The 67,768-nt window shown below is 32.0% G+C and overlaps 3 protein-coding genes and 1 pseudogene across 3 annotated transcripts in view; 2 read left to right on the plus strand and 2 right to left on the minus strand.

Annotated features, from left to right (window-relative positions):
* The first annotated feature begins 3,368 nt into the window (after positions 1–3,368).
* Positions 3,369–6,387, plus strand: LOC134718273 (uncharacterized). Its single transcript, XM_063580767.1, has 3 exons — positions 3,369–3,562; positions 4,238–4,457; positions 6,280–6,387. Exons 1-3 carry the CDS (start codon positions 3,390–3,392, stop codon positions 6,385–6,387), a joined length of 501 nt encoding a protein of 166 aa, XP_063436837.1. The 5' UTR covers positions 3,369–3,389.
* Positions 6,388–7,264: 877 nt separating this feature from the next.
* On the minus strand, positions 7,265–10,585 carry LOC134719144 (uncharacterized). The gene is made up of 2 exons (XM_063582121.1): positions 9,064–10,585; positions 7,265–7,400 (listed from the first exon to the last, which is right to left on the minus strand). The coding sequence occupies exon 1, from the start codon at positions 10,326–10,328 to the stop codon at positions 9,075–9,077; it is 1,254 nt and encodes a 417-aa protein (XP_063438191.1). The 5' UTR covers positions 10,329–10,585; the 3' UTR covers positions 7,265–7,400; positions 9,064–9,074.
* A 22,665-nt stretch (positions 10,586–33,250) lies between these two features.
* On the minus strand, positions 33,251–34,878 carry LOC134718274 (uncharacterized; annotated as a pseudogene).
* Positions 34,879–65,333: 30,455 nt separating this feature from the next.
* The window catches only part of LOC134717453 (uncharacterized), a 3,219-nt gene continuing 784 nt past the window's right edge, over positions 65,334–67,768 (plus strand). Inside the window, exons 1-3 of the mRNA XM_063579988.1 lie at positions 65,334–65,813; positions 66,355–67,285; positions 67,527–67,654. Coding sequence (XP_063436058.1) covers positions 65,469–65,813; positions 66,355–67,285; positions 67,527–67,654 — 1,404 coding nt within the window. The 5' untranslated portion in view covers positions 65,334–65,468. The remainder of the gene's footprint in view (positions 65,814–66,354; positions 67,286–67,526; positions 67,655–67,768) is intronic.

The following is a 67,768-nucleotide window of genomic DNA, read 5'->3' on the forward strand; positions in this document are numbered from 1 at the left end:
CCTTCTTATAAATTGGCTTAGATTGTGCACTTCAAAACTTCGAAACAATTTGGTGTTGATACTGTCTTGGTTTGTGCTCCAACTGGTACAGCTGCTAACAACATAAATCATGGTAAAACTTTACATAGTGCTTTAAATTTGCCTGTTCAACATGGATCACAACCTGAATTAACACAGCTTTCAGCAAAATGTTTGAAAAAAATAGATCAGAATTTTTCAATATACATACTTTGGTTATAGATGAAATTTCAATGGTTAGTGCTACAATGTTAGAATTTATACATAAAAGACTTTGTACTATCAAGGACAATACTAATTTATTTGGTGGTTTAATTATTATAACTGTTGGGGATTTTATTTCAACCTAAACCAGTAAGTGGTTCTTATGCATTTGAACATCCATTCCTGTGGAATTTTTCAAACCATTTTTCTTAGAAGAAAATGTCAAACAATCTTCTGATTCTACATATGCTGATTTACTTAATAGAGCACGAGATGGTCTTCTTTCAAATAAAGATATTGCAATTTTAAATAATAGAGTAAAAGCGGTTAAAAAGAACAACTGGCTGTCACAGTTCAATGATTTCCAACTTTAAAACAAGTAACAAAACATAATGAGGAAATGCAAAAACTAATAACTGAAAAAGAGGTCAAAATAATAGGAAGCCCAACATTACTTTTCACAATATGACATAAATCCAAAAGATCTTGTTGATGACGATTTAATACCTGAAGATGACAGAGATACAGGTGGACTTGCTTATACTTTAAAAATCTCTGACAGGACTAGAATTATGTTAATATAAGAATATTTTTACTTCACAGGGTCTTGTTAATGAAGCAATTGGGTATGTTACAAAGTTGGAAACCGTTTATGAAAAAGTTACACAGATATATGTCAAATTTGATGATTTAAATATTGGAAAAGGTTTGCAGCATGCTTCAATAAATAATTCAATTGCAATAGAACCAATATGTACTGAATTTTACAACAAAGGAAGGGCAATTATTCGACATCAGTTTCCTAAAATACCAGCATGGGCATCAACAATTCACAAAGTCCAAGGGGCTACTTTAGAAAGGGCAGCTATTTCAATTGGAACCAAAAAAAAATTGGAAACGGCATGTCATATGTTGCATTAAGTAGAGTTACAATCTTGATGGACTATGTCTTATAAATTTCTGTGCTAAAAAGGTATTGCCTTCCAAAAAGGTTTTGATTAAATATGCTAGATTGAGACAGTTAAAGCAGTAAAAATTATGAACTAAAATACAATTCAATTATATTTTTTTTAATTTTTATTACAGATATGAACTCTGACAAATAAATTATTATAAAGATGTCTGGAAACTAGTAAAGCTCAGATATATATGAATTAAAAATGTGTAAAAATACTATATTTTTAAACAATTTTAATTTGGAAGTAGCACTATCTTTTGATTGGCAGATAATATTTTGCAGTTTAATCAACTCATAGACACAATTTGTTGTTGGCGTTTTCAACATTTTTTCTTGATTTATGTCCATTGAAAATGGAATTGAGAATTAAAATGTTAGAAATGGCTTTAATTTAGGGAAAAAACAGTTGACTATTGAAATAATACATAGAGAATAATACATGGCAAAATCCGTATCATATGTCGTATCATCCCGAGACATCAATATCAGCCCCAAGGCCTTTAGGCCCGAGGGGATTATATTGGTCGAGGGTGATACGGATTTTGCCATGTATTATACGCTTTATCATATATTTCAACATAAGAGTATTATATCAAATGATATGTTTTCTGATCCATACACTGGGTAACCTTCATTTTTTTGCTTTTGTCTTGTTTCAAAGCCTTAAAATAACTGCTGAATTATCTATACGAAGCACCTGAGTTACCTTACAATCTGTTATTTTAAAAATATTTTGTTTATTATTTTATTTATTTGAGTGTTCTGTATTTTTTATAGTTGCATTTAGTGTGCCAAAAAATATGTTGTGAAAACTTGATGACGTCGTAACGTCACTTACAATATGAAAACTTGACGTTCGTGACGTTACATACCAATTAATGACGTCATTATAAAAAAATGACCTATTTTGAGGAAAATTTTTCTTAAGCAAAAAAAACCCAAAAAACTGACTTTATGTAAAAAAAAAAAAAAAAAAAAAAAGGTATGCGATACGGGTTTTACCATGCGATACGGGTTTAGCCATGCGATACGGGGTATGCGATACAGGGTAGGTGATACAGACCGGAAAAACGAACCTTTATTAGATATACAAAATAGCTGTATTTTGTACTAAATATATGATAACATTTAATAATTATACTATATGTGAGAAAATATATATATTTAATAAGCAAAGGACCATTTTATAGTATATTTATAAGTATGAATGATACATGTTTCAATATAGCACAAAAACACTTGATCAATACATGAATATTTGATAAAAATATGAAATTGAAAATTAAAAATTATATTTTAGATGTTGTTAACAGTTCATGATATAAAGACAATGAAAGAAATTCCTTCCTGCCCTAGTACAAGATTGACTGTGCTGAGTGTCAGCGAACTGGAAACAGCAAATGATAGGAAAAGATTTTATGCTGTTTTGGCAGATTCAACAGGTACCATTTCTGCAACAGTGTATAATGAGAAGGACCGTGGAAAATTCATAGAGGGCTTTGGTGTTACATTGATGAATGTGTTATGTAAAAAATCTTACATAGGTGTTACTATAAAGACAGAAGTAGCAATGTGCCAGGCTGTTGCAGTGACGGAAGAGGTGAAGAACAATGCACCAAACAACCAGGCAGCTTGGTAAACACTATTGAAGATGCCCTAGGGTCCCCAGACAAAACAGTATTGACTGTGAAAGAAAAAGTAACAAAGGTAAAACAATTGTTGAAATTGGCTACAAATAATGTATATATTAGTTACAGGTTCCAATATTAGTTGTAATGCATTATTCATTGATGTATAATACAATTTTTGTTTTTGTTTAAGTCATTTGAACAACCATTTCATGTATACTTTTTGATACAGATCAAATAGATGTGGTTATGATTTACAATATTCTAGGACTTTTACTGATATAAGAATCCGTTTTAAAGTTAAAATTAAAACAAAAAGAGAGTGTGGTATCTTGGAAAATAGCCATTAAAACTTTTGATTGCCAAGTGACTCAATAATAATAGCATAACTAGATCACTATACTTGCTTCAACTTTTTAATTCTAATTTGAACGATAAACAGCTATATATTTGTGAAGGTGGAAATAAAATGTGTATGTGTATGTTGTGCAGTACAAGATGAACAAATCTGTATATTTTTATTTACTTTTTAAATCAATTTCAGGTTTCCTCACCTGAAAAAACTGGTAAACAAAAAGGATATGGACTTTCATGACATAGTCATCAAAGACAAAACTGGGAGTATTGAAATCGCATTGTGGGACAGGCTTGTTGGCACTATCGAAAAGGGACAGACTATAGAGGTCAAGAAGTGTAGAGTAAAACTCTTCAGAGAAGAAAAAAACTCAACACAACCTTTAACACAACAACAGAGGTATGTTGAAAATTCATATAGTAATTTATATTATTTCAGAAGAAAAATATATCGTTTAACATTAACAGAGATGTACTTGATGCTCAGTTAATCTTCTAAAGAAGTAAATATTTAATCACTGAGTTTATAAAGTATTCATTGTTTCATAAAAAAAAAGGACTGCATCACTTTTTTTATGTTATACTATGTGTTTTAAAAGCATAATATATGAACTTTAAAAAAATCAGTTTTTTTATGTATTTTGAAATTAAGTGTAGCATTCTTTTTTCTTAAACTAGTGAACACAATTCAAATTCCATTCCCAATTTTAATTTCTGTACATTAAATGCATTTCGCAAATATCAGCCAATTATAAAGCAACAGTTGCTTTTCATAACAAGAAACACAATGTAGAATATTTTTATTTAAAGGCTAATGTTTCTTGGGAAATCCACTGTTCATATTTGATTGATTTATTACAAATACGAGTTTAAACAGCTTTTAAGCTCACTTTAGTAATTTCAAGAAGACCAGTTTAATTACGCAAGTATTGAGTGTAATACTTTTGAAGCAATACAAATCTTTATTGTAAAATGTGAAGAAAAAAAAACAACTTACATAAAGTATTCTTTTTATTAATGACAGAAATTTAAACTTTTCTATATGATTGTTTATTTATAGGTTTTCGTAACAGAGGATGAACTATTTGAAGTTTCTTCAGATGAAGAAGGTCAATGATGAAGCAGCACATATTTCCTTGGCAGTAGGAACAGTAGAGGCTGTGTCGGAAGTAGACCCATATTTAGCATGTCCAATTGCGTCTTGTAACAATGTAAAAATGGTCACTGTGAAAGGTGAAGATGACATATACAAGATGAATTGCAAAAAGTGCCATGGGACATTCAGAGCAAGTTTTGTAATAAATACATTAGAGCTGTTATGCTTTTGAAGACAGAGTCTGAGTTGTAAAAAGTGGTGATGTTTTCACCTCAGATCCAGAAGATGTTCGTTTCTAGAGGTCTTGATTGCACAATCCTATTTGAAAAGATTGACATGATAAAAAAAAATTAACAATTTTGCCAGATGAAATCAAATACAGATTGGTGAACAACATAGTCCGAGAACTAGTTTGCAAGAGAGTGTATTAGTAGATTGTGCAAGACAGAAAGTGTTGATTGACATCAAAATTTTAATCTTTTAAGTTGCTGTCAAAAGTTATTTTAAAATAAGAATTATTTTAAACTTTAATTGCTAATTTATGCTATGTTTAAATTTTTCAAGATTAAGTTAAAGTACATGTAACAAATTTGTCTAAAATATCATAATTTGTTTAACTTTGTTATATCTTCAACCTGATGCAAATTGTTAGTCATGGTCGTGGTTCAAATAGACTTAACAAAATCGTAAATGTTTTTTTTTAATGTTTCAAAATTTACTCAGTTGAGCATTAGTTATATGTTTTTAATATGAACATTTATGTTGCAGCATTCAGCAATGGTTTAAAATGTAAACATTTATAATATTGTACTCTAAATATCTTTATTGAATAATCAACAAGTAACAGTTGAAGGGAAATGCTGCATTCTAAATTTGTGTTTTTCTAAAATCTGTTTCTTGCAATTAGATGTGTGTACTAAAAACAATACTATTTTATTAAACAATTTAAATATTTTTAAATGTGTTTTTCTTTAAAGAATAAATACCACTCTTCGATTGTTTTTTTTTTCTTATTTAAAAATAAGATTACATATTAAATAAAAACTATTGAAGTTTTAAAAGTACATTTGTGGTTTTAAAAAGAATGTTTGGATAGAATTTAAGTTAGTTTTTTATTTAAAAGATAATTGTAGGGTTTTAAAATATTTGCTAGGGAAGTACATGTTTGTTTAACTTCTTAAAAATATGTGTTCTTTGAAATATGTTTCTGAAGAATGTATTTGGTTGTCCTTAATCATAACAAATATTTTCAGATTTTTTTTTATAAACTTGCTTTTTTCATTAATAAATGCATAGTTTTTAAGTTTTTGAGTAAACTTTGATTGGAACTTCTTTAAAAGAATTATGCTCTTTTGTAAATATTTTAAGAGCTGTAAATTTTATAACTGGATTACAAGAATACAAGTTTATTGCTTAGTTATGATTAATTTGTTAGAGAAAAGGATTTCTTCACTGTCAAAAAAATTAATATTTGCCAATTATTTACTTAAACACCTTTCCAATTAAAAATTTCAAATTTCAAAATCAAAGTTTGTTCAAGTCATATCTTTGCATATAAATTACTAAATTAAACGAAACTTACCTTGGTTAAAGTTGAAGTTTAATTTGAATTCTATGTAGTCATAGAATCACTGAAGTGATCAGATGAGAAGCACTGCGCAACCGCAACCTCAGTCTTTAAAGATACAATTTTTTTGATGATAAAAGCCTAGTGGTACTCTACCAATAGCATATATATATAAGCCCTATCAACTACACAGCTGTAGGGAGGGTGGTGGCATCTGATCACTTCAGTGATTCTATGACTACATAGAATTCAAATTAAACTTCAACTTTAACCAAGGTAAGTATCGTTTAATTTAGTAATTCTATTACGTCATATCACTTCCGCCATCAGATGAGATTTTAAAGCACACTCAAAAAATTTTCAATAGTAACTTTTATATATATAAATGTAAACAAATCAGTTATTCAACACATTTACATCAAAACTATTAGAATTTATAATTCTCTTGTTATAGAAAGTTGCAAAAGTATTCACATTTGTCCAACCCGCTTTACTCATTATATCAGCTAAAGAAACATTGTACAGTTTAGCTTTAGACGTAGCTGCAGATCTCACTGAATGAGCACTAAATTGTCGAGTGTCTATACCCGATTTTTGCAAAACTACTTTAATCCAACGGGAAATAGTGCTGCAAGTAACTGCTTTATGCGGTTTAATGTAACTGATAAGCAACTGCTTAGTGTGAACACGCAAAATTTTAGTACATTTAATATATTCTTTCAAAACAGTATATACACACAACCTCCTATCTGGAGGAAAAGCTCTCAGTTTGACATCTGGATTCTTATATCCTGGTCTAGACTGTTTTAATAAAACATCTAAATGAAAAACAAATTCATCCCTCAATTTTTCCATACAGTCAACACTTAAAAACTTCAGTGTTTGTACACGAGTAGCATTTGTTAATGCTATCAACATAATGAGCTTCAACGTTACTTCTTGTAAAGTTAACATATTTACAGGTGAAAGCTTTCTCAAGTAGTTCAAAACTAATGATACATCCCATACACAAATGTTCTTAGATTTTGTAGGTCTAAGATTATAAACTCCTTTCATGAATCTGACTACTAAAGGATGTGCTCCTACAAGGACATTATCTATCACTAAACCTAGTGCAGAAAGAGCAGATCTTGCTGTATTTATGGAACTGTAGCCAAGACCATTTTCATATAAAATAGTCAAATAATCAAGCACGATATTTATAGAAATTTGAACTTCACTAATTTTCCTTTCACGACAGTAAGAAAACCACTTTTTGACAAATACTTTGTACTGTTTTTTAGTGCTTTTTCTCCAAGAGCATAACATGATGCTGGCAGTTTTTGTCGAAAAGCCTCTGTCAATAAACTGTTTCCTGATACATGACATATCATTAGATTCAATGTTTTGTTCAATGGATGGACAGTGTCTTTGTAAGGAAGAGTCAGTAGATCTTTCCTTGCTATAACCAGTATGGGTGTATCGATTAACATCTGCATCACCAGAGTAAACCATGCTTGAGTCGGCCATAACGGCGCTACTAAAATAACTGTTGTCTTGTCTTTCAAGATCTTCTGTACACATCTGCCTAGTAAACTGAAAGGAGGAAATAAATAGCATTTAAAGTCACTCCAGTCTATAGAAAAAGCATCTATAAAACTAGCATCAGGGTCAGGTTTCCATGAACAAAACCTTTTCAATTGTGAGTTTAGGCGAGATGCAAATAAATCAATTTGGGGTTCACCCCACAGTTCACATATATCACAAAAAATGTCTTTGTTTAACTGCCATTCAACTTGATCATTGAACTTTCTAGATTCGGCATCAGCAATAGTATTTTCAGTTCCAGCAATGTGGCTAGCAGTGAGCCACACATTGTGTTTCTTTGCCCAAAACCAAATAGATTTTGCAATAGTGTTACAACATATTGACTTAATTCCACCCATTTTATTGACATAGCTTACTGCTGTAGTATTCTCAGTTAATATTTTCACATGTGTAAAACATTTTAATTGAGATTCAAATGATTTCAAACCATACAAAATTGCTAGTAATTCTAAATAATTTATATGATATTTTTGTTCATCAGGGGTCCATCTACCTCCTGTTTTGTTGTCAATAAGTACTGCTCCCCAGCCAGAGAGTGAAGCATCAGTTTGTAAAATAATTTGTGGATTAACTCTGTCCAAAACTCTGGACTGTGTATAAATATTACATGACCACCAAATAATTTCTTTCTTCATTTTATCAGTTATTTCCATATTGACATCAAAATTGCCTTTAGCCATCTTTAATGCATGTATTTTTTCTGTTTCAATATCTCTATAATACAGTTGACCATAATCAACAGCAGAAAAACTTGAGATTATCAAGCCTATATAACTAACAACTTCTCTTATTTTAAAGTTTTGTTTTGAAAGTAATTTTTGACTTTCTTCATGTATCATTTCTTTTTGTCTAGTGTTAAAGTGACAATCATTTTTTCAGAGTCTATCAAAAACCCTAAAAATTGAATTTTCTTTGTAGGTATAAGAACAGATTTTTTCTCATGTACTATGAATCCCAAATCAGATACCAATTTCACAGTATCTTGGATATTTAGACTACACTCTGCAATTGTATCGCCTATCAATAAAGAATCATCAATATAACCTATATTGATATGACCTGATCTGCGGAGTGTAGCATATACCACTTTCATAAGTTTTGTGAATAAACGTGGTGCACTTGCCAACCCATTTGGTAAGCAAGTATATTGATAAATAGAACCTTTCCAAATAAATCTCAAATATTTTTGATATTGCTCATCAATGGGCACTGAATAGTAAGCATGGCGCAGATCGACACTAGCCATGTAACAGTTTTGTTTTATCAAATGCAATGCCATTTCAAAAGTGTCCATTTCAAAATGGTGATACTCTACATGTTCATTTAACTTTTTTAAATTTAGTATCATCCGATATTCACCATTCTTTTTTGGTGTCACAAATATTGGTGAAATATATTCTCCTTCAATAGATTTTACCTTTTTAATTACTTTAATATTCAGTAAATTTTGAATTTCTGCATCTATTATTCTAGTGTTATTATCATTTGCTACTATATTTCTAATAGTTGCTTGATTTTGAATAGGATGTATGCCATCAATAAACTCAATGGGACATTTATGAGCAATATCTAAAATATTACTGTCTGAAGTTATTTCTTCCCATTTATTTATAAAATTTTTCAATCTACCTGCTACAAAATTTATACTCACAACATCAGGTTTTAATATCTGTATTTGTTGTGAGTCCACCTGGAGTTTTTTGATTCTCCAGTCTTATCTGAGCCTGCACGAGATGCTCTTCCACGGCCGATACCTCTACCACGGCCTGTGCCTCTACCAGAGATCCTAAAATACCAAGGTCTACGACCGCCTCTATTAAAGCCACTGTTGAAACCACCCCTTCCTCGGATTTTATTTGATATTCTACTACACTTGCCAATATCATCAACAGTTTTGACCACATCACCACCAAATAGGTTTTTATCATAAGGGACTGTAGCATTCAGCAAATGTCCATATTCACCAATAATATCATACTTCATGAGAGTTCTTCTCATCAAACATACTAATCTGTTAGCATGCCCCATCAGAGCGAGTGAATCCATACAGTCGTCTAACATATTACTATGATCAGTACACTCCTCTTTCTCTAACATTAAATCTAGTTTATTAATAACTTTAGCCATGACAGTAGCTGTCTTCACAACTACAGACTGAATAGTTTTCATTTTGTTATCGACTGTTTTAGTCTCGGGACTTAAAATATCCCAAATAACCTGGTCAGTTTGAACAGTAACGAGACCGTCACAATTTTGTGGTCTCTGAAGTTTCTCATCTTTCATGAGATCTGAAAATCTCTCAGAAGAAATCCCATTTCTAAAAATATCAGTTATATTATTAGCCAACTGTTCATTAATAGATGGTGCATACTTTTCACCAGACCTAAATTTTTTGCTCATGCTAGCAAATCTTGTCTCTTCACAAGAGTCAGATTTTTGTTTCTTGCTAGGGGGTTCATCCCTTTTTTCATTATCTGCTTGGACCTCGTCACAAGCGTCATCATAACAATCAGACTCGTTTTGATTTTCATCATCATATTGATATTCATCATCATAAAGAGCGTCTATTCTCTTGTGCATGTTATCAACCCTACTGTTGGTTTTCACTTGTTCAGATCTTATCTGCTTCAATATATCTAGCATTTCATTGTTATTATTAGCGTCACCACCGACACTACTAGTACTAGACTTTGCTTTAGAAGTGGACGGCGTACTCGAGGAAGGGGGCTTCCCCTGAGAAGCAGACTTGGACGAAGCCTTAGAAGTTTTCGACCTTGTTTTAGCCTCCTTTGGTTTATCAAAGAGTAAAGCATATTCATCCTCTAATCTTAAATAGTCATCGTCTACACTTGATGCCTTCTTATCAGGCGTTTTCTCTGATTTATTATCACGAGACTGTATCATGGCGTCCGCCATATTTGTTTACAGAATAGTAATCTCAAACCCACACGAGAATGAAATTAAATTCTATAAAAAATTATAAACCAGATTTAATCACATTAAATCTTCAATAAATTTATTAATTGACTTCCTCGAAGTCATATAATTAAATAACAAATCAATTTTCAAGGTTGCAATACGAGGTTACTAACACACGTCAGTCCTCAACGAAAGTTGACAGTACACTGAGGTTGCGGTTGCGCAGTGCTTCTCATCTGATGGCGGAAGTGATATGACGTAATAGAATTAATACATTGTATGTGTCTGAAAGTTTCAAAGGATTCTTAATTTTGAAAGGTTATAAGAATCTTTATTATTTTGTTATTTGTATTATCATAAATAAACTTGCCATGTTTGTTTAAAATAAAATGTTATTGGTATTAAATTGCTTTGTTTTTTGCATTTACTTTTTCTTTCACTTAAAAGATATAGGAAGAGGTGGTGTTAGTGCCAATGAGACAACTTTCCATTCAAATGACAATTAAAAAAAAACATTATTGGTCAATATACGTCCTTCAACACGACAAACATAGAAGCACCAAGAAACTTGACATTGAATGACATATATAATTGGACATTGCTTTCTCTAGATTGAACTGGTTTGTGTTAAAAAAAATCAATATTGGAAATCAATTTTAACTTTTCATTCAAAACAGAATCCCTTTAAAATTCAGAAGATGTGGTATGCATGTCATAGACACAACTCTCTTTCAAGATACAATGTGGTACAATGAGGCCAATTGTAAATTTACAGGTTACATTTTTTAGTTTAGTTTAAACAATTTTTCTTTCAACACAAACCATCTCAGTAATCAGTAGATTATACAGTGCACCCAAATGACTAGACTAGTATAAGAGAAGAAGGATAGGTCAATATAAGAAACCTACAAGGCTACTTCAATTTAATTTAAATATTTAGATTAATCTAATGAAATAATCAAATGTCAGAGAGAATATGTGTTTTTAAAGTGGTAGGGATACCAGAAAGAACTCTAGTTACTTGAAGTAAGGAATTGCAGTTTAAATTGTAGCCTTCAGTATTTTGCTCACTAACTGCGTTCTACTAAGAGTACCATAACACTGTTATAACAGATTCAAACAACATGCTCCTGACTAAAACATGTGCTTTAGAACAAACCTGTTTTAAAAATTATTACATACATACCATAAAACATTAATGTAACTATACAATGTTAAAGACACTTTTTTTTAATTTAAAGAAATAACATGTTCAATTATAAAAAAATAACATGTTCAATTATAAAAAAATAACATGTTCAATTATAAAAAGGAACACGTACTTACAATTTATATGTGAATTTAAAACAAACTCATGTTTAACAAAGGGTATTCAGTGATAAATTCAGTTCGTATATGTTATTTTTTTAATTAATTTTCAATTTAGTTTGTTTATTTGCAAGAACTTAAACTTTTCATAGCACAAATTACACAACTTTAAATTGAAAATGCTTACAACCCTAAGCATCACTAAAACCTTGCAGAGCTGGTGTAAGGATCTTAATAATACAATAACAAGTTCTTATTCAAATAACTATGAACATACACTACAGCTCAGGTGGATTCTGCTTTGTCTTCCACCCACCAAAAGAGTGGGCACCTGGTGGGCAAAAATTCTACTGTATCTATTCTGGCCACCTTAAGGAGTGGGAGTGTATTTTCCTTTGTTTACACTTAAAAAACATGCAAGTACAATCACTTGAAAAAAAGAGATTACAGCTACTGTGGGCACGGATGGGCAGGTGGAAAAAGCAAAATCAAACACAGGCTGTTGTGTATCTCAAATTCCAATAAAAACAGCTATTAAGTTTCACATATTGCACTTTTTTTTATAAGCACAAAAAACTTTTTTTAAGCCTAGAAACTAACTCTTTTCTTTAAATACTAAACATGCATTTTGGGTTTACGATTGCATTTCTTTTTTTTAAAGAAAACAACTTTTTTAAACTGTTAATCCCTTACAGAATGGTATGAAATCTAAATCCATTAAATGCCGAAATAATTAAAAAAAAAATGATAGAATTGTTACTGTACTGATCACGTCAAACATATTTTACGATCTTGCAGCAGCAGAATAATTTATCAATGTGTAAACTGTGTATCTATGAGTTCCTGATTGCATTAAAATAGAACAAAAAACAATTTAAGCGGCATTCAGTAGTAAATTGTTATATGTGTAGAGAAGAATAAGTTGGAAATGACATCAATATGAAAGAGTTAAATGAAATATATATCGCCTGATATTGACGTTGATATTTATGTATCAATTCAGCTTCCCTCAGCAATTAACCCCTTTTAAATCAACACTGTATTAATAATTCGTACATGTAGTTTTCTGATAATTGTGTTTTTAATGAACTTTCGATCCCTTAAAGAAAGGTATGTAATATACACTCAGTGACAAATTTATTACAAAATAATGCGATTGTTTAATACTGGTCACGTCAAACATATTTTACGGTATGACGTTCTATGTTTGAAGCAGCAGAATAATGAAATCAATGCAGTGTATCTTTCGATGTATATCAGTATATGTTCCTGATTGCATATAAAAAGAACAATGTAAATGTCATGCCATAGTCAATTGTTATATATCTGGAGAAGAATAAGTTGGAAACGACGTTAGTATGAAATTATTCAGTAATGTAGTTATGTTCGTTATTACGTAGAGCCTTCTTAGGACTTTCTGAATGTAGGGTTAAGTTAGCCTTTTTATATCAAATGAAAAAAGTAAAAACACAAAAATACCGAACTTCGAGGAAAATTATTAAGGAAAATCCAAAATCAAAAGTCCAAACACATCAAACGAATGGATAACAACTGTCATATTCCTGACTTGGTACAGGCATTTTCTAATGTAGAAAATGGTGGATTGAACCTGGTTTTATAGCTAGTTAAACCTCTCACTTGTATGACAGTCTCATCAAATTCCATTACATTGTCAACGATGTATGAACAAAACAAACATACTCAAAGAGTAAAAATGTCAAAAATAGGGGTACAGCAGTAATTATTGTGTTATCATCTTAATATCACTATAAAAACAACAAATGTAACGAAGAATCACAAAAAGGCATACATCAAATTTAACATACTCATTTTGCTTTTCTTGTATCACTTAATTTATTTAAATAAAGTCGACCCGTCAAGGAAAGAAGGTTTTCATTGCTGGTGTAAAAATGCGCGTTTGAAATTCGTACAGGTAGACATAAAAATAATTTTGTCGTTAAAAGTATGAACAAAACAAACATACTTGCATCACTATAAAAACAACAAATGTAACGAAGAATCACACAAAGGCATACATCAAATTTAACATACTCATTTTGCTTTTCTTGTACCACTTAATTTATGTATATAAAGTCTACCCGTAAAGGAAAGAAGGTTTTCATTGCTGGTGTAAAAATGCGCGTTTGAAATTCGTACAGGTAGACAAAAATAATTTTGTCGTTAAAAGTATGAACAAAACAAACATACTTGCATCACTATAAAAACAACAAATATAACGAAGAAGCTCAAAAAGGCATACATCAAATTTAATATACTCATTTTGCTTTTCTTATACCACTTAATTTATCTATATAAAGTCTACCGGAAAGAATAGAAGGTTTTCATTGCTGGTGTAAAATTGCGCGTTTGAAATTCGCACAGGTAGACATAAAAATAATTTTGTCGTTCAAAGTATGAAGGTATACATACATGCATAGTCAAGTTGATATAACAAACAACAGACTCAACAGTAAATGTAATAAAAATAAATAAATAAGGTGTGGTTCAAAGTATGATGTAATACATACGTACAATATCACGTCAAATGTATAAAATAAAAAACAGACTTAACAGAAATTTAAAGTATTATAATGAATGAAATAATTTTATCATTCATAGTATGTAAAAATCCATAAGTAAGAGTAATTTAAGTAATGTAAAAATCCATAAGTAAGAGTAATTTAAGTAAATGAAATAATTTTGTCGTTCAAAGCATGATGTTTTTATATAAACCACAGAGTCAATTCAAAAGAATATCTCAAAAAAGTACAAGCAATATTAATAAAGACTAATAAAATAACACTATAACGCGTTATTAGGATGATAACCAACGTCAGTACGCAAAATCTATACTTCAAGACCATCTTGTATTATTTGTGAAGTTGATACGGAATATTTATCAACAAGTTCTGGGTATCTTCCGATGAACTTTTTTTAGAAAAAGGACGAGACGTTCTTTGACATACCCCTGGTTCATCAACTTTCTGCTCAGACACTGGTGACGTTGTACAAAGTCTGAATAGGAGCTGCAAGCTCTTGAATACCTAATAAGTTGGTAAATGTATATTCCATATGCAGGTGAAGTTGGTATATTACTACTAAGGTGGGGGAAATTGATAATTTCAAAATTGAAATCGTCTCGTTTGTCATAGATTCTGGTACTGAGATGACTGTGTATGTCAAATTCGAGGTATAAGTCTAAAAATGAGGCGGAGGAAGCAGTGTCTGTGGTCTCTTTAATTTCTAGTTCTGGTGGGTATATTAATGGAACCCAATCAGAAAAGTTCGGATTGTTAATGGAAAGAACATCATCAATATATCTGAAAGTGAAATTAAATAACCTGGCTTCTTTGATCTTCTTGTTTTTAACAAGTGTCTGAAGGAACTCCGATTCATATGAAAATAAGAAGAGATCGGCAAGGAGAGGCGCACAATTCGTTCCCATAGGAATGCCGACAATTTGTTGAAAAAGTCTACCTCCAAATTCAACAAATATATTGTCAATAAGAAACTCTAGCATACTGATCACTTGTTCCTCTGTGTAGTATGTTTTACCCTTTTGTTCCTTATTAACAAAATATGCCTTATGGTATCCCAACGTGATAAATTTATAGCGTATGCTACCATTTTTATGATGAAAAGCATTGTGGATTATTTCTTTTAGACGATTTTTCAATTTCACATGGGGAATGGTTGTATACAAGGTTGAAAAATCAAAAGTTTTAATAGAACTAATTTTAGAAAAAGATCGAGATTTAAAATTATCCAGAAGTTCTTTAGAGGTTTTAAGAATCCACATATGATTAATACCACTGCGTGAGTAAACAGTTTCACAGTATATCTGAAGTCCCTCTTTAACTGCTGACATAATTTTAGTCAATCTTATGGACAATTCTTTAGTAGAACAAGCAGATGAGCCAGCAATGTACCGTTGTTTGTACGGAATTTTGTGAAGTTTAGGTATCCAATACAAACAAGGTAAGTCCTCCGATTTGTTGTTCAATGTAATGTTCATAGAAGCCACGAAGGACTTATGATTCTCTAAAATCTCATCCTTGTCAAATGATATGTTTTTGTATGTGGGATTACCTGAGTGCTCATTTATTCCTAATTCTTTTATAAGACATTCGTAGTAATACGATTTACATACAAAGACAATATTATTTGAAGCTTTGTCCGCAGGAACAACAACATACTTATCCTGAAGAGATGATAGACATTTTACAGCCTCTTTGTCACTAAAAATGGACTTGGGTCGATCATTCACACAGTTCTTCAACTTATGAATGCGACGTTTTATCAGAGACCTGATTGTTTTGACCCATTCTGACAATGTGTCCAGTTGAACTTCTTCTCGTTTAGCCCATGCTCTGGCATATTTCTCAATGGAATCCATAATTATTTTAAAGTTATGGTTCCAATTGATGTGTTGGGGTTCTCTAAACTTGGGACCACGAGAAATCACCTTTCGCAGATTTTCATGTTGAATTATGTTTAGATCCCCAGTAATAACATGGCCAGAGGGACTATAATTGTAAGGCGAGTGGGAACAGTCACATGTCAGAGGGTTTTTTAGGTATTGTTCTAAATCAAGGTTCTGTAATGCTTGTTTATAGTTAAATATGTTGGGTGCAATGGTTTTGGTGTAACTGTAGGATACAATAGGAACAGACTGATTTTGAAATAAATAGGAATTTTTGATGTTACCTCCTTGTGATGTAGAACGTTGCTGATGTTGATTGCATCAATTCCTCTATTGGTAAAGTAAACAGGGAGGAATTTCCTCTTTTCCTCATGTAAAGGTTCCGATCTTACTGGTTTAAAGAGACGGAAAAGAGCTACATCACAAATTATACTGACAAGTCTGTATATTGGAGAACATGTATTGGTGCCTCCTTTGTCAAGTGCATAATCTCTCAAACATTTTAGAAAATTAACCGGCAGTGAAAAAAGAATAGTTCTAATGTAATGTAACCCTAACGGATGATGTAGATGAGAAAGAAGGTCATCAAAGCTTCCAGAGGCCGATCTCGATTTTGGAAGACTTTTTTACATTAGGCCGGTGGTAACGTTTTTGTCCATGACTACGTTGGTTTCGTAAAGTAGAATTAAATAAACTCATTACATTAACATCACTGCAGGCTGGACTTGACAAATTTCCTACTCCTTTAACATTGTCATTGCAACCATATGGCATTGCAGTACCTAGTTCCCTTATCCAGAAATTTTCTCTATCTTTTCGGAAAGGAGTACTAAGTACTGGACCATTTGTGTGGTGATAAATTTTCTCGATGATGCGTACTTTCATAGATAACGAAGGATCATGGTCCGGTTGATTAAAATGGTTATAAAGAACCCTGAATTGGGGATCTTTATTATCAGACCGGTGTTGATTCATCCTTTTACGTAAAGTTTGTCGAGTTTCACCAACATAGAGTAGTCCACACAAAGTGCATTCGATTCCGTACACTACATTGTCCGTGGAACAGTCCAGAGGGTCGAAAGATTTAGTATAATAAGTTTTTCCTGTTAAGTTGCTGGTGAAATCAGGAGTCGTGATTAACATATCACATGTCTTACATGTGCTCCTTTTTCCTTTTTTGTGTCTACAAGAACTTTAATCAACATTTTATTCATATCTCGTAGTGCTCTGGAAACTTATTTATTTTGAATTTGGCCGTTCCCGTAGAGGAAAGAATGTAATATACATTGAATTACATAAATATGAAAAGCTGAATAAATTGTAACTGTACAGATCACGGCAAATTTTTTTACAAACTTTACTGAATCTTATAACTAGTTAGACGTACTGTAATGTTTGAGAAATCGATGGCTCTTAAAAGGGACTTTTTAGCTCACCTGTCCCAAGTGAGCTTATGCCATCACTTGGCGTCCGTCGTCTGTCGTCGTAAACTATTTCAAGAATCTTCTCCTCTGAAACTACTGGGCCAAATACTTTCAAACTTTAACTGAATGTTCCTTAGGGTATCTAATTTATAAATTGTATCCGAAGTTTTGATCTATCAACAAACATGGTCGCCATTGCTAAAAATAGAACATAGGGGTCAAATGCAGTTTTTGGCTTATAACTCAAAAACCAAAGCATTTAGAGCAAATCTGACATGGGGTAACATTGTTTATCAGGTCAAGATCTATCTGCCCTGAAATTTTCAGATGAATCGGACAACCGTTGTTGGGTTGCTGCCCCTGAATTGGTAATTTTAAGGAAATTTTGCTGTTTTGGTTATTATCTTGAATATTATTATAGATAGAGATAAACTGTAAACAGGAATAATGTTCAGCAAAGTAAGATTTACAAAAAAGTCAAATGACGGAAATGGTCAGTTGACCCCTTTAGGAGTTGTTGCCCTTTATAGTCAATCTTTAACCATTTTTCGTAAATCTTAAAAATCTTTTACAAAATTCTTCTCCTCTGAAACTACTGGGCCAAATACTTCCAAACTTTAACTGAATGTTCCTTAGGGTATCTAGTTTGTAAATTGTATCCGAAGTTATTATCTATCAACAAACATGGTCACCATTGCTAAAAATAGAACATAGGGGTCAAATGCAGTTTTTGGCTTATAACTCAAAAACCAAAGCATTTAGAGCAAATCTGACCTGGGGTTATATTATTTATCAGGTCAAGATCTACAATGTATCTGCCCTGAAATTTTCAGATGAATCAGACAACCTGTTGTTGGGTTGCTGCCCCTGAATTGATAATTTTAAGGAAATTTTGCTGTTTTTGTTTATTATCTTGAATATAATTATAGATAGAAATAAACTGTAAACAGCAATGATGTTCAGCAAAGTAAGATCTTCAATTAAGTCAATTTGACCAAAATTGTCAATTGACCCCTTAAGGAGTTATTGCCCTTTAAGGACTTTTTTCGCAATTTGTTCATCATGTTGACTTACTTTAAAAAAATCTTCTCCTTTGAAACTGCTGTATCAATTTCAGCCAAACTTAGGCTAAATGAGTTTCAGAGTATTTAGTATAAATTTTATATTTTATATCCTTGTATGTCAAGAAACATAGCTACTATGGCTAAAATAGAACATAGGAGAAAATGATTATTTTTTTTGGCTTTTGAAGAAAATAGGACGATCCAAAAAACATTTAAATAAATTGAAAAGCCAAAATAATCATTGATGAGAGATTTAACCAAAAGAATTAAGGTGAGCGATTCAGGCTCTTGAGAGCCTCTTGTTTATATTCCTATCTATGATGGGAACATCGTCACCAGTCTAATCTGGTGACCCACCACCTCCACAATACTAGTTACTTTGTTGATGGTAGAAACCCAGCTTCCTTTCTTGAGCGTAACTCCGACTGATTCTGGACAGGTATGATGTAGTGTCCAAACTACATCTATGTCTGGCCCGATTCCAATTCCTTTGCTTCTGCTGTTAAAAATACTCTAAAAGAGGTAACCATTTCTTCCTCGCACCAGAAAGTTGATTTGTTTTGGAAAGTATCTCCCCAAATCTTCTCAAATATAAATATATTTATACTTTTTTTTTATTTCAGTTTTTTTTTCCATTTTACTTTGAGACTCGACGGTGCAAGCATCGAATCAATAAATTTATCATCATTTTGGGGCACATTTTCAAAAGTTTCAGGCGGATTTAGGGATATTCTTTCGGACTCAAAACCACTTCAAATTTTAACACAAACAAACTTTATTGGAATTGCTTTGGCTACTATAAGAAACTATAATTTCAGCCATTGGAGATATTCTAGGTTCAGTTTTTACGATTAAATATAGATTTCGGAAATTTGGCTAGCGAAGATTGCGTCGGACTAACAAGATTACCTCTATATTCCAAAAATAAAGTTTATATTTATGTGGACATAGAAAAACATCGGAATTATTTTCAATTTTTCACTACTATTGTTCACGAATTTTTCCACGTTTTGGAGAGTTTTGATTGCGAGGAATTACATGGTAATACTTTTTTTACAATAGGATTTTCTCTTCGGGCTATTCCTATAGTTTTTCCTCTTTCTGTTCGGATTTTGTGATTATTCCACATTTTTTAACGTGTCCAGAGATCTGTAGATCCTTTGCATAAATACTTCACTTTCCATTTCAAGGATGCCTTCCCTTTCAATAAAAGTGAACAAATCATAATATATATTGGTGAATCCACGATACATATATAGTCAAAGTCTTTCAATTCTTTTGTGATGTGAACACTTTTGCCCCGTAAGATACTTCCTCTGTAAGGCATGAAAGTGGCCACATCTACATTCCTTGTTCCATGGTCAGTTCTTACTCTTGATGGTAAACCATATTTTTGAACAGCTGTTAAGAACGATTGTAGAACTGATGCTGATTTATTGTTTGTTTAAATGGTAAAGAAAACTATAAGCCTACTGAATCCATCAATTCCCCCGTGTACAACAAAACGCATTCTGAAAAAAAATGCCTTTTAGTTTATTTCTATTAAATGTTGAGATGCATACTAAGTAAGCTGTAACTAGAAACTCTTTTTTCAGCCTATTTTGCTCATCTTGGGTCGATGTGCACATTAAACCAAGGAAAGATGGATTCATGACAAAATTGTGTTTTTGTGATGTTTGTAGATCTTATTTTAGTGAACATTCTTGCTACTTACAATTATCGCCATGATTATTGAACTTGTCAGAGTATTTACAGTGGAAAATATTTTGTAAAAATTTACTACTGTAACAGTTGTTAAAAAATTACCTTAGAGGGCAATTACTCCTTAAAGGGTCAATTGATCATTTTAGTCATGTTGATTTATTAGTTTCAGAAGATTTTTGTAAAAGTGAACGACGGACCTTTTGGGCCAGGTGAGCCAAAAAGACTAGTTGTCTTCACGAGACAATGGGACGGTAGGACAACAATACGATCCCACTTCTAGAATGGGTATCAGTGGCGGATCCTGATGATCATGAGTTGATGCCCGTTGATTTCCTGCCGGCTCCAGTCATGTTCAAGTGATTCCCTGTTTGAGTAACCGAGTTTTTCACAGAAACCCGCATCTGGGTATAACCAGATGCTCCGCAAGGCGCAGCTTTATATGATCAGGGGATGAACCCTGAACAGTTTGGGCAAGTATGGACACAACATTCAAGCTGGATTCAGCCCTAAATTTGGATTGTGGCTCCAATTTAGTCTCTTTAACAAATATCATAGCTAAAGACGGTATTTATACATTTCTATAGTAACAATGTAACATACTTGCTATGTCAACACTCCAAGTAAGTCTCTTTAACAAACATCATGGCTAAAGACGGTATTTATACATTTCTATAGTAACAATATAAGATACATGCTGTGTGAACACTCCATGTTAGTCTGTATCACACAACATCGTGACTAAAGATGGTATTTATAAATTTATATAGAGACTATATAACTTACTTTGTGAAAACTCAAAGTAAGTCTGTAAAGCAAACCGCATGACTAAAGACGGTATATTCTCTCGGACACAGATGAGAACAAAAGTTATCCTGTCAATGATAAAAAATACGAGTATAAAATTCAATGTAACTTTTCATGTTATACCGACAGTATTTAACATGAATTGCTAACTTCTATTTTGAAAAGTGTACGTAGTATGTTTTTTTTTCACGAATCCTTTTGAATATAATAGAATTTAATGCGACTGTCATAAAAGCGATAAGTTTGGCGCTATGGAATTAGGTAGAGTCGACATTTTTTTACATTTGTAAATGCCTGTACCAAGTCAGTAATATGACAGTTGTTGTTGTCATTTTATTAGACACTTTTTTAAATTATCCAATGAGGTCAATATTTTCGTGATTTTACTTTTGACTAATTTATTAGGACACTAACCGGTCCCTTTTTTATTTGCAATTATTCATTCTTTTGGTTGACAAAGACGATATAAACAACACTCTTGTAGACTGAGTAAAGTGTCCTTGCTTATTCGACGATTCACTGATTCGTGATTGTATTCAAGACAACGAGACCAGTCTATAAAATAAAACACTTGAATGACATTAATATCAACAACCTGCTGATGGAGAAAGCACTATATATGAATTGCTATTTGTGGTAACTCGTGTTAATGAATTATTTGTGTAACAATTATAATAAATCTAATTATCTTCATCTTGCATAAAATATAGATTGATAGACAGCACGAAATTCATTACATAATTGAACTTTTATCTTTTCCATCTAGTTATGTTACAGGTATCAATGATGTTTGAAACACTAACGAGAAAATTATGACAAAATATAAGTAATCAAAATGAATTATGGAGAAGTTATTAACATAAATGCCTGCAATGCAGAAATAGTGAAGGCGAGATCGAGACTGCGCAGCATCATTTTTTTTGGAAATGCGTTTAATCATTACTAGTATTCTTTTGAAATGATAGACAGTGCTATTTGTATTTGACTTTGCTGATATTCGTAAGAAGCATTTCAATGTCAATAATATGTATGATTTATTTAATAAAGTTCCATTTACAGATATTGTTGCTTTTTTAAAAGAAGTTGGAATTTATTATAAAATATAAAAATGTTATTATATTTAAATCGATTTTAATTTTTATCACGTTATTTTACTGTTGATTTTTATTTGTATATAATCAATTTGCTTTAGTCAAGAATTTTAGTGTATTGAAGGACTTTTTGTCTTATTTTAAAAATATGCTTTAAATTGTAAAAATGTTCGAATTAGCTCTCGCCGCGATATAGCCTTTTTGTGCTAATGCGGCGTAAAGCCACCAACAATCAATTTTTCATAAGTAGGGCGAGTTGGCATTACTAAATTCTTCCTGGTTAATAATATATTTATCTAGATATTATCGTTTTCTAAGTGGGGCGATTTGGTAATCCAGGTTGGGGCAGTTTATTTTTAAAGTGGGGCGAGTTAGTGAAAAAGTGGGGCTATTTGCTAATGGGGCGATTTGTCATGGATTCCCTTATATATGATATATTTTAATGTGGTTTTTGGCTTCTTCATGCATTAACAAGCTCATAGCCATTGTTGAATTAATTGTTTTCTTTAAAATAGACGACAAAATTGCTCTTACAAAATTTCCATTTGGGAGCCTAGAGCTCGATGGGGGAAATACTCTGCAAATACTGACAGTTGGCAGGTATGGTCATCAAAAAAGTTGACATGATACTATGTACATTTACCATTATGTTACTTGATGTTCTTGCTATACACACAGTACAGAGACTAGTCAATCTTTGTGAACTATTTTTTATGGGAGTCATAGAATATGCGTATACAATCAATAATTAAAAATATTTATATTGAAAAGGAAAAGTTCTTATATGTCTAAAGAAGAGGGAGGAAATATACCAAATGGACAGTCAAACTCATAAATTTAAAGCAAACTGACAAGGCCATGGCTAAAAATGCATTTCATGGCGAGAAAAAATACTGTAAACAGTAGACTATAGATATAGGTGAACTAGGTACAAAAGAACTCTAAATCTTAAATTCTACAAACCACATCTGTTCTATGGAAGATAATGATATAACTGGACTAGAAATACACACAACCTGTAATTAACTGCATTTACAGCGCTTTCGCGCTTTGATTCTTTATAAGTGCACCCAAGGGTGACTTGAGTATAGCAATATGGTCACTTGGTCTTCTCCTGACCGGCAGTAAACGCTTGCCGAAGTGGGGCTTCCGTTTGTCTGTGCGGATGTATCAAGTTCGCTTTCACGTCCGGTCAGAGGGCAAACGTTAAATCCGATGCCTCGTATATTGTCACGCTCTTTGCACGTTAGAAACCCTTGTAACAACTCTTAGAGGGGTACTAAGGCGACCTATTGTAATGTAAAATGTTTTCCCTATGATATACCTTCAGTTTTTAGAGGCAGTCCAAATTTCCCAATACCATCATCCCAGATGGCCTCTATTGTACCAACCTACCTCAGTACTTGTTCTCGTCCTTAATATGCATGAAATATTTGCCACTGGACGTTAAACAAACCAACAATAGATCAATCTTCGCAAACACAATTCAACAACTTAGCCCTTAAATACATGTATACTTTCAATCTTAAAGCAATTCACTGAAGTCATTTCCTGTCTATTAAGGGAGGTTACCACATTTTTATGATGGCAATTTGGAGAAAAGGAGTTTTTAAATATTTTGGTGTACTCAAATGTAATGATTTGGACCACAGTAGTGAGTAATTAGCTAAGACTATTTAAATTTCCTTTGTATTCTTCTACATTTAGTTTAGGAAATAACTATTATTACACAGTAGTACCGACCGTATATATTTATTACACATTTTTCATCGGTACTATACGATGATATTTCATTATCTTCATAAGCAAAATTCAAACATTAAAGCACTACATATGTTCTTTACAACATAAAACTGTTTAAAATTTAGAGCACTACGAATAATAATTTTAACAAAGACCATACATTTTCAAATAAGTGTGAGCACTATGAAATATTACAATTACAGTCACAAACATTACACAAGAAAACTGTCAATGGCACATTGCTTCTTTTGGCACTTCTTTTTCACTATAAGGGCTTCTAAATCTGTGATCATTGCCTGTGTTGTTGATAGGATTGAAGTTACTGATGTACTGGCATGAATTCTTCTGATTTCAGCTAAGGTTTCTTCAAATGTCATTTTCTGTTCTGGTTCTTGTTCACTTTGACCTGATACGTCATCGTCGTCGCTCTCGTGTGTTGACTCTTGTTGGTAGCTGCTGATGAGTTCTCTTTCCCAGTCGTCTGAATCATCTTCTGTTGGTAGGGAATCGTAGAAGCATGGATCTATGTTGGGTGACAAATTAAGTTGTCTAGCAAGTTCACTCAGTGGTACGTCTGGGTCAGACGATGGAAAGCCTGCTACTCGAAAGCACTTCTGAATTGTAGATTCTTTTGTGTTGTTCAATGCTCTTGTTACCCACTAGATGGCGTCCAGAACATTGATCTCTCTGCAATACTCAGTGATTAATAATACAAAAACAGACAAGATAAATATAATCATTTTAAATTACCTGGCTGTCATTTTTTTCCACTCGTCTGAACAAACTTGTTTTTCTCTGTCGAATTTCATTCTGTGGATCAGTGTCAGTAACGAAAGTCTGGTATCATTCAATTTCCTGTCTTCTGCAATAGTGTCTTGAACAATTTCCAAGTCACTTCTGGCCGTCTAGCCATATATATCATCATTCGTCAGGTCTAAACTAAGTATAAAATTGCATGCTTTCGGTGATTTGAACTGACGGAACACAAAAGGATACGCTGATTCAGACATAAGATAAGTACATATGTTTAGATAGTTATTGGAGTTGAATTTTCCGAATGATTTTTTTTTATCTTATTTGTAAAGAATAATTTTATTTCATTTGAAAGTTAATCTTGCAATAGTTTGATTCTTAATTCAATGTATCGCGTATTTGGATAGCATTTGTACTGAGCAGACTATTATTTAATAGTTACATTTGTTCACACACATATATTAATCATTGAACAGCATCAACATTAAAATGCTTTAATACAGGCAGTCAGGTGATACATTTGTTTTGATTGTAATGTATGAGCGATATTCTTTAACAGGTGATTACATGTTTGTAGTGTAAGGTGTGTTAATATTTACATGCCCGCTAATGTTTAATTTGATACACGTACATCTTTTATAAGTCTTTAATTTCGTGTTCGTGTTAATTCAATGACTTACTCAATCAATTCTGCTGCTTTCTTACAAAGAGCTCATGATCATACAATGTGTTCGGTGGTATCTGTTCAGTAGCAATTCAACTAATTTTGTTATTTTAGGTATATCACAATTCCTTTTATCGTGTAACAACACGTGGTTTCATTAAAATATATCTTGCAAATACATTTGAGAAGCGCCTATCTCTACAAGACCACTCCCCCATAATAAATTCAGACGCAGAGGAGGCAATGAAAGGCATGACCAACCAGGAGAAGGAGCAGATCTAAAATACAACTATGCTGTATAAATCAAGAAAGAATATTGTTTACAGTCTACTAGAAAGTCACTATTGATGGACAGGGTGTTACATGGACTTAAATGTAGATGATGTTTTGATATGTTCTGAAACTTTTGATCAGCATATTTTAGAAACTTCTAAATATTATGAATTTTATGCTTATTTTCAGTCTTAAACCCATGGTACAATATAGGGCTTAAATCTAGCTCTCCTCTTATCACTTTCCAGTTACATAAATTGTTTGTTTTAACTGCCCAGTTGACAGCATCTATTAATCTCCTGCTGATAACCATATTATAATTGGGTGAGGCTGTATGTAATTCTATACAGTCAATGGTACATCTGTGTTGCTAAGCTTGTTTATATTTTTCACATGTTGATTTCTGTACATTAATGTGTAAAACAAAGAAAATGAAAACAAATGGAATTTGTATATGAAGTCTGATATGAAGTTCCAGTTATGAAGAAAAAAAGAAAGAAAGAAAGAAATACAGGACTTTTGTAAGTTATTAATAATTATTGACGTTATATGTAAATCAATTAATATAAATAAAACATTTAAGATGAATTCTTATACTAAAGAAATCGATCCCCCCCCCCTTTTCGATAATAGTATTCTCCAAAAATATTTTCACTTTGTAAAGGGTATTTGTTCTTGACTTTGTAAAACATCAATAGTGGTAGTTTATGCATGCTGCTCTTCTATTTCTATTTTCCACTATTTTTCATTTTGAAGGCAGCAAAAACTTGTAATATAGATATAAAACATGAAAATATTCCTAATTTTTCATTGATTGAAAGTAACCTTCGATTTTTGTCGAAAAAAGAGACAGAGTTCTTTCATTGTGTCAGCATTGTCGTCGTCGTCAGGGTCGGCCACATATATTCCCTTTATGGTTAAAGTTTTTAAAATTGTAATAACTTTCTTAAACTATCATGGATTTGTATCAAACTTGGACTGTATCTTGTTTATGGATGAAAGATAGTATCCTGAAGTAAGTTGTGGGGGAAAAAAATCCTGTTTTCCCGTATTTTACTTGTAAATAGACTTAGTTTCTCTGCCAGGAAACATTACATTTACTCTGTAGTAAAGATTTTATTAAAATTTTGATAGCTTTCTTAAACTATCCTGGATTTGTACCAAACTTTAAGACAGAAGATTTTTTACGACCAAAAGCTAGTATCTAGAGGTAAATTTTGTTTCTTTCAGAGATAGATGGCTTTACCAAAGTTGTTACGTTTACCATTCAGAACAGACATTGGGGATGGACAATGGATTGAACTAGATGAATTTATATCTTTTCTTCGACAATATCACAGTCCATCTGATAAAATTAAAAAAAGTTAAAAGAAGCAACATTATTTCAGAGTTTAAAAGACATCAAGTTAGTTTAAAGGAAAAAGATGGTATCCTTTACATCACTATCACATCTGTACTTAGATATATTTTCCACCACTATGATCAACAAGCCATTTGCCGTGAATGTGTTCATGAAATTCAACAAAAAATTTCAAGTGAAAAAACTCAAGCACCCTGCACTGTAGAAGAAATCTATAAACGTATTACCAATTTGGCATTCAGAAGTTCTGTAATTGAAAATCATATTTTCCAGAATATAGACATAAATGAAACTGATATTCCTAGTCTTTACATCCAATATAAAACTGATTTTTCTAATGTGGAGTGGACAAAAATTTGCTACTTTGAATTTCATTTTTGCAAACGCCTAGAAGATTTACCCGTAAACTTTGAGTATGAATAGTTGATCAAGAAACGTTTGGAATTTATCAACGAAATAGAAACAACGAAATAGAAACAACCAATACAGTGGCACAGATAGCTGCTAAAGAGTCGCGCCAGCTTATTACTGAAAGAACTAAAAGAAAGAATATAGCTATAGGGAATGAGGATATTACCATACACGTCGGGAAAAAGCATCTACCAAAAGTCATTGAGACACAAATTTTGGAAGAATTCTGTGACTGTGGGATAAATTCTGTCCTCTGTCATGAATGTCTTAAATCCTGTCAACATAAGTCTGTACATGTATATGTAGAATTACAGCAGAATATTTTAGAAGATGTTAATACCATTTCAGAAGCCCTAACTAATTTCCTTGCCAATCGTCATGAACTTACTTGTGCAGACATTTTGTTTCTCAAACAAGACACATTTTTGCCATACAACGACTCTTTAGGAAGACCATACCGTTACAGATTCAGAGAAGATTTGCTGACCATGAAACGAAATGATGACATTTTACATCACTGGACAAACTCAAACATTTCTGATTTCGAAATCCCACTTGATGGAAATAACGTAGGAAATTGTTCTTCATGTTATACTTTAAGTATCCATAAGCCTTTGTCTTGGCAATCATTTCATGTTCTTCAAGAATGGACACTTGATGTACCTCTCATTGAACAAATCATATTGGAAAAGTTCATCAATATCAATAGTGTTAAGAAAACAGGAAATCTTGAAGTTCTTCTAAAAAATAAGTTTACAAGACTGTATACTGCTTATGATATTCTCTTGAATCTTTCCAACAGACTCTATACTGGTGTTTTACAAGACTTGAATTCTCAAGAGCTTGCGCTTAATTTCCAATCTGTCTCAACCGTTTTCTCAGTTACTCAAAGCTCAGGTGCTACATTAAGCTTGAATGAGTCGGAGAGGAGACTTAAAGAAATGGCTAACGAAGATCAGTGTTATTATAACACATATTTGCGAAAGTATGATCTTGATTGATTGATTGATTGTTGGTTGCTTAACGTCCAGTGGCAAATATTTCATGCATATTCAGGACGATAATAAGTTCACAATAAATACAATAGGTAGGTTGATACAATAGAGGCCATTTGGGATGATGGTCGGAGAAATTTGGACTGCCACCGGAAAAGGAGGGTATATTGGATAAGGACAGAAATTTTGCCTTGCAACAGGCCACCTACGGACCCCTCAAAGAGTTGTTGCAAGGGTTCTTAACGCACAGCCAAACGGACACCCCACTTCGGCTAGCGTTTTACTGCCGGTCGGGAAAAGACCAAGTGACCATATTTCTATACCCAGTCACCCTTGGGGAGTATGATCTTGAATATAACACTGAGGCTGGATTGTGCAAGAAGAACATTAATCTTAAAGACTGCCATCTAATATTGTTTATGGACAATTTAGTAAGACTTAAGTTTAGAGCTGATCCATGTCCAGGTGAAAGTCGTGCTTTACAACTGTGTACCCTACCAATTACCCTGAAGGGAATACCTAAAGATTCTTTGACAGTTGCTTCTTGGCATGGAGCAGATTGTGAAGGACAAGATGAGTGCAATTGTATGTTTTCAATTCATAAAGCATGATTTTAAATCCTTGCAACTCACAACTTTACAAGAATCACAAAAAAAATTAATTACAACCATAATGTTGATTATTTTATACCGTTTTAGTATATAAAATAGAAGTCTTTGCTTATATTTTGTATATTAATATATTCACTTAGTAGATTGTTAGAATTTAAAAGTAGATTCTATCGATAAATAAACTGTCCATCCGTAATTACTTGACGTTCATGTTTATTGATATTATATATATATTAAAAAGAATTTGAAAAAAATAAATACTAACAGGAACGTTAGTTTTCAGTTATAAAATTTAAATTCAACTTTTGTGTGTTTGTTTTAATAGTTTAATCGTATAGCATCTACATAATATATTTGTTCTATATGGTAAGGTTTTGAAACTTGTATTCATTGTGTTGACCAACTATCCTACACCTCTGTCATTTACATTATAGATCACATTTCAAAAGCGCACTATCGGTTTGCGTTCTAAAACAATCCGGATAAAATGTGAAGGAGTCGGGAGTCACAACCTTTAATTAGGCTGTTTGACATTCGAATTCAACAATTAGATTAAGATATGTGATGATGTAAATGCGTATTCTTTTCCTGAGTATCAGTGAGATGCTTTCTATTTACTTTTTCGTGCGCTAAGATACTACTTGCATGCAATCCTTTTAAATTCACTCGTGAATGCTTAATTTTGTTTTTGTTACCTAAATTTAGGACACGGCAGAAAGAGCTTCACATGTGACTTGAAAACTGTCATCATTTCTAACGGTATTCTGACCTCGAGTTGTTTCTCTTTTGTTTCTTTTTTGAGTCACTGTCCTATTATTAATTTTGACATTTTAGAAAAGCTAAGGATTGTCTACCCAAGGAATAACATTGTAATGTATTTAGCCTTTTAACATTTTTTATTCGAGCGTCACTGATGCTTTTTTTCGTAGCTACCGAACTCGTGTCTGGCGTACATCATTTCAATTCTGGTATCTTTTTATATCTACATACCTTTTTATATAAATTGGTTATTTTGAAAGTGTGTACAGGTATTTATAAACTTATGAATTAAGAAATTCGTCGGCAAAACTAAGTTTCCCTATAGAATGTTTGAATTGATTTAAGTAAGATCAGGAAATTCGTTTTATTTGAGATGTTTTATGAGACCAAATTAAGTCTCTTCATATGAGGCCCCAATCAATTGCATGGCACATGTTTCACCGCATATAAATACAGCTTCAAATACGAGTTGAGAATATAAAGTCATTCATGTAGGAAACAAAATATAAAGATATGATAGATAAAATAAATGCATCCACAATTCCAGATTATAAAGCAAACTGAGTGCATAAATTTATATTTATATAAGTCATTCGGTTAGTAGAAATTAGGATTTGCCACGTGTTTATCATCGGAAAAATTAAAATAACTATTCAAATAGAAGCTGTAAATACATACTTTCAACTTGCTTCTTATATTCACAGTCAATTATTTTAATTCAAAAGCAAACACAAATTTAGCAACAATCTTTTGGTGACCCGGCAGTCAGCGGTCTTAGGTTCATGTATTGCTTTTCTTTTGTTAAAGAAAGCAACTTGTTTTAAAGTTGTATGATATTTTTCAGAATGTTTCCTTTATATTAATAGTACTGATATTTGGTGGGTTTGTTTTTCCTCTGATATTGCTCACATTTTGCACATTAAGGCGATGCTTATTTTATTTTTCATTTACATGCAAATTCGTCAGACTATTTTTAAAATCTCCGTTTTAATTGTTTGTGTGAGGGTTAGTTTGTAGCAGGTTTCATTGATATTAAGTAATTATTTGTTTATTGTTGCACATTATTTTCATTATTGTACATTTAACGTTTTATTGATCATTGTTTGTTCTTATCAATGTATGGATCACTGCTTTGATTAATAAGATTGAGACCAGCTGATAATGATACAGTAATGTATATTGAACTAAATGATCAAGGGATATTACAGGTGAAGCGTGTGGTCAAGGAAACTGACATAGGAAAGTATACCAACCAGTCAAAGAGAAACAGCAAACTATCATCAGGACTTTTGGTTTAAATATGTACCATCTCATAAAGTAAAAACTTAAAGTGTAATAAATAAAATTAAATGTGAGCAATTTAAGCTCTTGAGAGCCTCTTGCTTTCTTTTTATTGTAAGGTTGGTATCGGCTGAGATTTTATATATTTTTTGTAAAACACTTGTTACCACTGAGTCCTATTACCACCTTTATCTTGTTTATCCGGTGTCAGAAACAAGGTGTAACTATATTCAGAGATATATTATGCTTGGACAATTATTAGAGTCCGTACATTTTCTATTTGTTCATTTATACCTCTAATGCTTAATCATAAAGGAACCTTTCTTAACACCTTTTCAATTCTATGGTAACAGGAAAAGGGGTGTTAGCATTGAAACGTAATGCTGACAGACATATCAAATACGGCAATGTCACCTCAGCAAAGGCCTTTGTGGATCTGATGGAGAATAGTTCAACACAGTGCTTTTTAAAAGAAGAATCATCAATTAATGACATGCAGTGCTTTATTCAGAAACAACATTCATAAACATTTGTTGGTACTATGAAACTACATCAGCTGATTGTACAAAGTAAAAACGAAATATTGCACAGAGATGTAAGATGTGCATGTGTCTTGTCAGATTGTGTACAAAGAAGGGAAAAAAAGAGTTCGAGGTATAGACTAATCTTTCAACAGACACAATGAGGTAAAGTGGTGTATAGGCCTACGGATTTTAGATTTCATTACAATAATGTCTAGCCTTAATATCCAATACTTAAGTCGGACGGTAATGCTAAGAAAGGTCAACAAGATGATGAATCCAAACACCCGCTGTGTTTTGGGGTTTGTCTGAAACATGTCTGCCCCTGCATCCGGAGTGGTATACACTGATGATAACAATGAGACACAAGAAAGAGCAGAAAGAAAGGGCCACATGTTTCGATGTTTTCTCTGGGGGTATAACCCAAGTAAGCGTCTCGGGACATACCCCTACCTTCTTCTACTGTTCTCTTGTGAGTACTCTGAAGATGAATAAGTAGATACTCCCTTCGGAAAAATATGCGGTCACAATTTGGCTCATTGCAACCAACATACCTCACATTGCTGTTATGTACAGCAATAATATGTCTCTTCAAATTTCTCCTGCTGGCATATTTTAAGTCACAATAAGAATAAATCACTTCTGGCATTTTGTATAAAGAATAAATATCCAAAAATATCTAAGGTTTGTGAATGGTTCAGGTTCTCGTATTTGTTGATACGGAAGTGGTCATGTGATTTCTCATTCGCGTGCTTGGTCGGGCTGGTCTAGTACCTGATTCCGGGATTCCCAAATTAGTCGGGCATGTATCAGAATGATTTTCACTTTCATTTGCCGAAACTGGTATTATTTCAGGGGGGCATAATTCTTTTTCTCCAATAATTCCTGGTAGATTTTCACTCGCAAAACTATTTTCATCGTCGAATTCACCTGTAAACTTGGCTAAATCCGGGAATTCAACAGGGTGTTGCTTGGGCACATCGGGCATATCAGGACGGGCATTTGATTAGACGATAATGAACCAATTCATGAGTAAGTTCAATTTGATATTGATGATTTAACATAAATTTAACTTCACAACTATCATTTTTTTATTTACAATTTTAATCAGAAACAATAAAATAAAAATATGTCAAGACCAAGCTGATGATGAAGTGCAAAAAAGGCTAAATAAATAAATCTGAGTAAACATACAAAATATACATGTATCATCATGAAAATATGAACTCATCTTGATCACTTTTTTTTCACCATACTGATATATCAGTTAAAATAATATCCTTGTTCAAGCTTTGAGTATTACTGTATCACTTTGTAAATAGAATATGAATATTCTATTTAATATGCTATTTTTCAGATTATATAGATATGTTGCATACAGACGGTTCACTCGTTGGATGGATTATGGCAAATACTTGGTAAAAAAAGAAGAAAGGTGATACCAGCATGTGCAGTATTAAAAATTCGGGAGGCATTCCCATCCGAGGACTTTACTGGATTCAAATATGCTAGGCAATGATAATTTGAACAAATTCATTGTGGTTAACATCTGGGTAAATTTCATGTTTCCACAAACAGAGCTTTGAAAGATAAAAACACTCTACTACATGATGTAAATTGTTGTAAATACTCTACTACATGATGTAAATTGTTGTGAATACAATTTAAATGGTGAAGAGTTATATGGAACAATGATCGCAAATAATTAAACAAATGTACGAGAAATGATGTCAGTTTCCAGCAAAACGACTTGTTCGATGTTTTATTAGCTCATCCTTATCAAATTGAGGGTTTGATGCTGTTAGTGGAGGGAGTCTCTGGTATACAATGTTAAAGTCCTCTAAGGCTTCTTTAATGCTTGGCAAGTTATTTCGTCTGTCAAAGGTTCTTTTCAGAAGAGCTCCAACATAATCTACAAGACAAATAGAAACTATATGTAATAGCTCAGCCTCTAATAAACCGTGCGAATTTATAGATGCAAAGACATTACTTGGATGCGCAGTCTGCTTTTTTAGAATATTAACTTTTTCGATTCCAATAGTACAAAAAGAGACTCATAATACTGTTAATAAACCAACATTATTACAAAATAAATGTCTTGCATAGTGCTTTTGATGTTTTATTATTGAACCAGAAAGTTTAATGAAATCTTACCATAGGTCGCTTGAACTTTCTGCGGTTTGACAACACATTGCTCTCCTTTTTTTGCTTTAGGGTATGACTTTTTCCATTTCAGGATGCCTGCTTTTGTTACAGCTTGCTGTCTATTTTATTTTTCATTGTAATGCAATGCAGCAATATAAATTCTGGAGAAGAAGAAAAAACATCACAAAATTATTTGACTCATCAAATTTTAAGATAAGGAACCTACTAAACTTTTAATTTATTGCTTCAAAGTTTAAAATTAGCCACTGATGAGTTTATGTGTACACTATGTGGTGACCATGATTACAGTACAGGTATACACCTTTCATTATATTGTTGGTATAGGTTTTGTACACAATCGATTACCTTGCTTTCATTGCATATTGGAAGAAGTGGGTGTTCTTTGGTGCATACTGGTTAACAAGAGAGTGATACACCTCGAGGCCATATGTCTGGTGCACTGGTGACCGCTTTGTTTAAATCGTTTAGCAAATATTTGCTTTCGATTACTTCAAGAACAAGTTTATGAGATTTGGAACCTAAAAATTAAAATAAAATATAATTTATTAAAAAGATCATTTGGGCCATATATTCAAAGCTGAAATGTCTCACTAGATGCAACCATATATGGCTATAAATGACTAGGCATTTTCTCAAAATAGTTTTTTTTTTAATTTGTACAAAGCAGTGAAACACAAAAAAATGACCTTTTTTCATAGAACATGAAAACTATTTGTACTTGAGATATTTGTTTACCTTGTTTAAGCCAATCTTTGTTCCTCAAGCTCTTCGTGGATACATTGCGGAAATACTTTACGTCTCGTGGACATGTTTATTCATGGTTGGAAATTGATGTCCATTTGTGTATTTTTTCGTTTTGATCTTCCCCACTTGATGCAGCTACCCAATATGTATGGTTAACAATGCTCTTTATCCATGGTCTTATGTCTCCTGTGTCTTTCTTTTGGCCCTGGTTTCCAACTTTTTTGATATTCCTGCAAGTAATGGAATAAAGAAAACATTTTGAAATGTATTTTTTATCAACAGCCTGAGAGTATTATGGATTTATAAAACATGATTTATCTCACAACTTGACAAGATAAAATAATTAGCTCTAGTAAGAAGTTGGTTGAGTTGTACCTTTTGCTATATGCCAAACATCGAAATAATGATTTATTTCTGGATGGTTGTCCTTCATGAACTTCTTAATCATAACATGTCTATCTGTGACAAGCGTTGAGACTTCAATATGGTTAGTGTCTATAAGAAGGGATAAACCCCTCTTAAGTCCTTCCAATTCCATATGGGTTGACCCCTTAACTTCATTGGACTGAAAAAATAAGAAAACACTGAAATTATTTGTCAACATGATTTATGAAAACAATGCGATTTGTGGGGAAAGTCATGAAATACTGGCCACTAGACAACATCAATAAATCTGTAGTATGTGTGTTTAATTATTTACTTCTAAGCATTTATACAGATCTTATTTAAATCTTACATATATACATATAAACAATGAGATTTGGGTAATATTTATGAAATACTTGCCACTGGACAGCAACAATAAATCCGTTTTAAGTAGTTTGCATGTTAAGCTGTATTTATTTGTTATCATTTTAATACAGATCTAATTTAGACTTATATTGAGAAACCTGAATGAACATGTAGTGTCGGTCTTTTTCGGCCTTGAGAAGGCCTATGATACTGCATGGAAATATGGTATTTTAAAAGATTTATTTGATATGGGGTTGAAAGGCAATATGCCTAATTTTATTTCTAATTTTCTCTCTAACAGACAATTTAATGTTAGAGTTAATTCGACCATGTCTGATCTGTATGATCAAGAGATGGGTGTCCTTCAGGGCAGTATTTTATCTGTTACATTATTTAGTCTTAAAATCAACAGCCTTGTTGAAGTTTTAAAAAGTAATATTGAAGGTTCATTGTACGTTGATGATTTTTTAATATGTTACAGAGGCAAAAATATGAATAACATAGAAAGACAATTACAACTATGTCTTGGAAGAATTGAAAAATGGGCCTCGGAGAATGGTTTTAAATTTTCCACGTCAAAAACGGTCGGGATGCATTTTTGTAACAAAAGAAAATTGCATCTTGATCCAGAACTAACTTTGTACGGCAACCCAATTAAAATGGTTGATGAAACCAAACTTCTTGGTTTACTTTTCGATAAAAAGTTAACCTTTCTACCCCATATCAAAATGTTAAAAGCGAGATGTTTAAAAGCTTTAGATATTTTAAAAGTTGTCGGCAGCACTGACTGGGGTGCTGATCGCAACATTTTACTCAATTTATATAGATCTCTAGTTAGATCTAAACTAGACTATGGCTCTATAGTGTATGGCTCTGCAAGGAAGTCCTACATACAGATTCTCGATGCTGTTCATCACCAAGGTTTGCGTCTCTGTCTTGGCGCATTTAAAACCTCACCAGTTGAGAGTCTGTATGTACAGGCTGATGAGCATTCACTCTTTGACAGACGTTTGAAGCTTGGACTTCAATATGCTATCAAACTAAAAGCCCATTCAAATAATCCTGCCTACAGCTGTGTTTTTAATCCGATTTATGAAGATATTTTTGCAAAACATGAAAATAAAATTTCTCCGTTAGGTATACGTTTGAAACCACATTTAGCTTCTTTTGATTTAAAATCTGTTGCTCAAGTTAAAACTTGCAAATGTCCTCCATGGGAACTTCCCAAAACAAAAATGATATTTGATCTCCGTGAGCACAATAAAAATAAAACAAATCCTCTTTTAATTCAGCAACACTATGCTGAAATTAAAGCCGATTATCTAGATTTTTCAGCTGTCTATACAGATGGATCAAAAGATGGTGATAGAGTTGCATCTGCTGCTGTCTTCAGGGACAGAGCTGCAACCCTCCGTTTGCCATCTGATGCATCCATCTTTACTGCTGAAGCAGAAGCAATAATTTTGGCTTTGAAATTTATTGCTTCTTCAGATAAATCCAAATTTATTATATGTTCGGATTCACTTTCATGCTTACAAGCTATACGAAATACTAAAATTAAAAACCCAACAATCCTGAAAATTTTATATGTAATGAGGAATTTAAAAATTCTTCTGAAAGAAATAATATTTCTATGGGTTCCGAGTCATGTTGGAATCCTTGGAAACACAGCTGTAGACCTTGAGGCAAAGAATGCCCTGGGTGACCCTCTATCTAACTGTGATATACCATATACTGATTTTAAATCTAATAATAGAGAATATGTTTTTAATATATTGAAAAATAAATGGAGTAAAAAAGACGATAATAAATTGCATGAAATTAAACCTAATTTAGGCAAACCTTTTGATAATAATATGTGCAGGAAAGATCAGTGTGTTATTACTAGATGTCGTATTGGTCATACTAGAATAACACACGAGTATCTTTTAACCAGATGCTCCGCAGGGCGTAGCTTTATACGACCGCAGAGGTTGAACCCTGAACGGTTGGGGCAAGTATGGACACAACATTCAAGCTGGATTCAGCTCTAAATTTGGATTGTGATTAAATAGTTGACACAGCATAGGTTTCTGACACAGAATGAATGCGTTCTAATGAAATTAAAATTTTTGTTTTCTCTTAGAGCAATTCACTATGCTGTTGAATATTATTCCTCTCAAAAAAATGTTTGAAGAAATTTTCTTTTTATTTATGAAATTTCAAATGAGAAAATTGAACCCAATTTTTTTAACCACATCCCCCTTTCCCTTATTCCAAAACTAATCTCAATTAAAATTTCTAATGGAGTTTGCAACAATTACTACTCATTTAAATACATCATAAAATATTAAGATGTAAAAAAATGCTTGTTATCACTGAATGGTAAAGATTATTTTAGTTTATCAGTTGGTAGTAAAAAGTGAATATACATTGTATATTGTATATATAACAAAGATTTAAGTTGATTCAGGACAAAGAAAGATAACTCCAAATAAAAAAAATTCTTACAATTAGATATTTCTTGCTTACTATTCTGGACAAAGAAAGATAACTCTAATTAAAAACAAAATTGCTATTTCACAATATTTTGCAATAAGATATTTCTTGCCATTGCGCAATACTGTGCAATTGAAAAGACTTGCTATTGCACAAAACTTAATATAATAATTTTAGATCCTGATTTGGACCCACTTGAAAACTGGGCCCAGAATCAAAAATCTAAGTACATGTTTGGATTCAGCATATCAAAGAACCCCAAGATTTCAATTTTTGTTAAAATCAAACTTAGTTTAATTTTGGACCCTTTGGACTTTAATGTAGACCAATTTGAAAACAAGACCAAAAATTAGGAATCTACATACACAGTTAGATTTGGCATATCAAAGAACCCCTTTTATTCAATTTTTGATGAAATCAAACAAAGTTTAATTTTGGACCCCGATTTGGACCAACTTGAAAACTGGGCCGATAATCAAGAATCTAAGGTACATTTTTAGATTCAGCATATCAAAGAACCCAACCGATTAATTTTTTGTCAAAATCAAACGATGTTTAATTTTGGACCCTTTGGACCTTAATGTAGACCAATTTGAAAACGGGACCAAAAGTTAAAAATCTACATACACAGTTAGATTCAGCATATCAAAGAACCCCAATTATTCAATTTTGATGAAATCAAACAAAGTTTAATTTTGGACCCTTTGGGCCCCTTATTCCTAAACTGTTTGGACCAAAACTCCCAAAATCATTACCAACCTTCCTTTTATGGTCATAAACCTTGTGTTTAAATTTCATAGATTTCTATTTACTTATACTAAAGTTATGGTGCGAAAACCAAGAAAAATGCTTATGTGGGTCCCTTTTTTGCCCCCAATTCCTAAACTGTTGGGACCTAAACTCCCAAAATCAATACCAACCTTCCTTTTGTGGTCATAAACATTGTGTATAAATTTCATTATTTTCTATTTACTTAAACTAAAGTTATTGTGCGAAAACCAAGAATAATGCTTATTTGGGCCCTTTTTTGGCCCCTAATTCCTACACTATTGAAACCAAAACCCCCAAAATCAATCCCAACCTTTCTTTTGTGGTCATAAACCTTGTGTCAAAATTTCATAGATTTCTATTAACTTAAACTAAAGTTATAGTGCGAAAACCAAGAAAATGCTTATTTGGGCCCTTTTTGGCCCCTAATTCCTAAAATGTTGGGACCAAAACTCCCAAAATCAATACCAACCTTCCTTTTGTGGTCAGAAACCTTGTGTTAAAATTTTATAGATTTATATTCACTTTTACTAAAGTTAGAGTGCGAAAACTAAAAGTATTCGGACGACGACGACGACGACGACGACGACAACGACGACGACGACGACGACGACGACGACGCCAACGTGATAGCAATATACGACGAAATTTTTTTCAAAATTTGCGGTCGTATAAAAATTGAACCCAATTTTTTAATCACATCCCCCTTTCCCTTATTCCAAAACTAATCTCAATTAAAATATTCTAATGGAGTTTGCAACAATAACTACTCATTTAAATACATCATGAAATATTAAGATGTAAAAAAACTGCTTGTTATCACTGAATGGTAAAGATTATTTAAATTTATCAGTTGGTAGTAAAAAGTGAATATACATTGTATATTGTATATAACAAAGATTTAAGTTGATTCTGGACAAAGAAAGATAACTCCAATTAAAAAAAAATCTTGCAATAAGATATTTCTTGCTTACTATTTTGGACAAAGAAAGATAACTCTATTTAAAAAAAAAATTGCTATTTCACAATATAGTGAAATTAGGTATTTCTTGCCATTGCACAATACTGTGCAATTGAAAAGACTTGCTATTCCACAATACTTAATATAATAATTTAAGATCCTGATTTGGACCAACTTGAAAACTTGGCCCATAATCAAAAATCTAAGTACATGTTTAGATTCAGCAAATCAAAGAGGCCCAAGAATTTAATTTTTGTTAAAATCAAACTTAGTTTAATTTTGGACTCTTTGGACCTTAATGTAGGCCAATTTGAAAACGGGACTAAAAATGAAGAATCTACATACACAGTTAGATTTGGCATATCAAAGAACCCCTTTTATTCAATTTTTGATGAAATCAAAAAAGTTTAATTTTGGACCCCGATTTGGGCCAACTTGAAAACTGGGCCAGTAATAAAAAATCTAAGTTCATTTTTAGATTCAGCATATCAAAGAACCCCAAGGATTCAATTTTTGTTAAAATCAAACTAAGTTTAATTTTGGACCCTTTGGACCTTAATGTAGACCAATTTGAAAACGAGACCAAAAGTTAAGAATCTACATACACAGTTAGATTCGGCATATATAAGAACCCCAATTATTCAATTTTGATGAAATCAAACAAAGTTTAATTTTGGACCCTTTGGGCCCCTTTTTCCTAAACTGTTAGGACCAAAACTCCCAAAATCATTACCAACCTTCCTTTTATGGTCATAAACCTTGTGTTTAAATTTCATAGATTTCTATTTACTTATACTAAAGTTATGGTGCGAAAACCAAGAAAAATGCTTATGTGGGTCCCTTTTTTGCCCCCAATTCCTAAACTGTTGGGACCTAAACTCCCAAAATCAATACCAACCTTCCTTTTGTGGTCATAAACATTGTGTATAAATTTCATTATTTTCTATTTACTTAAACTAAAGTTATTGTGCGAAAACCAAGAATAATGCTTATTTGGGCCCTTTTTTGGCCCCTAATTCCTACACTATTGAAACCAAAACCCCCAAAATCAATCCCAACCTTTCTTTTGTGGTCATAAACCTTGTGTCAAAATTTCATAGATTTCTATTAACTTAAACTAAAGTTATAGTGCGAAAACCAAGAAAATGCTTATTTGGGCCCTTTTTGGCCCCTAATTCCTAAAATGTTGGGACCAAAACTCCCAAAATCAATACCAACCTTCCTTTTGTGGTCAGAAACCTTGTGTTAAAATTTTATAGATTTATATTCACTTTTACTAAAGTTAGAGTGCGAAAACTAAAAGTATTCGGACGACGACGACGACGACGACAACGACGACGACGACGACGACGACGACGACGCCAACGTGATAGCAATATACGACGAAATTTTTTTCAAAATTTGCGGTCGTATAAAAATTGAACCCAATTTTTTAATCACATCCCCCTTTCCCTTATTCCAAAACTAATCTCAATTAAAATATTCTAATGGAGTTTGCAACAATAACTACTCATTTAAATACATCATGAAATATTAAGATGTAAAAAAACTGCTTGTTATCACTGAATGGTAAAGATTATTTAAATTTATCAGTTGGTAGTAAAAAGTGAATATACATTGTATATTGTATATAACAAAGATTTAAGTTGATTCTGGACAAAGAAAGATAACTCCAATTAAAAAAAAATCTTGCAATAAGATATTTCTTGCTTACTATTTTGGACAAAGAAAGATAACTCTATTTAAAAAAAAAATTGCTATTTCACAATATAGTGAAATTAGGTATTTCTTGCCATTGCACAATACTGTGCAATTGAAAAGACTTGCTATTCCACAATACTTAATATAATAATTTTAGATCCTGATTTGGACCAACTTGAAAACTTGGCCCATAATCAAAAATCTAAGTACATGTTTAGATTCAGCAAATCAAAGAGGCCCAAGAATTTAATTTTTGTTAAAATCAAACTTAGTTTAATTTTGGACTCTTTGGACCTTAATGTAGGCCAATTTGAAAACGGGACTAAAAATGAAGAATCTACATACACAGTTAGATTTGGCATATCAAAGAACCCCTTTTATTCAATTTTTGATGAAATCAAAAAAGTTTAATTTTGGACCCCGATTTGGGCCAACTTGAAAACTGGGCCAGTAATAAAAAATCTAAGTTCATTTTTAGATTCAGCATATCAAAGAACCCCAAGGATTCAATTTTTGTTAAAATCAAACTAAGTTTAATTTTGGACCCTTTGGACCTTAATGTAGACCAATTTGAAAACGAGACCAAAAGTTAAGAATCTACATACACAGTTAGATTCGGCATATCAAAGAACCCCAATTATTCAATTTTGATGAAATCAAACAAAGTTTAATTTTGGACCCTTTGGGCCCCTTTTTCCTAAACTGTTAGGACCAAAACTCCTAAAATCAATACCAACTTTCCTTTTATGGTCATTAACCTTGTGTTTAAATTTCATAGATTTCTATTTACTTATACTAACGTTATGGTGCGAAAACCAAGAAAAATGCTTATTTGGGTACCTTTTTGGCCCCTAATTCACAAACTGTTGGGACCTAAACTCCCAAAATCAATACCAATCTTCCTTTTGTGGTCATAAACATTATATTTTAATTTCATTGATTTCTATTTACTTAAACTAAAGTTATTGTGCGAAAACCCAGAATAATGCTTATTTGGGCCCTTTTTTGGCCCCTAATTCCTAAACTGTTGAAACCAAAACTCCCAAAATCAATCCCAACCTTTCTTTTGTGATCATCAACCTTGTGTCAAAATTTCATAGATTTCTATTAACTTAAACTAAAGTTATAGTGCGAAAACCAAGAAAATGCTTATTTGGGCCCTTTTTGGCCCCTAATTCCTAAAATGTTGGGACCAAAACTCCCAAAATCAATACCAACCTTCCTTTTATGGTCATAAACCTTGTGTTAAAATTTCATAGATTTCTATTCACTTTTACTAAAGTTAGAGTGCGAAAACTAAAAGTATTCGGACGACGACGACGACGACGCCAACGTGATAGCAATATACGACGAAAATTTTTTCAAAATTTGCGGTCGTATAAAAAATGAAGATGAACCACAATGTGTTCCTTGCAACTGCAAGTATACTATTAAACATGTTTTAATTAATTGTATTGACTTTGCTGATATTCGTAAGAAGCATTTCAATGTCAATAATATGTAAGATTTATTTAATAATGTTCCATTTACAAATATTGTTGCTTTTTTAAAAGAAATTGGAATTTATTATAAAATATAAAAATGTTATTATATTTAAATCGATTTTAATTTTTATCACGTTATTTTACTGTTGATTTTTATTTGTATATAATCAATTTGCTTTAGTCAAGAATTTTAGTGAATTGAAGGACTTTTTGTCTTATTTTAAAAATTTGCTTTAAATTGTAAAAATATTCGAATTAGCTCTCACCGCGATATAGCCTTTTTGTGCTAATGCGGCGTAAATCAACCAACAATCAAACAATCAATCTTTCATTTTAAAGCGATCTTTTGTTGCTCTTCTTATCGATCCTGTAACAGATATTATTAATGTCCATTAGAAATATTATATTCAATACAAGAAAAAATTAAATATACATATTTTCATCGTCCATATTCAAATCAATTTTTAATATTGAAGAATGCACGATTCAGGGTCATCAAAGTTTTTTTTATGATGAATCACATCGGAAAGAGGACTAGTTAAAGTAGGTGTTTTATTGCTATAAATATCTATTTAAATTTTAATTACCAATTTAATGTAATGAGAAAATTTTAATTCAGGATAAGTGTATTTGCATTTGTTGACCAGATTTTTTTTATCAAGCTTAGGATAAGAAAAATACTTTTGTTAAAAAAACAACCCCAATTGGACTTAAGTTGATCTTCAATGATCAGGACTTAAATGAGTAGTTTCATTGGTGGTATTTGTGATATACACATAGTAACTAAAATATTAAATAGTGACGAAATTACTTCTGTACAGGTCACACCTAAAACATTTTATGATGATGAGCTCTTTGTTATCTTTTTATGTTTATATTTGTAATTCTTCACTGTCTGTATTAAATGTTGTATTTGTGTTTGCTTAACCCATATGGGTGTATTTTTGCAAATAAAATTATTATTATTTGTTATCAAATTCAAATTCAAATATTTATTGCCATATAAACTAAAACATTAAGTTTGTGACATATAAAATAATAAACAATATAACTATATTTCACATATATATATATACACAATCATCCATTGACAGTAACTATTCCAGTGTCCCCTGTCCTCAGTTCTAATGACCTTTTGATGTAGGACCCCAATTTATTTACTTGTGATGGTGTTGATGGATTAAGTATAGAAATCAACTTTTTTCATCAGATAAATCTTTAACAGAAAAATTAAAATCCAAGTTGTTAAAAAAGTTATTTCTTAGTTCCATATTTAATTTACAATCTAATATAAAATGTTTTTCGTTTTCTAATGTTTTACATTTAAGGCATATTCTCTGCTCTCTAGGAATATTTGTATGTCTGCCTTTTTCTATATTTAAATTATGGTCACTTATTCTTAGTTTTGTTATTAATTTTCTATAAGTAAAGTTTGATGTTCTTAAATAGTCTTCAAAACATAAATTTTGTTTAAGATTCTTATATAAATAAAGTTTACTTTTTTCATCTATGTTTTGCATCTTATCATGTATCAAATTTTCAAAGAAGTTTTTAGAGCTTGTTTTTATATAAACTTTAAATGATTTATCTATTTTTTTGTCTGAACTAGTATTTTGTTGAATTTGTGCTATATCTATATTAAGTTCACTTAAAATATTTTTAACATGGGTAAACCAGGAGTATACTCCTTCCGAGGTTTTTACTAAGCATGTAAGCTTCTTTCAAAAGAGGATTTAATTTACAGCATTCAAATCTTTTAAAATATAATAATGTTTGTGTTTTAATATTAAATTCTATAGGAAGTCTCCCCAATTCAGCTCTAGTTGCAAGATTAGATGCATTCTTTCTAGTTCCTAGTAAAAATTAAAAAAAATTGCAAGTGTAATTTTTCAATTGGACTTTTTTCTGCAAAATTTAAAATATCTACTTCCTTTCCATAATTTAAAGCTCTGTTTTTTGCTCTAAAAAGAGATATATATGTGTCTAAATATGTAACTTCAGAGTTGTATATCATTATTGGTTTAATGAGGGAATCAAAGAGGTGGCATGCAACTTTGACTGGTAAATTATTCAAAGACTTTGTGTAAGCTTTTAACCCAAATAATGCTTTTTTGGCTTTTTTAACAAGTTCTTTAGTGCTATGAGACATGTTGCCATTGCATTTAATTAATAAGCCTAAAAATGAGTATTCTGATACATTATCAATGTTACAGTTTTTAAAATTCAAAAATGTTTTTTCTAGTTTAGAGCATGTCCTATTAAATATCATAGATTTTGTCTTTTTAATATTCAATTCTATCTGCCATTTATCACAGTATAAAGCTAAATTATTTAGACTATTCTGTAGCCCTGTTTTAGTTTCTGAAAAAAAGCAGGCAACTTAGTTTTGAGTCTATAATTTTTAGAGGATAACACAAGTCATTATCAAAGACCTCTGTGATGTCATTAATGAATATATTAAATAAAGTAGGACTCAGTGAATCACCTTGTTTTACCCCTCTTGTAATATTAAACATATCAGTTACCATGTTTTTGTATTTAATTGAAGACCCAGTGTCATCATATTGATGTTTTATAATGTTAAATAATTTCTTCCCTACCCCCATATTATAAAGTTTGTACAAAAGAGCATCTCTCCATACAGAGTCAAATGCCTTTTTTAAATCTACAAAACAAGCATAAAATTTCTTTTTGTTTTTATGTAAATACTTTAGAGTTATTAGAGATTTTAATATAAAAATGATATCTGCAGTTCTATGGTTCTCTCTAAAACCAAATTGGCTGTTACTTAATTGTTATCGAGCAGTAATGAAAAGAGAAGAAATGAACGAGTAAATCTGTGGATTCAACATAAACATGACCAATTTAAACAGCAGGCAACGGTCAATTGTTTAAAACTAAATAAGAAAAGAGTCAGAATAATAGTTGAAAACCGTCGGTAAATTAATTATGTTTGTCATCAATCGAATAACCTTATATGGACATTCGCCTAGCTATTTGTGCATCTCATTTGAGCGTTCATCGACTCTCTAAAGATAGATTTCTGTTCATCAATATTCGTAATATTTTCAGAAGAATGTATGTGAATAGTGATAAAATTGTTAGTGTACAGATAGCAGCAAACTATATTATGATCCTAAGCTCGTTGTAAGCAGCCATATATAAATCATTGAGATTCAAGAAGGTTACTAACTAATCTAACTGCAGGCCAAAGTCAAGCGTTTAAATGATATACAAAACAGTCAACTATATTGTGCTCATCATTGTCATTAATTTGGTAATGGTATGGCAATGATGTGATATGTCTATTAACTTTATTCTATGCCAACAATTTCTTGAAGCAGGATAAGGTTATCGACGTTTCTATTTAGAATGTCAAAACCGACACAATTTGACCGTAAATAAATGTGTAAATGTAGAAATTTCAGCATAGTCTTGCGATACGATCAAAGTCATCCTTTGGTCTAAAGTGAAAATGGAATGTTTTGACATCAAGTTTATCAAATGAATAAAAATAACTTAATGTATTGCATACAATTTCAAAAGGAATGTGCTTTTAAAAGCATATCTTTATGTTTCCTTGGCGAGTTCTCAATATCACTATCACTGTCAGTATATGCGTCTCTATCGCCCTATGCATAATTGAGATATGAAAGAATAAGCAATATATGCTACCGTGTTACTCAATATATCAATTTAACAAAATCGATAATATGTGCAAAATATGTGTTATCTGTAACTCATCAACTTTTAGATATCTCATCTGACAGTGAAACGTGTATGTTAGAATTAAACATATTTTTAATATTATCACCAGCACCCTTGCTGCCAGTACTTCGGTTCTGGCACCAAAACAAAAATATGGATATTGTAATATTGTTATGTTTCATAATAACCTTTCATCATTATCGAATGGAACAAAGAAATAACATGAAGGGTACCATATACGGTGCAGGAAATGCTTACCCTTCCGGAGCATCTTATTTCACTCCCGGGTTTTAGAGTTCGTGGTTTCTTCCAAGGCCGTAACTAGGCATCTGATTTCACTCTCGGTTTTTAGTGGAGATCATGTTTATTTCTTAATTATTATTTATAACTGTTGATGGAAATGTCCTTTGTTTTGTGAGTCTTTGTTTACTCCTTGGTTTTGTTTGTTATTGTCTTGTTCCTTGTTTGATGCTCTTCTGCTTTATATTACCTATTCTAAATTCTAGATTTTTTAAATTTCACCCAAGTACATTCTTATGCTCAGAACTTCTATACAAATTCATATAACATACATGCCACTTTATGACTATCATCTTTAATCTCCAGTCTTCTTATTGAAACACATCATTCTCTCAATGTCTGCAAGATGTACATTTAATATTTACAAAATTCACACACAATAAGTAAATACCAAAGTATCATTTGTTGGGATATAACACATTTCATACAAGTAAATACCTTTATACTTTGAAAAACCCAGCTTGCATGAGAATAATACATATTATAGGGAAGGGATAAAATATAAACACATATTTTTAGAATCCTGTAAACAGTGCAGAACTGAGAGTATAAGTTAAGAACTGAACTATGTCTTTCTTAAGTAACTTTGTAATACATATGAAATCAATCTGCCACACAGCAAATGCAGATAAATGAATAGATAATTGCTTAACACACATTCATATAGGAGAAATGTTATACAGTGACAAATGAAAAAGTAACATATAAAAGAATGAGTCATTCGATCAATGAAAAAAAAAGATAAAACAAGTTGGGTCTCGTACTTCATACAAATATGTACATGATCTACTACAATACTATTAAAATTAACATTGGGAGAAGAGAAACATTGCCATACACTTCTTAACTTCTTCTTGTCCTCCCCCTTTTGCGGACGACCCGCCATTTGACATACCATACAACTAGGGTAAGTAACACCCCAACTAAACAACTCAAGAGTTTATATCTGGAGAACTAAATATATAACCTCTAAGAAGAATATGTCAAACTATGACCGTTTTTGTGTCACACGTTTAAAAAGAGTGCCATGTATACTTTTAAACCGGCAATGATAAAGGATTCTCTAAAGACCATACGTGTATCTCCTCTAGAGCTGCAAAAGGGGGATCCGGAGGCGGAGGATTTATGGAGACACGGCCCATTTCGTGGGAGTAACTTTGTTGATTCTATAAGGAATCACTGAATCATGACTTAGCGGCTCCTCTTAGGGATTTCTGAGGTCAGTCAGACTACCTCCCCCACTTTTAAAAAGTTCTGGATCAGCCACTGACATCCAGTTTAATATTCAGCAATGTATTGATTCAATCAATTGGCCTAAAATGACCGACCCCGACCAAAGTTACTGTAAAATCTCGTACAATAAACTTGATCAATGGAAAGCAATTCGAATTCTCTGGTAAACACTTGGTTGATTTTATAGGGAATCACTAAATCTGTTCAGATAAAAGATATAATTGCACTTGAAACGTTTAACGGATGTATGCATTCCATAATGATTAAACAGAAATATAGATGTTTGTGTCACAAGGTTTTTACTAGTGATAACAGATTTAAGCATGTGTGGTATATCATATTCTAAATGTTTGGTAAGCATAATTACATTTGCAAGCGATAAAAGATTGTTGAATTTGAAAAACGAATTTATATACTAGTAACTGATTTGTTTTTATTTGTTTTGAATTATAACCTGTGAATAAATTCAAAATAACACTCGATATAATTAAAAAGAGGATATAAATTCCGGGAAAACTATACATAAAGTAATCACGGAAAGTGAATTAAAAATAATATATAATTATTAATGAACAACAGTTTTTTTTTATGTTTATATTTGTAATTCTGCACTGTCTGTATTAAATGTTGTGTTTGTGTTTGCTTGACCCATGTGGGTGTATATTGCAAATACAATCATTTATTAAGTCCATCCTTATTATTCCGGTTTAATATATTATCTTGAATATTATATTAGATACAGATAAACTTTAAACAGCAATAATGTTCAGCAAAGTAAGATTTTCAAATAAGTCTACATGACCGAAATGGTCAATTGACCCCCTAAGCAGATATTGTCCTTTACAGTCAATTTTTAACAGTTTTCATAAATTTGTAAATGTTTACTAACAATTTCCACTGAAACTACTGGGCCAAGTTCATTATATATAGAGATAATTGTAAGCAGCAAGAATGTTCAGTTAAATTTGATGTACAAACACATCATCATCACCAAAATACAATTTTGTCATGAATTCATCTCATTCCTTTGTTTAATATTCACATAGACCAAGGTGAGCGACACAGCTTTAGAGCCTCCAGTTTTTTTTGTTGTGTATTATGGTAACAATACTTTAGTTTGGATTTTAGACTAATAAAATTGGATTTTAGACTAATAAAATTCATATTCTTATTCTAGTTAAACAATGTACCTAACCTTCATGTCTTAGTCTCAAGTTGGCGGCGATAATGTAATTCACCCGATGCAACTGAGGTTTTCCTTTTCAATAGATGTTAGGTACTGCGGGGTTATGCTGTTCAACTGTGGACATGGTATACCATGTTACCATATGGTATCGGGTTTTACTATAGGAAAAATATAACATAGATAAGAATAATTGACCAATCAAAGTCACACAGGTCTTATCATCATCGGCATATGGCATCCATATTGAAAAGAAATAACAGTAGGTTAATGAATTTGAAGTATTACCCTGAGAACACAAAACACTACAAATTTCATCTTGATCTACATTTTCATCATTATTTTCCACAAATTGCTCTCTAAGTGCAGTAGTATACAGGATGGGTTGGTTGATTGTTGGATATCTGTGGTCACATTGTTTTTCGATGCCACCAGCAAAGGCATCGACCCAGTGGTAGTAATAGCATTTACGGTACCAATTTTCTTGCACCAGATGCGCATTTTGCCAACACATGTCTCTTCAGTGATGCTCATGCGCTATAAAAATGTTTAACCTGCATTGTAATGATAGAAATACTTATTTCAGTATTTACTCATAGATTGGATTTATTATACTAGATAAAAAGTAAAATCACAAAAATACTGAACTCAGAGGAAAATCAATTTGGAAAGTCCATAATCACATGGCAAAATCAAAAAACAAAACGCATCAAAAACGAATGGACAAGAACTGTCATATTCCTGACTTGGTACAGGCATTTTCAAATGTAGAAAATGGTGGATTAAACCTGGTTCTATAGCGCTAACCCTCTCACTTTAATAACAGTCTCATCAAATTCCGTTACATTTACATGATGCGTAATAGACCAACACTGTTTACTCTTGTTATATCATTGATCTAGACAATGCACCATTTAAAAAAACTGCTCTTATAACAATTCAATTTAATGAGATAACTAAATTCAGAGAGAACTAAGAAAGTTTTCAAGTGAAGAAATTAAAGAAAAAGTGACAAATAATGATATTCATGGAAATTATGTTTTACATTTGCATAAGACCATGATTTCGCGGCTATGAAACGATCATTTCATTCTTCAAAATTTAACACGAAAGACAAAATCAGAATTCATAAATTTTTTAGTCTTTTGCTTGACCAAATATTTATATTTTGTCAAATTTGGGATCTGAAAATTCTCAAGGCCCATACCATTTCCTTCCAGAAGTTAAATGCCTCTCCCCGAGAGAAATGAATACGATGTACATAAAGTAACAAAAGTATTAAATAGTGCTGGAATATTGTTAATCAACAGATCACATCAAAAATATTTATGATAATAACCTCTTTGTTTGTGGGTTGAAATGAAAGCAGAAGAATTTTATGAATCATTGGATTCAAGAAGTTCAAGATCAACTTAAAATGCAAACAAGTCATTTATTCCGCTTCAAAATAAGAACAAATCGATAATCACCTAAAATGAAAAGAATCAATGAAATAGTGATGTTCATCATCGAATCTCCTTATATGGACATACGCCAGGCTAGTTGTAGTTGCTAGTTGCTGTGACCATTTCATATCTGAAATATTTTGCTTTGACTGCTTATATAATTTATATCTTTCATTGTGTCGTTGAATATTTTTCTGGCATCGGGCAGCAAAACTTCCAGGTTCGATGGAAACCCCAGCTCCTTTACAAAGTTAATGATGGACAAATGCACATGCATGCATGTATAAATTTATTCTGAATTATTATGATAACGTCATTTGCGTGACCATATTTTTTGTATTTTATCAATTTTTGGATCAGGTATTATTTAAAGAACCGTATCACTTCCTCTCTTGAGAGAAATAAAAACGATGTACATGAAATAACAAAAATATTAAATAGTGATGGAATTGTTTATCTACAGATCACATCAAAAATATTTTATGATAATAATTTCTTTGTTTGCGGGTTGTAATGAAAGCTGTGGAAAATTATTGATAGATAGATTCAAGAAGTTCGAGAATACAGATCAACTTAAAATGCAGGCCAAAGTCATATATTACGCATGTAAATAAGATCAAATTGGTAATCACGTTTAAATGAAAAGAATCAATAGAATAGTTATGTTCATCATCGAATCTCCTTATAAGGGCATACGCTATGCTAATTGTTGTGTTTATTTGTTTCAGCTTCCCATACACTCTGAATCTAGTTCTTAGTTAACATTTAAAGTCTATTTTATTGAATTCAACATTGTTCTAACATTTTATAACGTATTGGCAATTTCGATTGACTTTATTAGACACTTGCGTTCAGCCAACTAGTGCTGACACCATTTGGAACTCTTGGTTTAATAGCTTTCTTATGAGCAGCAACTTTCTATCAAGACAATCATTATAGAAAATGCAATTGTATGTAACCAACTGCGGCTATTGCCTTCTGATGCGTAGGAATAAATGTGAATCTTCCTTATTTTCGCTTACCTAAACGAAGAAGATACAATATAAAAGCAACAGTAGTATACCGATCTTCATTATTTTGAATTTTACTTTTTTCACAAATCAAAGATCAGAAAAACCCAGTTAACACATCGTTAACGTAGAAGTCTCTAGTGACAAAATGAAGCACATCTCGTTTTCTCCTTCCATGGCAGTTTTTCTAAGTCCGTATGATGCAATAGCAGGGCTAGGACACACACATGCGATACACTGTTAGAGGTTTGTCAAAATTATTGTCGGTGTACCAGAAAAATCGTAGATAGTCTATGTTGTTCATCAACTTTAAAACTGTAATACATAATGGCCACTTGCACCCTACGGAAGCGTATCAAAACACTTATTAAATTATTCGTCAAATCTGGTCCACTTAGCAACTTATTGTTCAGAGACACACCATCAAATTGAGCTGATGAATCAAACACAGCATGAGGTTTCCCAGGTTTCTTTGGGGTGGTAAACCCCGAAAAGAGGCAAATACCATTGTTCCTGATCATCGTTGATATGTTTGGCCTTCTCAGCATGACCCTTTTTCCGGTATTTTTGTGTTTTTACTTTTCCAAAATTGTGATCACAAAAGTGATGAAATGTTCACGCTTTTCCAGATCTTTGCGAAGATTTTTGCTCTTTTCCGAAATTGTCTTTATCAAATGACCGATTTTAGGTAACATCAGATACAATTATCATAAAAATTGTCAAATTTTCAGTAAAATGTTAAAAAATTATCAATATAGGAATTATCTGATTGAATATCCCAAAGGAGGCAAAAATTAATCAAATATTGCAACTTTTAAATAAAAAACATCAAATACACTTATAAGAAATGATAAATTTACTGTAAAATGTGGAAAATTATCAATACACTTATTGCAGTTTTAGTGTTCATTCTATACAAATATTTAAAAAGGTTGGCGAATTTATGGTTCCACCTAATACAAAAATAAAAAAGTGGCTAAATTAACAGAAAAATATTTTTTTTTTAAATTAATCAAGCCATGGAGGTTCTATTACAATTGTCTTGATTAAATGACCGACTTCTTGACTGCTGTAGTTTATCAAATCTAATACTTTTCATACAATTACCTTCAATATTAATTTCCTCAATTCTCTTTCCTTTGAATTTCGAAACCACATTAAAGTCTTGCATCAACATGAGTTTTCCAATATTAAATCTCTCTATATACCCTGATGTCCCACGGTAGTGCTGCATGTGAACGTTGAAAGAATGGCCCATGTGTTTGCATAAATGCTCCAGCTTAAGTGGTTTCAATCACCTAAAGTGATCAAACAATAATAAAGTATATTACTAATCTAGCTTTTGAACACCATTTGGGTGACCTTGATAGTAGCCAAAGAAGGCGTCCTAGTGCATCAATGCACCATCATTCGTCAGTCAAACTTCTGAAGAGAAATTGTTAAGACATGATGCATTGGACACAGAACATGCCTTTGGTGGAACGTTCGACAATGATAAAAGATGCCATAAAAGGAGGACGTACTCTAAGGGAAATTCACATGACTACGAAAAATCAGTAATTACTGAAGTTCATGATGAAATGATGCAACCCGTTAAAACTATAAAGGCAAGAAAGAAAAAAAAACATATTCATTGATTGATTATTGGTTGCTTAACGTCCAGTGGCAAATATTTCATGCATATTCAGGACTAGAACAAGCTAACAATAAATACAATAGGTAGGTTGTTGTAACAGAGGCCATCTAGGATGATGGTCGGGGAAATTTGGACTACCACTGGAAAATGAGGGTATATTGGATAGGGACAGAAATTTTGCCTTGCAACAGGCCACCTACGGACCCCTCGAAGAGTTGTTGCAAGGGTTTTTAACGTGCAAAGAGCGTGGCACTCTCTTTACACGAGGCATCGGATTTAACGTCCCCCTTCTGACCGGACGTGACTGCGAACTTGATACATCCCTCACAGCCAAACGGACGCCCCACTTCGGCAAGCGTTTTACTGCTCGGAAACGGCCCTTTCTGAGATTAAAACAAAAACTTAAGCAATACGGTGTATGAGGGAATAAAAAGGAATGTTATGTGGGCTGCCTACTACTTTACGCATCCCTCCTCTTATTACCCTATCCCTGAAAATGACATGCCATTGTCGTCCCCGAGTGCTATGGAGCAATTGAAACCAAAAGTCCATACCACAAGTGAAACAATCACATTTCCTTCAATAGCTGAAGAAGGTAACACGAACTACGATCAAGTTTCTAAATATGATTCAGAATCAGATGTGGACGTTAAGCAACCAACAATCAATCACTAAAAACGGACAATGTTATTGACACCCCAGAATGTCTTAGTTTTCTTCAAGGGGCAACCAGCAGGAGTGGGAGAACAATCAGGCTCAGCAGTAAATTTTAATGACAAAATAAATATATATACTTTATAATCTCTTAGTTTAGCCTCAAGATAAAACACAGATGTGGTTCCGTGGTATTTACGCCAGTAAAACATTTCTATGACATATCATTATTATACAATAAAAGAAGTTAGAATGTGACTGTTTTCAACGATTTAATTTTGAACCTGGGAGAATTCAACATGTAAACAAGTAATGAGCCAGTAATGTATTTGATTGTAGCTTAATTGCACCAATCTACAATACAAACAACCAGCTTCTGAATCTCTATTATCGAGATTGATTGGTGATACTCTTTTTATATTTTCGTGATCCGTGATCATGGAAATTTATTTTCTGTGACTCGTGATTGCCTTTGATTTAGACTCAAAAAAGGTGTATTCATATTCATTATAAGATTTATTTGAAGCTAAAAAGTTTATTTCATCATTTTCTTTGTTCAAAATTTTTGCTATTATCTCTGTACTTTTGGAGACAATACAATAGTGTGGATTCTCTTTCGTTTCTCATCTGATGTCAACTTTTTTGTCAAGTCATAAAATTTGCATGCTGTTTCTTTTATGTTCGTGTCCAGTTTGTGCTCTATGAATGGTTCAAGAGTGTGCAAGATCTTTGATTCTTTTGTTACATTTTTGGCTTTTGCGTTTTCACATACTTTATCGCGAGTTCTTCACACATTTTGCTTACTTCTATTGTAGAAGGTGTCGTATATTTGTACAGTGAAGCATAAAAGATTTCGGACGTGCATTTTTCACAATTTTTTTTTATGGTGTTTTTCTTCTGCTTCAGAGAGCTTGCACCAATTTATAAAATTGTGCTTTTTCAAGAAATATGCTTTATTCTCCTGTTTTATTATTATTTTTCCAGTACTTAACATTACTTAAGTAGTTTTGCAATTTTGGGATACGGGATTTTTTTATTTTTTTTTTATTTTTATTATTTTCAAGATTTACAACAAATACAACACATCAAACATACATACAGTAATTTAAATATATATTTATTTATGACAATAAACATTGTTGTAAATTCATTTTTTCTATTTATATGGAAAAAAAAGAAGTAAGAAAATACGGAAGAAAAATATAACTAGAGTTAAATGTTCATGTTCCACTGTCAGTGTTGCACTTGAGAATTGTAAAAAAAATAATATGAAAAATATCCCGTAAGATTTTCAGTACATAATAAATTGTGCTATTAGATACAATAATATTTTATGTTAGTTTTGACAATAAATATAGATTGTATAAACAAATGACAAATTGAATTATAAAAATAATACTTTAAATGCATTCCAAATGGTATCAAAGTGTTTTTGTCTCTTATTTTTGACTGCCATTATTTTTTCTAAATTGTACATATATTTTAACTTTTCTTAAATGGCACCGACTGAAATATCTTTTGAAAAACATCTACTGTTGTATATATATTGTTTCATGTATAGAAAAATCAAATTATATGGGTCACCTTTTCGAACTTTTGTTATATCTCCAAAAATAAAATTCAACTTATTCAGTGGCAGGCTTACCCCACCAGATAAGAACCAATAATCTACATCTTGTAAAAAAATTTGGATAATCTCACAATTCCACAGAATATGTTCAATGGTTTCATCTTTTAATTTACAAAAAGTACATAGAGGGTTATCGATAAATTTGATTTTACATACAAATTTTAATATTTGTGGCAAGAATTCTATGGTTGATTCTGTACTGAAGCCACTGTAGTTTAGTATTGACAGTGACTGTAAAAGGTAGTTTGAATATGTTTCCAAATGAGATCTTCACCTATTATTTCACTCCACTTCAGTTATCCTGTTGGAGTCACCTTATTACTTATGAGTATTTTGTACATATCTTTAGTACCTTAGTACCGGGATTTAAATTCTTGGAGTGGAATGTGCATCTTTGGATAGCTATGCATAAACGCATAGTTATTTTCATATCTTGCTCTGACATTCATGATTTGGCTGTGATTTGGAAGATGGACTAGGATTTTGTTTTCTTTATGTGGTTGATCATTCCACCTTTTTAAAGTTTCTGGTTCTTTAGTTGACCTTGCCAAGATCACTTTTGCGTAATTACACAAGTTAATTTTTCTTAATTTTATCACATATTAGCTAAAATGTTCAACTGATTAGATGACCTTGCAATTATGTTATATCCTCCATTGTTTGTTTATTTCGTATGTTTAAAGATTACTTAATTTTTGTATTTGTTGTAGCAAAAAGAAATGTGTAAATTCAATTGAATAAAAAAAAGTAGTAAGTAAAATGTACTTTATAAAGCACAAAGGTGTCAGTATTCACCTCAGAAACTTACAAAACCTTTGAATAGACTTATTAAGAAGGGATATAATTACGATACTGTTGTCAAGTCATTAAAGATTGCATATTTTGGTGTTAATATTGAGTCACTGATAAGGTCTTTGCGTCGGAACTAAACACATTTATTCTAAAAACAGTTGTTAGCATGACACGGGTTATGTTCTTCTCATATATGTTATGATGGTATGATACTAAACCCCTAACGGGAAGGATTGTGCCTGATGTTTATATGATGAAATCATAATCTTTCAGTCAGTTTAATTGAAGTCTGGAGCTGGCATGTCAGTTAACTGCTAGTAGTCTGTTGTTATTTATGTATTGTTGTCATTTTGTTTATTTTTTTTTTGGTTACATCTTCTGACATCAGACTCGGACTTCTCTTGAACAGAATTTTAATGTGCGTATTGTTATGTGTTTACTTTTCTACATTGGTTACAGGTGTAGGGGGAGGGTTGAGATCTCACAAACATGTTTAACCCCGCCGCATTTTTGCGCCTGTCCCAAGTCAGGAGCCTCTTGCCTTTGTTAGTCTTGTATTATTTTATTTTTAGTTTCTTGTGTACAATTTGGAAATTAGTATGGCGTTCATTATCACTGAACTAGTATATATTTGTTTTACTTTTATTATCTCCCTTTGTTATAATGGAAAAATCCATAGTCTTTTGTATTTTTTTTATTACAAATTTTATGTACAGTTTGATTTTTAAATTATACCATTGAAATATATGTTAGAAAGAATGAAAGTTTTTAGACTGTGTGGGGCCACTAGGCTATCTGCCCACTGTGCACCAGCAAAGAAATATTTACATATGTTTGCCTAGGGAGGGAATCGAACCGTCATACACAGTTAAAGAGAGAAAAAAGCAATTTTAAAGAGTATTTTGAATTGAATTTAATATCAACAGGAGATTTTTCTAGGACATTTTCTCCCCCTTTTTGAACGGACGACTAACGTATGCAAATAAAAGTTGTCCGTTGACAACATTGTTATCCGTTGGGAGTCCGTTGATGTATTTGCCGAATATAACGGATGCATAACGGACACACACCGGATATGTAACGTACGAGTACCGCATAAAACGGACACATAACGAAAGCGTACCGGATAAACGAATGAACAAGATATACGGGAAAATCAAAGGCGCCAATGATAATATATGTACATCGCATAAATATTCATAATATTTCTGTGTGTAGTCTGTTTGACTTCTGTAAGTCTTCTTAAAATTGGTTTTTACTACTAAATGATTTTTTTTTTCATGTATGATATATACGAACTCTTGACTATGATTATCGTAATTTTGAACCAATAATCAAACTAGAGGCTCTTAGAGCCTGTGTTGCTCAAATTGGTCTATGTGTTGATCAATATCATCAATACTAAGTGTAACATATCTGTATCATCAATAATAAATCTGTAATCGTTTATTTTATTTTATTAAAGGCAGCAAAAGGTTTCAAATGGCTATTTTCTAATGGAAGATGATGGGACTGAAGTAGACATCATGTATTTCGAAACCCTACCTGACAATTGTCTGGTAATGATATTAAGTGATGGACAGGTTTGGTCACAACCTTCTTCATCCTCCTCATCTGAACAGACTGGAGATCATTGTTATGGTAAATGTAGAAATAATGTATACAGAAGAGCAAGAGGCAAACATTAATTAACATTAATTATGTGTATCATTGGAATTAACATATTTTGGAGACAAATTTTTTTCTATGAAATTTTTAAGCAAAGCAACATCATCATAATTATTTAAATTTCAAATACATGTTATACTGTGAAAGGATAATTATTCCTGTTGTACTAATTTCTATTATACCCCATTTTGAAACAGTTTTACTTCTGTCTGTCCATCCGTCAGTCCATCAGTAGGTTAGCCAATCTGTCCCATAAATACTTTTTCGTCACATTATTCTCAGAAACTACATTCAGGATTTATAAAAACAAGTCACTTATACTTTGTTATGCAATTTTAGATTCATCACTCAACAACTTCCTGTTTACCTTCTAATCTAAAACTACTGGATCAAATAAAACCAAACTTGGCCACAATCATCATTGATGTATCTAGTTTTAAAATGTGTCCGGTGACCTGGACAACCAACCAAGATGGCCGCCATGTCTTAAATTAAAACACAGGGGTACAAATGCCGTTTTTGGCCTATAACTCAAAAACCAAAGCATTTAGAGCAAATCTGACATAAGGATAAAATTGTTTATCAGGTCAACAGAATATCAATATTGGCTTTCTGGATTTTCTAAGAAAATACCAAGGAAGGTTGTTTAAACACAAGTCTTAGAGGAAAAGATTCAATAAAAGAGTGCTAAACATGATCTGTAACTCCTTGTTAAAGTGTGCAATAAGTATCCTAGCTCAAAATCTACAAGTGTATTGAAGATTGATGTTCATATTTAATCTTTTGAAATATTTGTAGGTTGAAAAAGCTATAGAAGACATCAAGGAATGAAAGAAACACCTTGTCAGGGCCCGTAATCAAGAGCATGCAAAGCGTAATTTAACTGATAAGATGAATGAAAATGAGGCCTTAATAACAATTGACTGGGCTATGAAATTCTTGCCCAGAAATATCGAGAAGGTCAGGTGGATTGGTATGCACTGGCATATCAGTGTGTCACTTATGAAGAAAGGTGTTACATTTGATAGTATCACTCACGTTCATATCTTTGAAAATCCAACTTCCCAAGATGCCGACGTTACCTCTCAAATAATGGTAGATGTAGTAACTGATTTGGTAAAAGTGCTTCCAACTTTAAACAAGTTCCATCTATTTTCTGGCAATGCTGGATGTTACAAATCAACAGCAACATTAACTCAGCTTCACAGTGGATTGGGGGAATTTATTTGACACTTACAATTTCTCAGAATCTCAAAATGGGAAAGGTGAGACTAGATATTTTTTTTTGTCTGTTTAATTAAATAACATACATATAAAGCTGAATCAAGTAGACAAATAGTCAAATTTAGACCAGTCAATACCAAAATTAATAAAATTACCATTTCAAAGTATTTTTGGAGACCAGTCAATACCAAAATTAATAAAATTACCATTTTTAAGTATTTTTTGAGACCAGTCAATACCAAAATTAATAAAATTACCACTTCAAAGTATTTTTTGAGACCAGTCAATACCAAAATTAATAAAATTACCATTTTAAAGTATTTTTTGAGACCAGTCAATACCAAAATTAATAAAATTACCATTTTAAAGTATTTTTTGAGACCAGTCAATACCAAAATTAATAAAATTACCATTTTAAAGTATTTTTTGAGACCAGTCAATACCAAAATTAATAAAATTGCCATTTTAAAGTATTTTTTGAGACCAGTCAATACCAAAATTAATAAAATTACCATTTTAAAGTATTTTTTGCATCCTCAATCTTTTTTTGTTAATCATGGAACAAGAAAGAAATAAACAAGAGTATACACGTTAGTTGCTTAAATATATTAAAAAACTGCCATAAAAAGACTGAATAAAAGAATTTTGACACCATTGGAGATAATTGCTTGGAAAATGTGTTTTCATATATATTTCTGTAAATTTATAAATTATTCTGTGCATTAATAGTTGCCATTTAGAGGAAAGTACTGCTTCTTTCACTTTAAAAAGATCAATATTTTGAAGAACACAACACTCATATTTATTGCAAAAATTGCTGAAATAGCAGTATCTAATTCCCTATTCAAGGTACATTGTTTCCCTTTCAACCACTCAGAGGATAATCCTTGAAAATTTGGCAGAGATCAGTGAAAACCAAACAGAAACGAAGGAGATGTTGGGGCAAATCTTGTCATCGAAATCAGGCCCCAATGATGTTGTTATTGAGGATGTGATACAATCTCCAGCAAAATCTGAAGAGGAGTTGCTGGAGATTATCAGGGAATTAGAAAACCCTGAATTTAAAAAGAAATTGGTATGTAATACTTAGCTAAGTTAAAATATATGTACACGTCACTGTGGTAAAAATATCACTTACAAATCCAAGGTCCGAACTGTACAGTTCAGTTATTGTTTACAAATTGTATTTTAATTCTCATGATGAAAAAGCATCTGGAAGTCCATTCAAAAGTGGAATGATATTCACTTATGAACATCCAGTTTAAATTTGCAAAATTTGTAGAATATCAGTAATTAAATATCTATTTGTAAAAATAGTTGATTTTTATACAACCGCAAATAATTACCAAAATGGAAATATATTATGTTCATGTTAAAAAATGAATGAATCTATAGCTGCTTGTTTTCAAAAATAACTTTGTTGAAACATTTGTATCGTTGTCTATCACATTCTTATAACACATTACAACTGTTTGTTCACACATAACACATATGCCTTGCCTTCAATAAAAAGCCATTCTATCAATGTGCCCATTCATCAATCTCAAATCCTTTCAAAGTTGTAAAAGATTGTTCAAAGTGAAGTTATCACACCTGACACAAGAAAATGGTGGCGATTGACAGTTATCATGATTATTGCAATAATGAATATTAATGGTCGTGCGGCTCTCTGGGGATAATCTTACCTTTGTTTGATCGTTTCATTCTGTGATAATATTAGTAAACTGCGTTTTATAAACACACCGATTTTTTTCAAAACACTTTCCTCGTCAACGTAATATAGACGCAAACACTTAACGGTGCTAACTGTAGCGGAAACTGAAGTTCTTGTTTGAACTTCTGCGCGCTATCTTTGAAAATTTTCATCACACCAAAGTCAACACTGTCTACGATAAACTAAATCGCAATAGATTTCATTTCAAAAGATTAGGTTTTAAAATGGCAAACTCGTCTAAAGTATCAGAAGCAGCTTTGACGGTGTTTTCTTCTTAGTATTTTGGGAAGATTACCAACTTGGTGTGGTTGCCAAAAATGACCTCGTTAACAAAAATGACCTCGTTAACATAGCTGTGTCGGAGCTAACGGAGAAAGTTTCCCGCCAGAAATGTGAGGCCATGTATGGCTCAGAAAGATATCATGTGACTCTGATTGTCGAGGTATATTTCAAATAACTCATCTATGCTAGTGTATTTATATTTTAATGTCTGTTATCATGATACAGAGGTGGATCAAGAAATTTTCCGTATGGGGTCCTGCTCCAGTCTTGTCCAAATAACTCTGATGTCATGAAAGGCCATTATATTTTTACTTTAACACTTTCACAGAAATGTTAAGGTATTATGCAGAGCTGTCCGTTCGCAATCAATACACTTTTGCACCAAGTTATTTTAGAACAATGATTTTTTTTATTGAAATACACTATTCAATTTATAAGCTGAGAATATACCAGATTTTTTGCAAATTTTGCCCAAAAAGAATATTGTAACAAGTCATGTCTCATCACATATGATACAGGATGTTCAAGAAATTTTGAATAATAATTTAAATTTCATAAGAAGTCACTTTCAATAAGGAAATATATATGAAACTCAATTCAGTGACAGTAACACTATACGTAAGTACTGATACCATTAATGTACAAGGTAGCAATGATTTACTTGGATTGATAATTTTGTTGTTAAGTGTGAATTACTTGATCATCAACACCAGTTGAATTTATTCAAGACTTTATCAATCATTTTACAATAGCTCAATAGAATCAAATGTAGAAATATTTGAAAATGCAAATAAGAGGAGAGCCTAAATCCAAAAAATGACTCAATAACTGAATTGAAATTAATTAATATATGTACCAACTCTATCTATGAAGGCAAAAGTAGAGAGGACTTAATAAATATCATTAAGCGTCTTGAATCTGAACTAGAAGTGAACAAATGCAGTGAGCAATCAATACAAACTGAGTTATCAGCTGTTTCTGTTGAGTGCCAAACATCCCAATATGTCAACACGTGTGATGCATCGACCCAGACAAGACCTATTCCAGCTCCAAGACTTTCCAAGTTAAAACTCACAGAAGATCAATGCAAACCTGTCCTTGAGCCAAAATCCCAACATGAAAACTCAAGTCCAAATCCAAAAACTAGCAACAACCATAGTCCAGAGAAAATTTAATCATTGGATCATCAATTCTTAAAGTGATTAGAACTTCTGACCTATCAAAGATCAACATAAGAACATTCAGAGGGGCACACGTTGATAGAATAACAAAGGAAATTATGAATATGGATTTGAAAGCTTATAAGAATATCAATCTTCAAGTTGGTGGAAACGACATAAGTGGTGGAAAATCCTTGAAAGATTTTGAAATTGAATTTGAAAGTTTGCTTCTAGCAGCTCGTAGTTGTAGTAACTCTGACTGTAACAGCATAGTCTTAGGACCCCCTCCCAGGATTGATGTAGATGTTTACAGGGCAAATGTAGCTTTAGAAAGATTATGTCAACACCTTGGCCAAGTTTTTTGTCCATGGATTTATGAGTTTTGAACAGCGGTATACTACTGTTGCCTTCATGTTTATGCGTGACAGCTTCAATCAAAACAATAATTTCTATGTTCATGATGGTATTCATTTCAATTCAAGAGGAACATCAAGATACATCAAAACAATCGATAACATAAAAGGATTAATCAATACACATGATGAATGTGAGAACTGTGGTAAACTAAACCATAAAACATCCTCTGTGTTTATTTTAACAGTTAGTGTTTGTATATATTATATAATCAATTTAGAAAACCATGCATTGACAGCTAATGAAAAGATTTTTAATTCTTATGGTTTTAGTAAATCAAAAGGTATTAGGATTTGTTCTCATAATGTTAATAGGTTTGAAAGTAAATAGGAAGAAATTAAACATAACCTTATGTTTTCTGATAACCAACTTGATGTATTAGGACTGTGAAACATTTTTAACAAAACACACTCCTGATAATGAATTACAAGTACCTGGTTATGCATTTGAAAGAAACTACCCAAGGTGGGGGTGGTCTGATTGTTTACTTTTATGAAACTATTAAATTTTTAAGAAAAGAAACAACATAGAAACGAGGGGTACAGAAACAATGTAGTTTGAAATTAAACCAGATTACAAAAACAACTTTTTTATTATGTTTTATGTATAGGCCACCATAGTCACTGATAGATTAGGTTGATAATTTTGAAAAAGAAAAAAGAGTGACAATGACCATGAATTCAGATATAACAATTATGGATGATTTTAATTTTAAAGCACCAAACAAACCTCCTAAAAAAGGGCTGAATATTTTAGAATCATATAATTTTCAACGACTGATCAAAGAATCCATAAGGGTAACAAAAGATATTAGTACACTGATTGATCATATTTATGTCAATAATCCAAATATGGTAGAGGAATCACATGTGTGTACATATGCAATTAGTGACCATTATCTAAAGATGATATCACTAGAGACAGTTCTTGTTCTGTGAAATTTTCACCTCTGCCATTATTTCATTTACATGTTTCATTAATCCTTCAGGGTACTCCACATTATTCACCACTGCCAATTCCTTAAAGAACCCGTTCATAAGTTGAACCCAACTTCCCCGTTCTCATCTTCATCTCATAGAAAACGTTCCTCAGCTCTATGGTGTTCCTTGCCATGCGGACTACAGTACATCACTGTCTGCTGGATTTATATATGAATAGTATTTTGTACTATATCATCACTGTCTGCTGTATTTTTTAGGAATAGGTACTAGACCACCAATGCAAGCAAGATTTTAATCTATAATGTAAAAAATATTATAAAAATTATGGTCTTGAGGAAACAAAGTGGCCTTCCTTTGATACCTCTTCCATTATATTGTAAGTTCAGAACTTTTTGTTAACAACTTGCGATATGTCGTGTATGTTAGTTCATAGCATTGCTTGAAGTTGTCATCATAGGGATCAAAATTGCATTTGTTTATTGTTCAGTATTTAGATTCGAAGCTAGTTATTTGTGTTGTAGATTGACAACCTCGCTAATTGGTAGTAGCAGGTACACATTAAATCATATAAATGGAGAGAAAATTCTAAACTTCAACTTATTGATGCTTTATTGACTGAAAATGTAAAGAATTAGATAATAGAGTTTGAAATGGTTAATTACGAAGAAAATCAGGTTGGTGTTGATGAGGCTACAGAAAAATTGACAAAAATTTTAGATAATATTTCAAGCCTCTCTTGTAAAGCAACTCCAAAAACTAAAAGGAGGAAGAAGAAAAGGAAATTTTAACAAGTTTGGTCAGACAATGTTATATATGAAACCAAGCGTCAAATAAATAAAATAGGAAACAAAACAAGAAATAATCCAAATAATAATAGTTTAAAGCAAAAGTTTTTTGAGTTAAAAAAAAACTTGAAGAAAATGGTTAAACACAAAAAGTATGAATATAAACAAAAACTTTATAATTGTTTAAGTGAATATATCAATCAAAATCCAAAGGAATATTGGAAAATTTTAAAAATCTCTTAAGAATAAAACAGAAAAAGATGAAATACCAGAGGTATTAATAGATGAATAAGTTTTAATAAAACATTTTCAAGATCAAGGTAAACCTTCATCTATGAATAATGCTTTTATGATATACATTGAATCACAATTAAAGCTATTAGAAAATAATATAGACTTCAAAGCTGAAACAGATGCTCCAATATCTTGTTCAGAAGTAAATAAGGTAATCAGAGGACTAAAACTTCAAAAGTCTGCTGGACCAGATAGAATTATAAATGAAATAATTAAACCTCAAATCAAATAATAATTAAATCAATTGTTAAAATATTTAATTTAATTCTAAAAACAGGTATATACCCAAAATCATGGAAGGACTCATATATAATTGCACTTCATAAGAAGGGAGACAAATCGGATCCCAATAATTACAGAGGTATATCTTTAATCAGTAATCTTCCTAAAATATTCAATGCTGTACTTAATAATAGACTAATCACAGTTGTGGATAAACATCAATTTTACTTCTATTAAAGGACACCGGCCACTTCAAACAATCATGTGTAAAATAAAACCTTTATAGTTAATAAAATCGATATCTTCATGTTGTTATGTGTATTTCTTATCAGGGAATGTGATAATCAGTAATGTATACACAGATGGCCTTGATCGCCCTTGTATGCATATTTTCAGACATGATAACGAGGCTCACGGCTATGACATCACTTGTGTTACCAGCTGTATATTCTCAGTGGTAATACTATATAGATAAGCAGAAATGCCATGAGTATAGGGTTCCATTCATGTCTCATATTACATCCATGTTTTATTTTTATGTAAAAGCAAGTCTTCACGTAGTAGAATTATTTAAAAGTAAGAAGTAATTATTTTTTATTTCGTAAATATAAGTGTAAATATGCCGTATTGTGTGGTTTACGGTTGCAATAGCAATTCTCAATGTGACAAAAATATATATTGGTTTACTTTTCCGAAAGATTCTCAGAGAAATCGTGCTTGGGTTCACTATTGTAAACGACAGGATTTTACACCGTCTAAGCACAGCAGAATTTGTTCTAAACATTTTACCCTAAATCAGTATAGCAGGCACCCTGAAAGACTTTCAGAATTGGGATATCCGGGTGCAAAGGCAGCTCTAAAAGATGACGCCATGCCCGACATTCCTGTAGTTGTAGATGCAGAAAAAGGACCATCTTCTCCTAAAAAGCCTAGGTCGGCCTTCGAAAAAAGACAGAAACGTCAGGTACAATTGATTCTCTTTATTATCCATCGAAACTTTTGTGAAAAATATGTTCATGGTTATCTGTATGGTTTTAATTATTATTATTTATTATATTTGTATATCTTTCTTCCCGTTTTGGTTCAAGTAAAAATTGTCAAAGCATTTATTTTATTTACATGAAAAGGTATATTCATCCATTTACATTATATTACGATCCAATAAAACACTATCAAAGTCATACTAAAATGTTCAGGACTTCTGGGATTTATATTTTTCTCGTAAACTTTTTTTTTATGAAATCAGTCGCTTGTAGAAGAAGTCCGTATATTGACATTCTAAATCTATTATAAAATAAAATAAAGGAGTAAAGGTTTCGTGAGTCTAACTAAAGAAAACAAAAACATATCAATTATTCAATTCCACAGGAAATCTACGACCCGGTCCTTTCCCGAATACAACGACCAAAAAGGTGAATTTACGGGATATATATTTTTTTTTATACATTCATGTATGATTTATTTATGAAAGCAATTTTTAAAATAAAAATTTAATTTCACTATAGGTTCTTCAAGAGGCCTTTAATGAATCATTAGATAAGTCCGTTGACTCCATTGACACTGAAACTGAATCGCCACCCGCACCTGACAGTATGGAGATTCAGGAAGAGGTAGAAATTCCGGTAGATATACCAAAAACATTTGTGTCAAAATCTTTTAACACCGATTACACAAACATGAAAATACAGAAAAATCAAACAGATCCCATTCCGCAGAGAACTAGAAGAAACCAAACATTAAAACCCAAGAGAAAGTCTAAAGGCATTCAGTGTAACCCTTCAGATATTGATTCAGCAAGTAAAGTCGCCACATCGAAGACAAGAACGATAATCGGAAAAATTACAAGCAGTAGCCTTGCACCGGCAGCGACCGAACAAAACAAGGATGACAATGATGAGATTGATGATGATGAAGATGATGTAGATGCATATGATAATGATCCGGATTATATTTATAACGAGTCCGAGGAAGAAGATGGAGACGATGAGTATGGATCTGACGATGAGGAAGAAACAAGCAATTACAGAATGGAAGAATGTAATGATCCAGTTGAAGAAAAGTATTACATGGTCTCTGAAACAGCACTATTTCAGTTACTATCAGTATGTAGAGAGTGTAACAATCGATGCATTCCAATTATTGAATTCAGTAGAGGGACAATGATATCTACATCTTCTGTATGTGCTTTTGGACACGTCTACAAGTGGAAATCCCAAAACTGTCATGAAAGACTACCATGGGGAAATCTTTTGCTTGCAAGTGCCATAATGTTTAGCGGGAATAATACAGCCAAGATTGTAAGACTGTTTGATCAAATGAAACTGAAAGGCATTATTAGTGAACGCTCGGTTAGAAGACTGCAAACAGCATACACATCATGTGCAGTTATCTATGAATTCGACTCCCAGCAAGCAGATCTAATAGCTTCCTTGCAAGGTATGTATATTTCTTCGTAGTGTCACCTCTTTTAATATACTCGCATATCTTTTTATTTATTTCCTGGAATACACGTATCTTTTTATTTATTCTTGGAATATATGTTTATTTCTATCCTCATTTTCTCCCTCTGTCAAATTATGTATCTTGTTAATATATTTTCTGTACAGAATAATTTTATTGTTAATTATATGAATAAGAGTGTTATAATCTTCACGCATTACCCTTTTTAATATTGCAGGTCCAGATAAACAAGTAGTACTTGGTGGCGACGGAAGGTGCGACAGTCCTGGTTATAGTGCTAAATATGGCAGTTACACTCTGATGGACTTGAACACAAATAAAATATTGGACATTCAGCTTGTTCAGGTTTGCATTAATTAACTCTTGATGGATTTCTCAATATAAATCTAAATTAGATCTGTATTAACATGATTACAAATAAATACAGCTTAACATGCATACTTCTTAAAATGGATTGAT

The sequence above is a fragment of the Mytilus trossulus genome, chromosome 5, assembly GCF_036588685.1.
Source record: "Mytilus trossulus isolate FHL-02 chromosome 5, PNRI_Mtr1.1.1.hap1, whole genome shotgun sequence".
Lineage (NCBI taxonomy): Eukaryota > Metazoa > Mollusca > Bivalvia > Mytilida > Mytilidae > Mytilus > Mytilus trossulus.

Coding starts and splice junctions, on each gene's coding strand:
- LOC134718273 (XM_063580767.1), top strand. CDS start 3,390: ATGGACTTTCATGACATAGTCATCAAAGACAAAACTGGGAGTATTGAA. Junction 3,563..4,237: donor CCTTTAACACAACAACAGAG/GTATGTTGAAAA, acceptor TTCGTAACAGAG/GATGAACTATTTGAAGTTTC. Junction 4,458..6,279: donor GGACATTCAGAGCAAGTTTT/GTAATAAATACA, acceptor CTCTTGTTATAG/AAAGTTGCAAAAGTATTCAC.
- LOC134719144 (XM_063582121.1), bottom strand. CDS start 10,328: ATGGCGGACGCCATGATACAGTCTCGTGATAATAAATCAGAGAAAACG.